We start from the raw sequence: 72,089 nt of genomic DNA on the forward strand, positions 1-72,089 counted from the left end.
CCTTATTAATCTTAATTATGAGAAACTAACTTTTCCTTTATCATGATTTTCTTATTTCCTTCAGGATTCTCCAAGTAATGAGTGGTATGTCAAAATTTCCTATGGACCAAGATGGGCAACATATATTGTTGGCATAGGTATATTTCTGTTTTCTTTCAAAACTTTGAAATGTGGAGATCATATGTTTACTTGCTTTGCTGCCTGTAGCTGTAATGACTGTGCTTATGATGTTGGCATTCAACTTCTTCAACAAGTTCCGATGTATACGTGAAGAAAGAACGGGAGTTCAGTATGGCGAGGTGGAGCCTGCAAGAGCTCCTCTGCTTTCATATAAAGATGATGACCTCTCAAGTTGGGGCTCTTCTTATGATTCTGTCTCAAATGATGACGAGGATCTTGAAGAATTTCTAGCCTCAGGTTCCTTAGAAGGAAAACCATCAAGAGATGGTGAAAATGAAAATAATACCCGGCGTCTTTGTGCAATTTGTTTTGATGCTCCAAGGGACTGCTTCTTCCTCCCATGTGGGCATTGCATTTCCTGTTTTGCATGCGGAACAAGGTAATTACTCATTTACCCTCCTGACCACTTTTTGTTATTTATATATCTGGAAATGGCTCTATTTTTTACTGTTCTACAACTATGGCTTTCAAACTGAGAATAACACTGTATTTGTGCCAATTTTTCCTTGATCTTATGATGACATGCCATAACCTAAACCTAGGATGAGCTTTTGGATGAAGTAATTGACTTGGTAGATACTATAGCATGGTTCTCTGAAGAATGCAAGACTGCATGCATTCAATTATCATGAATGTTTGTAATGAATTGGTTTGTTGTGAGCCCATTTTTTGGTCCTTTTGGTAATGGCATAAAGAAGCTAATTTGTTATGTGTGAAGTAATTATGCAGTACCATTTAAACTTAACTTCAGTTTTAGATAAAATTGAGTAACAATGATTGTACTTTCTTACCTGCTTTAACTATTTTGGAGCTCAATTTGGTTTGGCAAATCTCCATTGGATGTTAATTATAGAACTAAATATCTGTAGAGCAAGTTTATCTTTGTGTGGTGGCAGTGGGGTGTGGACAGACTTGTATACTATCATGACCTCTTAGAATCAATACCTTATCATTCCTAAGGGGACTGGGTGGTGTAATGGGAACTGCAGCTATGGAGAAATTATAAATGACTTCAGATCTTTTAAGATTTTAGGGAGAAATAAAAAAGTTAATTAGCCAATTGTCAGAATGTTATATATCTCACTTTCTATGTATTTGGCCTCAACCCCGGTCATAGTTACTCGTAAGATTTGGGTACAGAAAATTTGGTTGTTTCCATGCTTCTTGTCAAATTGCTATAAACTTCTCATGTGACACTCATCTCGGCCAGCTGGCCTATGGGAAGCCAGTGCAAGTCATGAGTTGTATTTTATCTCTGCAGGATAGTGGAGGCTGCTGGTACTTGCCCTGTATGTCATAGAAACATGAAGAAGGTGAGGAAGATTTTTACGGTTTAAGCCTTTCAGCAGCACGACATTATTTGCAGCACTTGCACAGCCCAGCTGAGTAACTTGAAATATTATTTGATTAGTTATGGTTACTCCATTCCTTTCATGCTAATGGATTTTGATAGAGTTGCATTGGCCAAGTAAATTATAGAATGGAAATCGAACATGTCTTTAATGTGAAATGACCATGCCTTTTTCCCCCCATTCGGCTTACCACCATCATGTAACTTTGTATCTCCGTATAGAATTTCAGAATAGATGTTCTTAAGTTGACATAATTCAAAGATGTATATTTTATTGTAATCCTTTCTTTTTAAATATTGTTCTTTTGAGAGGTAATTTATACAGTGCACGCCTTATTTGTTTATGGTTGCAGTCAATGTTGATATTCCTTCTGTTCTAGTTAATTCTTTAGAGGACAATTCATGAATACTTTCTTTGTTTGGCTTGATTGAACTCATTTGCCTAGATTCTTACTCGTTTAAACCATTGCCCTGCAATCTCCTACAGTCACATTGCCCAATTAATTCGATACACAAAAAAAATTATAAAAATCATACCTTATAAAACTTTAAAATCATAAAAAAAAAATCTTTCATCACTGTACAGATGGTAATTTTGATATCCATTCTAATCCGTTTGATTTGATAATATCTTTGAAAATCTCCGGGTCCTTTCCTGAACTTTGTCCTGTATTCACTTCCATTTTTCTAACATTGATTTGTTACTAAAAAATTTTTGAATTTTAATTTTATTTTCTAAAATTTCCTCTAATACATGATAGATTTTTAGATTAAAAAAAATAATAAAATTATACTTTTATTTCGTTTTCTTTCACATTAAAAAAATTAGCTATTTTTATTATTATTTAGACTTATTATAAAAAAAATATTAATATTATTATAATAATTTACTTTTTAGAAAAGAAGATTTATTCTTTATCAAAAATATTAAAAAGTATTGAAATTACATGTATAAAAATATCATACATTAGTTTAGGTGAATTTTTTAATTCGAAAATTTATAATGACATATTAGAAAAACCTTTTGTAAAATAAAATTAAAATTTAAAAATTTTTTAATAATAAAATAAAGTTAAACAACGTAATTATAAAACTTATCCGAAAATCTCCTGATTGTCGAACAGTTTAATCACGAAGTGCATATAGATGGATAGTCGTCTTCATTTACCAAAAAAAAATATTAGGATTTGAATTGAATGGCAGCCATTCAAAGTGTAAAAGAATATTAAAACAAAAGAGTACGAGGAGAGAGATAGAGAGAAAGCATTAATTTATAATTAATTAAGGTAAAGGAACACAGATTGGCTTAGTGTTTCTTGTTGGACAAGACACAGTAGCAGAAGGACAGTCAACAAATACATAGATTTTGATTCCACTTGGGTTAACAATGAAGAAGACAAGTTGAAGACTGCTTCCCTCCCTCTCTTCTCCTCTCCACTTTCTTTTCGTAGGGACGAGAAATTTTGACAAAGATTGGAAATGAGTTGCGTCATTCTTTTTTCTCTTTTCCTTTTGTTGTTTTCTACCAATTTAATTATGACCTTAATAATCAATATATTTTATTCAACATTAAAAATATTTTTTTATTTAATTAATATTTAAATTTAAAAACTTTATAGTCTCGACCATTATTATTAAATGAAAATTGTCAAACCAATAAATTAAATTTTAAATTAATTTAAATTTATAATATAATTACATAAAAAAATAAAATTATAAGTAAATTAGTATTTAATTTATTTTATAAATTAAAATTTTATTTAAAATAAATGAAAAAATTATATGATTCATTTATTTATTTTAGAATTATATTTTAATTATATAAAAAAATTATATTATTTTAATAACTTTTTAAAACATAAATACTATCGTGGTTCAACAATTATAATATTTAATGATATATCATTTTTATCATTTTAATAAATTAATATTATTTTTAATTATTTTTTAATTAAATATTTAAATTATTTAAATATTAATTTTAAATTATTTTACTCAATAATTATTACTTATTTCTAAATTAACTTATAAATTTGAAAATACACTTTAACTTAAAAATTAAAAATAAGTAATTAAGTTAAATACACTGGCATTATAAAAAAATGATTTATTACAAAATAAATATTAATTTAATAATTTTGAAAATAATAAATAATAAAAGTGTCCGATCTTTGTTTCTGCATTGAATCGTTAAATATAAACAATTGAAATAATTATTTACATTAAAATTGTAATAGGATAACTATAAGAATATAGAGCTTAAGCAACTTCTTGTTATATTTGGATTGAGAGTTTTTACTTATGAATTTGAATTTAAATTAAATATATTATTTGAATATTTTAATTTAAAATAAATTGAAATTTAACCTAAATTCACAATAAATTTAAAAATTAAATATTTAAAATAATTATTTATTATTTCAAATCTATCTCACTACAATACAAATACAAGGTATTAACTCTACACAATATCATAATTTTTAAGTAATTTTACGAAAATTATTTTTATTAGCTAAATTTATTATTTCAAGTTGTAACTCTATCAAAATTAGATTTTAAAAAAAATAAAAAAATATAATGTGACTTAATGCTTTAACATATAAAGAATAATGATTTATTTTTTATTAATTAAATATCATATATTTTTCTATATTAATAAATATAATTTAAATCATTAATTACCATATTGATATGATAATATAGGCGATATATTAATGATAAAATTAAATTACAATTTTTCATTTGTGAAGCATAAAACTGTAAAATAATTTTGTTTTTAAATTTTTTTCTATATTTTTTAAAAAATATTAAATTGAAATGATAAAATTAAGGTTGTTGTATGAGTAGCCTAATAAAGATACATGTAAAATGAAAAGATATTAATTAGTCTTTAATTAATTAACAAATATAACAAAATGTCAATTATTTTAAATGCCAATATCTCTATTGCATCCAACTGTTATTAATAAAATAAAATTTATAAAAAAAATTAATTGTAGAATATATTAGTATTATGAGAACAAATGTGGACCGCTGCACCGAATAATCTCTGGTATCAGTTACAGTTTGTAGCAGGCAGTCGCGGAGCACAAGAATCCAAAAAATGAAGAAAAAAGCGTTGTACCTCTGAGTATCCACGTAGCCCAATTTTGCTCCAACGGAGGCTCCGCATGAGCCAAAATTTATTACCTAGGGATGTTTGTTTATCTATTGAGTGTATTTAATAGCTAGTAGATGTTTAAATAAATAAATTATAATATTTAATAAATTTTAAAAAAATAAAATTAATAATTAATAGATAATTAATATAATATTTATTGATGATTGTAATTTATATTAATTTTATTTTTAAATTTATTTTTTATTAGTTGATAATTGGTTTAATTTTATTTTTTATTATTTTTTATTTATAATTTTAATATTTTAATTAACATATTTTAATTTTATTAAAATATTTTTTATTAATAACATAAAATATAAAATATTTATTTATATTTAAAAATTTAAAATTAATTAGAAAATTCTCTATTAACAATAATAATTATTTTATTATCTTATCTATATTTTTAAAATTATTTAATTATCTTAAGAAATAATTATTTTCTTATTTCAATAATAAAATAAATGATATAATATAATAGATTAATAATTATATATTTATTTAAAAATTAAATAAATTATATGATATATACCATTTTATATATCAACAGCAACAACTAAATATAATTTCATCAAATACTTAACATAAAACAACTATCAGTTAACGGTAACGGTTATCAGTTGTATTCAATAATTAAACCAAACAGTCTCTTAATATGAATTCATAGTCTCTTCCAATAATATAGAGTTTACCTTTTATATTATTTTTTTTATGTAAAAAAAATTATTTTTTTAATATAAAACTATATTTAATTTAAATTAAATTATAAAAATTAAATTAATTAAATTATAATATTTTGAAAATTAAATGAAACCTAAATGAATAAAAAATTAAATCATTTTATTTTAATTTAGTTTAATTTAAAAAATTAAATTTTAATTTTTAATTTTTTTAATTTAATTTTAATTTTTAAATTATTTAATTTAATTGTAATCTTAATTTAAATATAATAGCTATTAATCAATAAAATTAAATAATTTATATATATAATTACATATAATTTATAAATTTTTTATAAAAATAAATTAATTTAAAAATTAATAAAATAATTTAATTCAATTAATTTTTTCTTAAAACTAAATTAAATTAAAATGTCTAAAAGTCTTATAATATAAAATCAAATTAAATAAAATTATTTTAAAAATTAAATTAAATTATTTTAAAAATTAAATTAAATTAAATTATTAAATTATAATAATTTAATTTAATTTATTTAATTCAATATCCACCACCATATCAGTAGCGTATTTAATAATTAGCTCCAATTTAATAGCATAACTATATCTACGCCCAACCATTCTATACCCTCATTTTTAGCCGTCCGATCCAATTACTCCATCTAAATCACGAATCCCCTGCTCAAGTGCCCGTCACATCCACCTCCCTCACTAACCAGTAACCACTCAGAACCATTCAAACCACCGCCCTACTTATATACCGCTCTCTCCTCCTCCCCTCTTCGCCTCCCCCTCCTCTGTATCGCCGCCTCTCTCTCTCTCTCTCTCTCTCTCTCTCTTTCTCTCTCTCTCTCCAAAAACCCATTAATCTCTCCTTCTCTCTCTATATATATCTTCGGTCTGCTCCTTCTCCTTCCATCTTATATAGAAATGGCAGGAACTGGGGTGGTGGCTGTTTACGGTAATGGAGCAATCACCGAAACTAAGAAGTCCCCCTTTTCCGTCAAGGTGGGTCTAGCCCAGATGCTCAGAGGCGGTGTTATTATGGACGTCGTGAATCCTGAGCAGGCCCGCATCGCCGAGGAGGCTGGCGCTTGTGCTGTAATGGCTTTGGAGCGTGTCCCCGCTGATATCCGCGCTCAAGGTGGCGTCGCCCGCATGAGCGACCCTCAGCTTATCAAAGAAATTAAACAGTCCGTTACCATCCCCGTCATGGCCAAGGCCCGCATCGGCCACTTCGTGGAGGCCCAAATTCTTGAAGCCATAGGCATCGATTACGTCGACGAGAGCGAAGTGCTTACCCCTGCCGACGAAGAGAACCACATCAACAAACATAATTTCCGTATCCCCTTCGTTTGCGGTTGTAGGAACTTAGGCGAGGCGCTTCGAAGGATACGCGAAGGAGCCGCCATGATTAGGACCAAAGGTGAAGCAGGAACAGGGAATGTTATCGAAGCAGTTAGGCACGTGAGGTCTGTGATGGGTGATATTAGGCTTTTGAGGAATATGGACGACGATGAGGTGTTCACTTTCGCCAAGAAGATTGCTGCGCCATACGATTTGGTTATGCAGACGAAGCAGCTGGGGAGGCTACCCGTGGTGCAGTTCGCCGCGGGAGGGGTGGCGACGCCGGCGGATGCGGCTTTAATGATGCAGTTGGGTTGCGATGGGGTGTTTGTGGGGTCCGGAGTTTTCAAGAGCGGCGACCCGGCAAGAAGAGCCAGAGCGATTGTGCAGGCTGTGACGCATTATAGCGATCCCGACATGCTTGCGGAGGTGAGTTGCGGACTCGGTGAGGCTATGGTGGGGATCAATTTAAACGACAAGAAGGTGGAAAGGTTCGCAAACAGGTCGGAATAGGTGTTATGTCGTTTTGCCTGGAGGTGAGGTTCAAAGGCCAACTGTTTGTCTATTATGTTACTTTAAGACTCTTAATTTTTAAGGTTCTTAATTATTTTTTACTAGTTTTGGAAACTTTTATTTGATTATGGCTTTGTACTTGAATAATTGTTTAAATAGTGATATATTTTTACTTCTATATATTACCCATATCATGGACGTGATTAGAGGCTGTGGTGGCTTATCATCTGGAAGCTTTTACTGGGCAAATCTACATATATCTGTGTATTTGGTCCTTGTGATTCTGTGGTTATGGCTTTGGCTTGAGTATTAATCAGAGCCTAAAAATAGTCCTGGACTAATCCATCCCAAACTCTTCAACAGTCTTTTCAATTATAATTTCCCTTCTGGGAAATATTAAATATTTTTATTTTTTTTTTTTGATATTGATGCTTACTTAGTGTCTAAGAGAAGAGAGTCGTGTCCAAGAGAGTTGAATGGCGAAAAAGTATTTGTATAATTGCTGACCCCAACTATGGCGAAAAAGTATCTATATAATTTTAGATACTTTGCTTATCTACATAATTGTGTGGAAGATGTGTTAACTGTTTAGAGATTAAAAAAAGAGTAATTTGCATATCTACATAATTGTATGGAAGATCTGTTACTGGCTGTTTGACAAAACCCTGTGTGTGAAGGTAAGTTATGACTTCTGAGGGCCTGCGGGATCCATGAGGTTACTTCATGTAAACTTGGGTTTGAAGACAAATACCAGTCTCTGGTGAATGAGAAGGGTTTATGAGTGCCACTTCCAATGATAAATAACTTTTCACCCTTGTCTTCTTTCGGAGGGGATGGGAAGTGAGAGTTTGTGATTATGTGAGAGGTCTCAAAACTTCACTGTTTTATTGGTGATAAAAGTGATTGCTGAATAAGTTGTACAGCTGAATTTTTCCTAGTTATAGTTCAGTTTGGACTTCTGAAGTTTGGATCATTAGCAACAGTTTTGGATAAATGTTTTGGTAGGTGTCTTCACAATATGGTTTCATCAAAATGCTTGGCATGTCATGCATCTATAATTTAAAGAGATCATTTGTTGCTATTATTATTTAATTTCTTGTATTATGTATTCCCTTCCTTAGCCTTTGAAAGTGTTATTGGAGTTGGCCTGGCCTTTTATTCTTCATGGACATTTAATGCTTTTCCATGTTTTCCAATATGAAAATTTTAAGATGCATTATATTGTGAAAATGAAGAATAATCACCGTTTTGGTAATTAGGTTTTTGTTTGACATGCTTAGTAAAAATTATCTATGTATTATCACAGCACTTGCTCCAGTTTCTGAATTATATAAGTGTAGTCTACATGGAGGAACTACTTTTGTGAATGATAATGGTCGAGTTGGGGATCTTTTTGTCTTTGGTTTTCATGTTATTTGATGATTGAGCTCCATGCAGACAACAGGAGGCTGAAAAATGGTAGTTTTTCTTTGTAGGACTGCATTAATTGAATCGTGATATAAATGTTCATCATTCAGGATCACAGGCACTTGTTTGTTCTGATGTTGACAATATTTTTCCCCCTTTTATAGAGCCGTATGTGTTTTGCTTAATTGGATGGGCAATTATGCTTGTTGAAAGCCATATTCCTTTTGGGCATTGGGCCACAATAGAACAAGCTCATGTTATCATCACATGAACTGATCTAATCAAGGACAGTTAGATCAGTTAACAACACAAAGTGATATCATTAACTATAGTTGCATACTTAAGGAAATAGTAGGACACACCCCCTATAGGCTATGGTTGCATACTGCAATTCTTCTGGTCCTTCAGCATCTGGGAAATCACCACCTGCGGTGCATTGAGCCCTCCAGCCAGCCATCCGAGATTCATGTATTCGTCCTCATATTGCTTTGAAGCTGCCATCATACGGACCTAAATTATTGAATCAAAATAAAGCAAGTTAGTCAAGTCATGTCGTATAGGTTCAGTAAAAATTCTAGCAAGCAAGCCGGCTTTTTGTCAAATCACGGTAAAAAAAAAAAAAATAATAATAATAATAATCCCTTGATCAGGTTGCTTAGAAATTTATTCTCAGATTAGGTTGATTTTGAAAAGGAAGTATAATTTGATAAACAAGCTGACAATATGTAGCGCTATAAATCATATTATTTTAGAAAATTAAATAAAATAAATTAATTTGACTCAAAAGTAGAAATTTGCTAAATTGAATATTTTGAATAAATGGAGTAAATTGAACATAATTCTGAACAAGTAATAAATTTTTATTATTGCATTTTTTTTTGTTAAATTGACATTTTTATTTATTCAGTTTCTTGTATGTGAATCTGTACTACCAAGTCATGAAATTTTATCTTAGCAACCTTTTAGCTGTTTAGATTTTTTTTTTTTATTTTAGCCCCCGCTATTATTCATGCTTGATATAAATATTATTGTGATTATTTTAAAATTCATCTATGATAATAGTAAAAATTAATCAAACAATGGTGGGAAAAATTTTATGTATGCCAACGCTATGAGAGTTGGCTTGCTGCTTGCACAAAATTACGAATTTTTTTTTCTTTTTTAATTTCAATAGTATGATTGTTAGTATTCATTTTTTAACTTTAATTTATTATTAAAAAATTTTTAAATTTTATTTTTATTTTATAAAAAATCTTCTAATTAACAATAACAAATTTTCAAATAAAAAATTTTTCTTAAGTTGTGACATTGATATTTTTGTGATACGTTCAGACAATGGTTGAAATAATTTATATGTTTTTTTAGTGTGAGAGACAATGAAATAAGTTAGAAATTATTATAATAAGTTTAATAGATTTTAAGAAATAAAATTAAAATTTAAAAATTTTTTAATAATGAATTAAAATTAAAAGATAAAATAGAAATATAAGGCATAATTAAAGAGACAAAAATGAGAAAAACATGACTCAAGTCGACAGACAGTCATACTGTACGCGCGTGGATTAAATTATATTGTCTTTTTTAAAGCCACCTTTGTAGTCTCAAATTACGTGTCGAAGAGGGTTTTAACAAAAATTGATTTTTCCTGCTCTTGTTTGAAGCCAAGAGAAAAAATCAATGCTAAACACTTATTTATATATATATATATATATATATATATATATATATATGTGTGTTCAAAGGATACGAGTGAAGCAAAGATGTTTAAGCAAAATTAGCATCAAATATCAAAACTAAACAAGCTAGAGCGTTAGAATATTAAGAGACTAGAAATGAGAAGCAAATAGAAGCATTTACAGAGGTTTAACTTTTCTTAGCTGTGGAGTGTGCGTTTATTTGAATTATATCGAAATGATAAATTTCTTAAAATTATTATAATTTTAAGGTATGATATATTTCTGTAACTTATCCAAGTGAGCGTGTGTTTTTACCTAATGAAAAAAAAAAACTCTTCATAGCCTATATATATATATATATATATAATAATATATTATATATTATATTAAAATAGTAGTGTCAGTTGAGAATAAGTTGAGTGAAGGAAAATTGAGGTAATTTGATCATATGAAACATAGATATATGAATGCTTCAATTAAACAAGTAGAGTATATTAGGTTAGAAGATAGAAATAAAAGAAGGGATAGATCTTAATTTACTTTGAGAAAAGTAGTACAATATGACTTAAAAACATTATATATTTTTGATGATTTAACTCAAAATATTTTAAAATTGAGAAAGATAATTCATATAGTCAATCCCAAATTCCTGAGATAAATGATTAGTTAAGTTGAATTGAGTTGAGTACATTATATTAAAATTATATAATATATCTAAAAATACAAAAAAATATACATGTAAAAACTAATTATAATATGATTTAATATAATTTTCAGTTCTGTTATCGATAAAAAGCTGAAATTATATTAAAATAATACCATTTCTTTATTTTAACTTTTCTTTTTTGGGTTATATATATGCGTTGCTGGCTTACTATTATGACTCTTCTCAACTTGAACGAATAAGTTTTTCATTTTTCTTTTCTATTTTACAAATCAAAAAATTGAGAATGTAATTGAATATGAAATTTAATACCTAACTAAATTTGATAAAAAATTTAAATTTATTAAAAGAATATTTATATATAATAATAAATATAAAAATTAATATTTTATGTTATTTCCATTTCATTTTATTAATAACATTTTTTTTTTTATAAATTTTCAATGTCTGTGGGATGTTCAATTTTGATTGAATTTTATTTTTGGTGTTGCATTGTAGTGGATTTGTTTTTTGTCAAAAGGATCCTCATCTTAATTTGGTAAGCTTACATTGAAAATTAAATTAGAAGTGTTGATTAATATGATTTAGTCATGTTAGACATAAATAATCAAATACTCCTATATAAAAATATAATAAATTAAGTAGAAGAATTTAGAGGTCTAAAACGATAAAATAGTCTCAACTCTCAAATAGAGTTAACTAAAAAAAAATATATATATATATATATATAATTAGCTTAATTAATGAAAATTAAATTTAATTATTATTAAATATCTTATTATTATTATTATTTCAAAATCGTTTAAGTGAAAAAGGAGAATATATAGTCGATCTTAAATTTTTAGGATAAAAATTTAATTGAGTTAAGTTAAATTGAGTATTATTATTATTATTTTTTATAATTAGACCCTTAAGTGAGGTTTTTTTATTATTAATTATTAAAATAATATAATTTAAAAATTATTTATCATATTAATGTGAAAATCAAAACTATTTATCAAATTAATATTGTGTTTAAGAAACTGCCAATTAGACGAGCATTTTCATGTTTGAAAAGTTAAACAGTACGTTGGTTGATAAATGAATTTCTTGTTAGTGTGACAGGCGATAGGCAGACCAAATTTGCTCAAGAAAACTTCTGTCAAATTGGCGTAATTTTTTACATTAAAAACGTAACTGTATTGATAATCTCGAGCACAAAAAGTGGCCTAAAAATTATTAAATGAATTTTCGTGCTGGCTTAGAAACAGAGAGGATAGTAACGAGCAGAGTATTTGTAAAAATTATTATATTTAAATTAAATTTAATTAATATTATTAAAATTTATATTTATTTTAAATTTAATTAAAATTTATTTTTAATTATTTAAACTTATCTCAAATTCGATTATTATTATTTAAAAAATTTTGAAATCATTTAATTTTATATGTTTTAAGTAATATTTTGTATTAAAAATTATTTTGATTAATAATTTATATTTTAAAAATATAATAATTTTATAAAATATTTAAATTTTATTTTATGTAAAATAAAATATATAAAATTTATAAATATTTTTATAAAAAATGTATATTTTATATTTAATTAAGCATTTATATAAACAGATTCGGATAACCAATACTCAACATGTAAAATCTAAATCCAACTTAAATTCATTACAGATATTATTTTTCAAGTCCAAACTCATTCCAGACCCAATTATATAATATCCAAACTCGTCTTACTAGAGTTTGACCGGATCAGGTATCAGCAAACATATGACCTATTGCCATTCCTATTTGAAACTATTATTTCTCTTCCATTCAACTTACAAGTTTTCATTTCAAAGAAACTCATGTTATCTCCTTACTCTTGTCAATTTCCTTTTTTTTTTTATGTAATTTGTATCAAATATGGTAATTTTTTTATATGCATAGTTATAAAAGTAAGTTGACTAACTATTTGAACTTTCATATAAAAAAGAGAAAAATACTGTAATTAAGGTAAAGTTCAAAACTTTTAAATTTAATTTTAATCCCTAATGTAAATAAAAAACCCTAATGCAAATTGTTATTAATCATTTTGATATACTAGTTTAATATTTGTTTTGATAATTTTATTAACATATTGTGATAATTTTAGTATTATGCATTTAAGTTATGATAATTAATTAAAAATAAAATTAGTATGTTGATATTTTGTGTTAATTGTAGTAATATGCTGATATACCATTTTATTTATTTTTATTAATATGCATTTTAATTTTTGTGTTAGTTGTAGTCTATATTTTTTGAAAAATTTTGAGAAAATAAAATAAAAAAAAATTAGAGTAATTTGAAAGAATAAATTTTTTATATTTTATGCGTTTCAATAATCAGACATATGCTAAATAAAACGTTATTTTAATTATTTTTTAAAATAATTTGATAAATATTAACAATGTCATTTTGAGATTTTATTAGCACTGTCACTTTAAAATATTAAAATTATTATTAAAAATACTTATTCAATTAATAATTTTATGAGAATATTCAATTAATGATTTTGTGTTTATTTTTTAAACTTTGGAAATACTCTTTTAATTAACGTTTTTTCAAGTAAATGCTATTTCATATTGGAAAAAGTTTTCAAAATATATTATTTAAATAATTAATCCATTTTCCCTCTAATTATTTGGCAGCTTTAAACGAGCGTACGGAGATACCCCGCACAGAACCACAGCCAATGCCCTCCTGCTGTTTATTACAGCTTTTATTTTTTTGGCCTTCAGAGGACCAAAGGTCCAAACTGAACCGTCTCTACCAAAGTTGATGAACTGAACCCTAGTGGCTATTCCCTTTCTCTGGTTTTGATCTCATCCAATCCTTTTATTTTGTGGATATCAGCATTCAAATTTTTCTTTGCCCTCTGTCAGAACTAATAATTAATATGCTTCTCTAAGCATCTCACCTCGACCTGCCAAAATTAGGGTTTTCAGATTCTGCAATGGTGGGGATGACGAATTCCACTTCGAGAGATAGGCTCGCCACCCTCGTCAGGTCGTCCATAGACATACCTTCAAAGCTTGAAAATTTGCGTCAATTAAACCAAAATTTGCTCCAAGAAGATGACACTGGTTCGCTTTCTGAGTTCCTCCCTCGCCTCTTCGAGTTGCAGTCTGATCAGCATTCTCCGGTTCGCAAACGTGTTGCCCAGTATGATCTCCTTTGCCCAAATTCAATATCAAATAATATCGAGTGGAGGATATTATTTTGTGGAATTGAATTTGCGTTCTTCCGGCTTTGTAATTCTTTGAATGTTGGCTTTGTGCCTGGTTTTTAATTAATTAGCTATTTTGCAATGTTGGATTTTACCGGCATTTTTATGGCATTTGATTTTTGTGTAGGATAATTGGAGAAATTGGACTCAACCACTTGGAATTTGTGCCTGAAATCGTTCCTGTTTTAATGAGTGTTTTGGAAGATAGTGCACCAGCCGTTGCTAGACAAGCCATCACTTGTGGGATTAATTTGTTTCGGTCTACCCTTCAAAAACTTGCGATTCAGGTGGTTCTTTTCCTCCCCAGTTATGACTATGACCTGAGACCTCTGGATATGATTAATGACATGAGGCCTTCTAATTTCATTATTTATTAGTTTCATATTTACCAATCGTCACCTCGACATCTTATAATCTTTGTCCCGAGACATTTTACATTGTGGTATAATGTCCTGAGCACATGTCTTCTTTTCAGTGGCTCCCTGTTAAATTATATAAATTAATTTTTGTGCATCTTCCTTTTCTTCTTCTCCTGCGATGTTTCAGGGACTTTACGCCAGTGATTTGGATGATTTGCTCAAGTCATCGTGGTCTTCAATGTTAGAATTCAAGGAAAAAATGTACTCTATAGCTTTTCAGGTAAACCTTGATTCTTAGGAAGACACACTGCTAGATTTTTGTGCATCTTCTGTGTTCTCATCGTGATGACATGCTTTCTAGCCTGGAAGTGGCGGGGTAAGGTTGCTAGCCTTGAAGTTTGTGGAAGCAGTCATTCTTCTTTACACACCTGATCCAAATGGCTCCCCAGAACCCCCTCGTCATGAAGGTAATTCATTTATATTTGGGCCAAGAAAGCATTAAAGACAATATTTTGCCCATTAATACTCAATTGCAATAGCATTTAGATTGCTTGTATGTGGTTATGTGACATCCTCATCATTCTTGTAGGAGAACTTGTGGAGTTTAATATATCATGGCTTCGTGGGGGCCACCCAATACTAAATATAGGAGATTTGTCAATTGAGGCCAGCAAAAGATTGGGTTTATTGCTTGATCAGCTTAGGTTCCCAACAGTGAAATCTCTCAATAACTTGGTGATTGTGGTGCTCATTAATGGGTAGGTGGTCAAGTCTAGTTATATGCATTTGCCATTTCTCTTATAGTGGTTCTTTTTTTTTGGGTTGGGGGGGGGGGGGGGGGTGTGGTGGTGGGGACACAATATGCCTTTTGAGCATTCTTCTCTTTGAACAATAGACACATTCCTGAAGTTGTTATCATTGTTATTTAATTTTACAATTTGATTTTTCTTACCAGTCTTGCTACAATTGCAAAGAAAAGGCCCCCATATTATGGACGCATCCTGCCAGTTTTACTTGGTTTGGGTCCATCAGGCTCTGGTATTGAAGTTATGCATGCATCTGGAGCAAATCATGCTTTGAAAAGTGCTTTCCTCACCTGCTTGAAATGTACGCACCCTGGTGCTGCACCGGTATGTTGCTAGTTATAAGTGTATTTGTGTAAATAGATAGCTGGATATTCTTTTTCTTTAATAGCCCTTGTCCTTTCATCTGATCTTACCGCTGATTTATTGTTGGCTTGTGTTAATATCAATTTGAATTTCTTGTTGATGATAATAGGTTCATATAGCTGGCAATGGCATAAAGGACATGGTTGCCAAGAATGGAGTTTTATGTTAACATGCAATCATTAGATTAGATTATGTTTATTATTGGTTCTAAAATTTTTTCTGCTCTATCTTATATGTGCTGTGTTGTAAATGTGCTCTTTCCATCACTAAATTTGTATAAGTTAATGCTTTACATTAAGGACCTTCATAATTGAAGCTTTGTTTTTGTTAGGGAGATTTGTGAAGGTAAAGTTGAACTTGTTTCAAATTTTATATTGTAAATATCATTGAATGGGAAGAAGTTTCATGGGTTTATCATTAATTTAAATTCTATGTTTGCTGTTAGTGTTAATTAAAATGGTATATAATTTATTTCTCACTTGCATACTTGGCTTTTTCTATATCTCCTTTAAGAATTGTTGTGTCAATGTGATCTACTGAACTCTTATTTGGTAAACTCTTCACGTGTAAGCTTTTGTCTAGCATTTTGTTGTACAACTGATAATGGGCTTTTTATTTCTGCAGTGGCGGGATCGTTTAGTTGGTGCCCTAAGAGAGCTGAAAGCTGGAGGGGTCGCTGAGGAAGCCCTACATCAAGTTTTCAAGATTAAGAGGGGTACTGAGGAGGGAGAGGAAGTTTCGACAGCTGTTATGGTACTACTTTTGTACATTCCTCAGTCATAAGCATGATGCATGTATTTTTCATTTTTACATGTAGAAACGCACATGTGTTTGGTGCTTCTTTTTAATGCTTAGACATTTACAGGATGAGGTTGAAACATTTGATGGCATACAAGGTATATTGGGAAGGAAAAGATCTGGAGCAGAGGATAGTAGTGAGTTGGCAGAAGACAATGATGTGTCTGGAAAACGTGCCAGACCGATGCCAAGTGTTTCAGAGGAATCAACTAAAGAGTTGAATAGGAATATTTCAGCGTCTCAAGATGATGGTCCTGCAGATGGACCTACAGTTAATGGAGGAGAAGATGATACTGGACCTGTACAGCAACTTGTTGCAATGTTCGGAGCCTTGGTTGCTCAAGGTGAAAAAGCTGTTGGTTCCTTGGAGATTCTTATTTCGAGTATCTCTGCTGACTTGTTAGCTGAAGTAGTGATGGCTAACATGCGCTACCTTCCTACTAGTCATCCTCAAGCTGAAGGAGACGATGAATCGCTAGTGAATATGACTATAATTGGTAGTAACACTCAAGCCAAGTATCCATATTCATTTTTGACTAATGTTCTTTCACTTTCTACTTCTTTCCCGCCGATAGCATTACGGCTAAATGCTCACCAGTCAGCTTCCAATGACATAGAGGTATGTGTTTTGTCTTCTTTCCTTTCCTTTTTATTTTTGACGGCCAATTATGATGAATTGCAATGATCTATTTAGCCTGCTTTTCATTCATTTTTTTTTTTAGAAAAAAAATTTAATTTTTTTTGCTATACTAAGGTCTTTATTTTTACTAAAGCAGAGGACGGCACAAGTGCAGCCTGTGGCTGATAGTAATGTTGTATATTCTGGAATAAGTCATGGAGCTGAAAATGAAATCTTACCTGCTAGTTTACCGGCACCTTCAAATGTGATCTTATCTGGAATGGAGATGGATATTCCATCTGATAGCCTGAGTCTTGGGAATCTGGAGAGTGAGATACCTGGCCTAGATTCTTCTGCTCATGATGATGGATGTTCTGAAACTGTGGCCGCTTTGTCATTAGTCTCTACCGATCTGGAAGATGCCAGTCAAGAGCAAGTTACAAGTTTGGATGGAAGTTCAACCCTGGATTTGCATCCAGCGGCATCAACAGATAGGTCAGAGGAGCTTAGTCCAAAAGCAGCTGTGGCAGATTCTAACTGTCTAATCTCTTCTACAACAGCTACTGTGAGTTTACCTAGCACTTTTGTCCTCCCAAAAATGTCAGCACCTGTTGTTGATCTTGCAGAAGAACAGAAGGATCAACTGCAAAATTTGGCCTTTACGCACATTGTTGAGGCCTATAAGCAAATAGCAGTTGCGGGAGGTTCACAAATCCGCTTTTCCTTGCTTGCTTATTTAGGAGTTGAGGTATTAATTCTACCATTTTAAGGATGCTTGTTACCTTTGCAATGCTATCTGCAATGTATGTTATACTGCCAATACTTGTTAATTTGATTGCTTGGCAATTGTTTGTCAATGCTAATTGCTTATATTGTTTTTTAATAAGTCTATCTGCATTTTCTTTTTCTTTTCTTTTTTTTTTTCTTGGAAGTAATCCCTTTGATCTTCACTTTGTTTCAAGCATTCATGAAAGTTGTAGTGATCTATAATCTAGTTGAAGTATGTATGCTTTAGCAAGAGCAATATACTTAATAGCCCCGCTTACGCCCATTTTTTTTTTGACAAACCCACTTATGCATATTTGATTATGTTACTTTGCAAGTTGAAATGTTTTGTTAGTGTATTATTTCAGAAAATTCTTTTCTATTCATAAATGCTTATCTTTTCAAGTTGTCAAAGCAGGAGTTTGATATCCTTTGGTTCTGGCATGTTATTCTTTTATGGGCTAAGCAGATACTGATAATTGTGTTCTTTTCACAATAAAATTTTCCCTGACCCACCAATTCTTAGTTTCAATCATATGGCAATTAGGAAGCATGAAACTTACTTCGATCCTCATTTTTAATTTTATGCAAATTACTCTATTTTCTTGTATTAAAATCATGCAAAAATAATTCTGGTTTTTCCTCTTCAATTTATCTTACCTAGATGTGGTAAACTTAATCCAGTTTGGCTGTGCACAGGATTTTAACCACATGAAAATTTTCTATAGATATTAGGAATAACTTATACAAAAGCCCCTGAACTTCAAAGAAAAAGCCTATTAAGTTCTTCAACATATATTTTGACTAATTCAGCCCTTGACTCGTTTTTTTGCTATCAGGTGAATATAATTTGTTCATGCATAGTTGCATAGGCATAAAAAGATTAACATGGTAGTTCATGCTATCATGTCTCATTAGCATACTAGAATACTCAACTCAACTCAACTAAGCCTTTATCCCAAAAATTTGGGTTCGGCTATATGGATTCGCTTTTTCCACTCTGAACGATTTTGGGTTAAATCCTCAGAAATGTGTAATGCTTCTAAGTCATGTTGTACTACTCTCCTCCAAGTCAATTTAGGTCTACCCCTTTTTTTCTTTCTATCCTCTAACCTAATGTGCTCTACTTGTCTAACTGGAGCCTCCGTATATCTACGCTTCACATGACCAAACCACCTCAATCTCCCTTCTCTCAACTTATCTTCAATTGGCACCACTCTTACCTTTTCTCTAATACTTTCATTACGGACTTTATCTAGTCTAGTATGGCCACTCATCCACCTTAACATTCTCATCTCTGCAATTCTTATCTTAGATGCATACGACTCTTTCAGTGCCCAACACTCACTACCATATAACATAGCCGGTCGTATGGCTGTACGGTAAAATTTTCCTTTTAATTTATTGGGAATCTTACGATCACATAAAACTCCCGTGGCACGTCTCCACTTCAACCATCTGGCTTTAATCCTATGACTAACATCCTCTTCACATCCCCCATCTACTTGAAGGACTGAGCCTAGATATTTAAAGTGATTACTTTGGGACAGTACCACTCCATTCAAACTAACTCCTTCCCTATCACCAGTTTGGCCTTCACTGAACTTGTAATGCATGTATTCTGTCTTCGTTCTACTTAACTTAAAACCCTTTGACTCTAGAGTACTTCTCCAAAGTTCTAGCTTCCTATTGACTCATTCTTGTGTCTCATCTATCAGAACAATAGCATCCGCAAACATCATGCACCAAGGAATACTCTCTTGTATATGTTTCGTCAATTCATCTAAAACTAATGTGAAAAGGTAAGGGCTTATGGCTGATCCTTGGTGTAATCCAATTGAGATCGGAAAATCTCTTGTGTCCCCTCCCACTGTGCGCACAATAGTAGTTGCTCTTTCATACATATCTTTCAATACTTGTATGTACCTAATAGATACCCTCTTTTGTTTTAACACATTCCATAAGACCTCTCTTGGAACACTATCATAAGTCTTCTCCAAATCAATAAAAATCATGTGTAGATCTTTCTTCCCATCTCTATATTTCTCCATCAAGCTTCTAATGAGAAAGATCGCTTCCATAGTTGAACGACCGGGCTGAAACCAAATTGATTGAGAGAGATAGAAGTATCATGACGTAGTCGATGCTCCACAACTCTCTCCCACAACTTCATAGTATGACTCATGAGTTTAATTCCCCTATAGTTTGAGCAGCTCTGTATGTCTCCCTTATTTTTAAAAATAGGTACTAAAATACTCTTCCTCCATTCATCGGGCATTTTCTTTGACATTAGCGTACTAGAATGCAAAATTAAAATCTTCAAAATAATTGACAAATAAAATAATTATCTATTGATATACATATCTCTAATTGAGGCTTTAGACTAGTGGCAAAGCTAAGGCCCTAAGAACTTTGAGGCCCCGAGTTATACTCCTGTTGATGTTTGGTTTGTTGTATTGCTTGTTTATTACTGCTTGCTTGTTTTGTTTGTGTTTTGGTTTAGTCTAGTTACCATTATCTCCTTTCAGATGGCATAGTCCTCTAAATATATATACTTATACTACTATCTTCAGGAAAAAAAATACACATCTTCAATCCATTTTTATCACCCTTTTTTCTTCATATGTAATCCAGTTCTCCTTTTTTCTCATTTTTGTCATTTTTGGTTTAGTTATAATAAAATTTTTAACACCCAATAGCCAATTTTGGACAAATTAAACTGAATATATTCAAAAATAAAAGGCCTAAGAATTAATAAGGCAAAATAAGATTTATATATATGTGTGTGTGTGTGTGTGTGTGTAAAGTTCAAGAGTTTCTGTAGGGATTATTCATAGATATTATTCAGAGAGTTACGTAATGTAACATTGACCATGGCCTCATCTTATTTACTTGGCATTATTCATCTTGTCTGAGTGAAGATTCATACTGCATATGGAAATATATAACTTTTAGAATTTGATCCATTTTATACTTATTGTAGTTTCCATCAGAGTTAGACCCGTGGAAACTCCTTCAGAAGCACATATTGTCAGATTACGTGAATCATGAGGTAAATGTATATTTTCTTTTATTGCTTCGATATTTCTTTCTTGTTGAATGGATGCTAATTTCTGTAATCATGAGTTTCGAGCTGGATACATGAAACCTGCTTGCCTGAATGATGGTTGTTGTATTCCCCTCTCTGTGTCCATCTGTCTACATATTGATGTGTTCTCACACGCATGTGAGAACATTGGTGCTGATGTTTCCACTCTCTTGAGGTGGCTTAGGTGATTAGATTTGACCATTGACTTTAAAAGGCATCTTGTAATTCTTTGGAATGTGTTGGTGCTCAAATGTTTTGAGAAGGAGCAACCTAAGTGGCTGCAGTTGTTGTACAGAATTCTCTGTCTTGTAGCGATAGGTAGGCATTTATAATTTCGTTCCTGGCTTCTATGATGATCACTACAACTTAGAAAGTGCCCGGTAATACAATCAGCAACTGTCGGCATTAGAATGTTTTAAGATCGAAGATATTTACTTGTAACATTATTATAACAGAAACACTTGTCAAACTCTGGTGTCCTTGTTCTTTCGAAATCCCTCTATGTTATGTCCAATGTACTTATAGTGGTCTTGCTATCTATTGATGGCTTTTAATTAGAACTTTTTTGTTGCTTCTATTTTCATTATATCCTTTTCAAATCTATAGTCACACTAAATATTGGATTTCTTCAGGGACACGAGTTGACTTTGCGTGTCCTCTACAGATTATTTGGTGAGGTAGAAGAGGAACGCGATTTCTTTTCTTCTACAACTGCTGCTTCTGTTTATGAAATGTTCCTCCTAACTGTGGTTCGTACTCATTTTTCTGGATAATTTCTCGTGTTCTTTTGCGAGGTATATAATTTAATTATTATAAAATTAACTACCTTAAATGCAGGCTGAAACACTTAGAGACTCTTTTCCTCCATCAGACAAATCATTAAGTAGATTGCTTGGTGAAGCTCCTTCTCTTCCAAAGTCAGTTCTGAATTTGTTGGAGTCCTTGTGTTGTCCTGGAAATGATAAAGCTGAGAAGGAGTTCCCAAGTGGGGATCGAGTTACTCAAGGTCTCAGCACTGTGTGGAGCTTGATTTTGCAGAGGCCTCCTATGCGAGAAGTCTGCTTGAAAATTGCTTTGCAGGTTTCTTTTCTGTCTCTCTCTCTCTCTCTCTCTCTCTCTCTCTCTCTGGTTTCATTATACTAAAAAATGATATCTCTTTGCAAATTTCATTTGTGCATCTATTGTAATAGTCATGTAATTATTAAATGTATGTACATCTATTCCTGAGTGTTGGTCTGATTGGCAAGTGGGTGCGTATGCCATGTTGTTGATCATAGTTCAATTAAGCGACTCAAGTCACGTGGATGTTGTTCCTTGCAAATCACTTAGTCTTATTGTGGATGCCTGGATTGCTTTATTTATTTATTTTTAATTTGTTTCTAGTTTAATTGATTATTAATTAATACTGCTGTTTGGTAAATTTAGAAAGATGGAATGATTTGTACAAAATGAAAGCTAGATGATTTATTGCCACATATAGCACCACGCCGCAACCATTGGATTATTGATGCATTAGAATAATGAAAGGTTATTTATGTCCAATGTGAATGACAAATTGAACGCAAACATGGTTGAGTTAACTGGATTATATTTGTGAACAGACTAATTTGCAGTTTGTTTACAGCTTGTTTATAATTGTTTAATTAATTAATTATTTGACTGTCTAAAATTTGATAGCAGTTGATCTGTGAGCAACTTTATGTTGCTAAAATCCATCCCTTTAGTATTGGGTTCCGTCAAAAATTGGTTTTTAAGTCATACATTATAGGGAGGTCTTCACAGTGGTGGATCATATTCTTAAACTGGATTAATGGAGATATTAACTTAAAAAGGCATACGCGCGCGCGCGTGTGCGTGTGTGTGCGTGTGTGTGTGTGTGAGAAGTAGTGGGACTTGAGTTGCACATTGACCTAGATTATTTGAAGTAGGTGCTGCATTCTCTATGTGAAAGGGCTGTCCTTTTCATCTCTTGAGAAATTGTTTGTTCGGCCTTAATGTGTGGTCCCATCCTACAGGTGTACACCTGCTGAAAATTGGTTGTTCTGATATTTTATCCTATAAAATTTGAATTAAAATAAACTAACTATTTTAAGAGTTCAAAATTTTGGAGGTCTTGTATTTAGTTGCAAACTGAGCTTGAGCTTTAATGATTGTTTAAGCTGGACATTTTTCACTTCTTTGTTTTTTAATTTTTAATTTTTTTTAACTTCCATTTTCTTTACTTCTAAAAGAGTGCAGTTCATCACTTGGAGGAAGTGCGCATGAAAGCAATTCGCCTGGTACCTACACTCAACTTGGTGTTGGAAGGAAAAAGGCAGTGTTATGCAACTCATTTTACCATTTTGGATGTTTTCCTGTTACAGGTGGCAAACAAGCTTTATCCTATCTCATCCATTGCTCAACAAATAGAAGATTTTGCTAAGGAAAAATTGCTCTGTATCATAAGTAGAGATACCACAGAAGGTACAGATGCTGAAGGATTGAGCAGTGAACCACAGGAGGTATAATTTATTCATCATAGAAATGGAATTTCACTTGTGGTCTAACCTATTATGTGTTTTTCTGATACCGAAATTCCTGCTTCTGTGAACTGGAAATGAGCATGTGTGGGTTTTGCATCTTTATTTGTTGCTACAAATTTTGAACAAGCTACTGTGTATATTTCTGTTACCTCTGCGACACAGGCAATATTTTTGAGATCGTTTTTTTTTTAAGAACTTTTGCATATTGGACTGAACTAACTTGGTACATATCGATTGCCAGTCCTCTGATGTTCTACTCCCCTATGGTCTTTTGTAATTTGTCTATATTGAACTGGCTACCTTGCTTTCATTTCTATATTTTGAATTCATCATTCAGATTTGAATACAACCTCGATTGTTTTATATTCGTCATGACGTAAATATTGCCTCTGTATTTTTCTTCTTATTCTTTTTCAAGAGCAGATTATTCCCAATTCTGTCATTTTACTCCCTCCATCATTGAAGTGTTAGTTTCAGTTATTGTTTTCCAGAAGGGCTTGCAGCATGCCCTCTTATAAAAGTCAATGCAGACACTTGGTTCTTTTTCTTCACTAGTTCATTAATCACAACCAGTTGTTGTACCTGTGGGTCACCACCGTTGTTAGTGAAATCAATTCAACCTTCTTCTTCTTTCTTTTTATCCCCCACTCCTGTGCAGTTAAAACTGGACAAATATGAAGTCTTTGTAAGTCCAAACATTATCATGGTCTTCTCTTATTGAAATAACATTATAGTTTTCAATATGCTCTTCTTCTTTTTCCCCCACTCCTGTGCAATTAAAACTGGACAAATATGAAGTCTTTGTAAGTCTAAACATTATCATGGTCTTTTCTTACTTAAATAACATCATAGTTTTCAATATGCTTCAATTGTGGAAAATAATTTCTATTTGATTTTTGGTGTTTCTACTAATCAGTATAAAATAATTTATTTTCTCCACAAATTTTTCAAGAGACAACATACAAGTTATTTTCCTTGAGCAAATGGAGCCTTTGTTACCACATTTGGTTTGCTATGCACATGGATTTAGGCTCGAACCAATTCAAAGTTAGTATTTATAAGGGAATGTTGGAAGCTCAATTGCAATATTGGGGGGGGGGGGGGGGAGAGGGAGGGGTGATTCATTGAAAAAGAAACTGTTTTATTCTCTATTTGGATAGATGTGAATTTGAAATGAATGAGGATTTGGATTTGTGTTTCAAGTCAAAATTTATGAAATTTGAACATAATGCCAAATTCAAATACGTCATCATTTGAAATTCACATCTATCCAAATGGAGCCTTATTGTATTTGTTCCCCCTGTTGGAGGGGCCTTTTTTTCCCTGTTTCTTTCCTCTAAGACTGTATATTGCTCAGTTCAGTTAAATTTGACTTTAACAGGATTCCAATTTTGAAAAAACATCAAATGACCATCAGTCAGTGAGTGCTGCCAGCAAAGATATTTCTTCAGACGCTCATCAATCATTCACATCAGAAAGTGCATCATCTCTCTCAATCCCTGAGGCCCAGCGGTGCATGTCACTGTACTTTGCTCTTTGCACAAAGGTGTTATTTATTTATTTTTATCTGGTTCCTTCTTATCTCTAGTGATTAGAAGTTGGAAGTGTTCTTAGTCAACATTTGTTTGTGTAATCTGATCATCTCCAATGTTTCTTTAGTGTGTTAATATTTTATTTGTATGATCTGATTGACAGAAACACTCCCTATTTCGCCAAATTTTTCTCATTTATAAAAGCACTTCAAAGGCAGTGAAGCAGGTTAGGTTGATTTATGTTTGGCTTAACAAGAGAGTTATAGTCCTTACCAGTCTGCTGTGAGCTTCATCTTCTTATGAGTTGTGTGGTGCAGGCAGTTCATCGCCATATTCCGATACTAGTCCGCACTATGGGATCATCATCTGAACTTCTTGAAATACTTTCTGATCCTCCAATTGGAAGTGAAAATCTTCTGATGCAGGTATTGTAATTGGTTATTATGTACATTGTACTCAACTGCATCAAAGCAATAAGATTAACTCTTATTTATTTATTTATTTATTTATTTTTTATTTTTTTTTAAATATCAGGTTTTACAAACATTGACAGAGGGGACAGTTCCTTCTCCTGAATTATTGTTCACCATTAGGAAGTTATATGATTCAAAGCTAAAGGTATTAAAAATTTGGTTTTCTAAGGTAAAGTGGTAGTAGTATCAGTTAATGTGTTTGCTTTTGATTTGTTCCAGGATATAGAGATTCTGATTCCAGTACTGCCATTCCTACCAAGAGATGAGGTTTTCTCCCATTCATAGCTTTGGATATAAATGCATCTTCTCTATCTTCTGCATATTATGTCAGTATATGTCTTTCTATCTGTAATGTGAATGTTCATTGTATGCATTATTTGCTTCTATGCATGACATTACAATTCTGTCTGCTGGTATCTCTCTCTGGCTTATTCTTTCTTCCTCATATTCATGCAAACTATTGCATTATAAATTTAGTTCCTCATTGAAACTTGGAGATTTTTGCTATTGAATCTTACGTGTTGATATGATCGCCTAATTACATTTTAGTTCAGGATTCCTTCTCTCTCTTATTTATTTATTTATTTTTATTCTTTTCAAACTTTCATATCTGTCCTATTGGGTGGATAGGACTTTATTTGTCAAAAGATAGATAAAACCTTCTCATTGAACTTTCCCATCTTAGCTGTGATTCATTTAGGACTTGTTAAGTTCAATTCTATGATAAAATTCATTTCATTTCCAAATGAATTCTATGATAGAATTCATTTATAAATGAACATCTTTGTTTGGTATATTATATATTTAAAATGGAATTCATTTCAAATGAAATGAATTTTGTATTTGGTATGAATGAAGGATTCAATTCGAAATGCTATTTTCCAAAAATATCATTCTATATCTATTATTGCATACATCTATTTCTTTCATTTTTTTAATTAAATAGTTATAATTTTGTCTATTTGTGTTTGTATCTGTCTATGTTTGTGTCTATATGTATTCGTATTTATGTCTGTACTTATATCAATTTGTGTCTGTTTGTCTTTGTTTATGTCTATGCTTTTGTTTGCTTCTGTCTGTGTAATTCTGTCAACGTCTATATATGTCTGTCTTTCTATGTTTATGTCTATTTGTATTTGTGTCTATGTCTGTATTTATGTCTATTTATGTCAGATTGTTTATGTTTATGTCTATGTTTGTGTTGTGTCCATCTATCTCATTTGTATGTGTTTGTGTTTATGTTTGTTTCATTCTGTTTATGTTTATTTCTTTCTATTTACGTTCGTGTTTATGTCTGTGACGATCATTATGTCTGTCCATCTATTTTTGTGTTTGTGTTTGACTGCATCTTTCTCTGTGTTTGTTTTTGTTCATCTTTGTTCGTGTTTGTGTCTATATTTGTTTGTGTTTCTGTTTGTGCATGTATGTCTATGTTTGTATGTATATCTATTTCTGTCTGTATGTGTCGGTGCATGTGTCTGTGTTTGTGTCAGTGTGTGTTTGTACTTCTACTTATGTTTGTCCGTATGCATGTTTGTGTCTGTATCTATGTCTGTCACATAAACAAAAAAGAGAGAATGTGAATGGTAAGAAAAAATAAAATAGAATAATATATAATAAGAGATGGTAGTTTTGTCATTTAAAATATATATGATTTTAAGTTTGGAATTTATTTGTAAATTCTATCAATTTTGATGGAATTTAGTTTAGTTATAACAAATTCCATAGAATTGATTTTTAAGAATTTTTAATGAATTTTCATTTAAAACAAACATCCAAAATTTAGAATTACAAATGAATTCATTATACCAAACAAGTTCTTAATAAATTTGACTGTTTAACATTAGTTGATCCTTATTCTCTGGCAATATGCAGATAACAAATTTAGATGACAAAGAATGTTTTGCTGCTACGTCAAAATGATAAAGGTTAAAGACTAGTACTAGATCACAGATATGACAAAGAATGCTTGAAAACCACAATATTGTCAAATATGATAACCAGTGAATTGTATTGATCCTAATTACTTGCTTAGAGATAAGCAAAATTAATTATGGAATTTTTGCACGAGTCAATACTGTGAAAAGATGTTTTTGCTTGCTAGTGGTATTGCGAAAGGCAATGTGGAGGAATCCATTTACAGAGTAGATGGATTGCAGCTAATGAAAATTTGTGACCATTAAAGTTAGAAGGATGACAAAGATCCTTGTAAGAATATACAACACCAAGGCCAATGCACAGTATGGATCAATTTCAAGCCCTTTACCAAATTGATGTGGCACTTAGTAACAACCTCTCTGATGTATGCTCAACAAGAATGGATGGGTTGGGGTAAATATCACACTTGGTCATTCAACTTTATGAGTGTTTTCATAAAAATCACTGAACTTTAATTTATGACAAGAAATTAAAAGTTTTCAGGTTAACTTGTTGATCTGTTAACTATTTTATAAATAAAATTACCTTATTTTATTAGTTTTTTTTTTAAAATAAGATGCATAAAATGCATCCAGCTCCATCCCTTGCTGTCAAATCCCTCCTATTTCTCCATTTTTTCTCTGCCAACAATCACTAATTAAGTAATTTTATTTGTAAAATAGTTGACAGGTCAACAGGTTAATCTGAAAGCATTTAATTTTCAGTTACATTGACTTTTATGAATTCAAATTAAAGTTCAATAAGTTTTATGAAAAAAATTAAAATTCAGTGACTTTTATGAAAATACTTGTAAAAGTTGAGTGATCGCGTATGATAATTACCCGGATAGGTTGTAAACCAGCAACCAAGTATATATTTGGAGCTCTCACAAACCAATTCAGGCTTATGATACTACAATAGAGAATTTAACCAAAGGTTTAATTTGTAGGCAAAGAGGTCCATGCCTAATAGAAACCCTTAACAGTACCTTTACAGACTAATGTGAGACAACCAACTTTGACATTCTCTGAAGTTTTGTTTTAACAAGATGACAGATAAAGACAAAATGCCTATTTGAAAATGGCCAGTTCCACTGAAGGGGGCACCCATTTGATGTATTAGTTTCAACTCTCGGAAACATCAGACTTGTGATTTTGATGCAGTGGGTTGATTTTATTTAGGGTCAACAGTTTTGGATAAGCTAATTTGTTAAGTGGCTCAATTTTTCTTCTTCCACTCCATAAATTCTGCCAAGTCTTTCTGCCACTTGCAAATAATATATTCTTTAGTTATAGTCTTGCAATTCTCTTTTCCTTGATTGTAATTGAAATTAACGCCATATTTTTGTTTCAAGTTGCTCCATGGCATGATTTTTTTTGGAACTTGCCATGAATTATTTTAGTTGCTAATTTTTCAGGTTTTGCTGACCTTTCCCCATCTTGTGAATCTTCCTCCTGATAAGTTCCAAGCTGCACTTGCACGTGTACTACAGGTATCTCATTTTTCTTTGGCAACATCTTTATTCTGTAGGTCTCAAGTGTTCTATTGTAAAAATCTATCAGGCTTAATTTTCAAGTACCAATGGTGCACCCTTGGATTTGGCACTTTAAAATTATTATTACCTTTCAAAACAGCTAGTTTTTGAAGCACATGCAAGATGCAACATAAACATTAAATAATATTTTGTAATATACATTGTCCGTATTGAGGTTTAAATCAAAACACTTGTTTTCATCGCCTTTTTCTTAAATAATAATAATAATAATAATAATAATAATAATAATAATAATATTGTCTTTGATTTTCAGCCAGTTTTTTACCTTTTTTTGAAAGAAACTTTTTTTTTAATTTATAATAATTATATATGTATCAAATATTAGATAATTTGTTATTAATATAGGAGACAATATATACTATATTATAGTTGTTGACTTAATTATCATAGTATAATAGAACTTAGGATAGAAAGGCCTTTAATTAAGGCATAGAGAGTGATTTGGCATGTTTCTTCATTATTATTTCTTTTTCATATCAATCGACATATTAATTTTAGGAAAAAAGAAATAACTAAATTATAAATTTTATAGGATTGGAATTAAATATTTATAGTTATGCTAAAATTATAAATTATATTATATTAAATATTTTTTTTCTTTCATCATTAATGACTATTGATTTCCTTTTTTTATCATTATCATTGGTGTGATGTTCTATGCATCTTTTTCGAAGTATCGTAACTTTAACATTCCATTCGTTTTGATCTTCTTGAAATGAATCTATTGGATTAATATGACATGTTTATTAATTATTATTTTCTTCCATAGTAGTTGACATTTTAACTCAACAAATTAAAAAAAAAAGAATTATAAATATATTGGACAAACACACACAAAGAAGAGAAGATCCAATATTTTTATTATTATAGAAAAATAAACAAAAAAATTATGAAAATAAAAAGTTTTTTATTTGTCAGCCTTGAAATAGATCTGCACCATTCCTTCTCTCTTTCTTAACAAACAACAAAATATAATCTGTATGTCTATTTTCCTTTTTTATTTTTTATTTTGGCTCGTTTATAGCATCCATAGGAATTTTTAAACAGCATTCTGGCAAGCATTATTATAAATTATGACAATTTCATCCAAAATATTGATTATATGTCTAATTGTATTATAAGTGTATTCCTACACTTTATTATATATTTTTATTCTTTATTTCTTTGATTCATTATTTATAAATATTTAAGTAAAAAAGAAAAAAATTTAATCAATTCAATAATTATATTTCAGTGAAAAATAGGACTCCAAGATATAGTAACCAAAGTTGGGATTTTATTTTATGAATCAAAAGTTGAATATTAGTAATTATTCAATAATATATAGGTTACATTAAAAAAAATCATAATAATAAAACAAAATCATAGAATAATGAAAGTACAAACAAAACAAAAGTTATAAGCAAAAACCCTGAATTGTATGACTGCTTGCTCATCAAGTTCACAAGTCCCTGCACTGCTTGGCTTTGTGTTGAATTAATAGACTTTTGGCTTAGTGAATTTAGTGAACTTTTTGTAGCTACGGTGAGGGTTAGTTTTAGGTTCAGATACATAAATAGGATCACAATAACTCATCAAACAAACTCAAATATTGAAAGCAACCATAAAAAAAATTGAGAATGCAAATTAAATGACAAAAATAGTTTTTTTGAATTAATGAAAGAAAAAAAGTTAGAACACAAGATAAGCATAGAGAACAATAAAAGATATCATAGAAGGAGATCAATTAGAAAGGAACAGGATAGGAGGAAAATCAGGGTCGGTACTTGGAATGTTAGATCACTTATAGAAAAATTAATGGAGCTTGTGAATACCTTGGAAAGGAGAAGGGTGAATATTGCTTGCATTCAGGAGACTAAATGGTTAGGAGAGAAAAGCAAGGAAGTGGGTAATTCAGGGTACAAACTGTGGTTTACCGGAAAGGAGAGGAACAGGGACGGAGTGGGCATAATCATAGACAATACATTGAAAGATGCTGTAATAGCTATGAAAAGAGTAGGAGATAGAATTATACTAGTAAAGCTAGTACTAGAAGGAGAAACAATAAATGTAGTTGGTGCTTATGCCCCACAAGTAGGATTAGATAGTGAGAGTAAACAAAAGTTTTGGGAAAATTTGGATGATCTAATGCAAAGCATACCAAATGAAGAGAATGTTTTCATCGGTGGAGATTTGAATGGACATGTAGGAAGTGATAGGCAAGGCTATGAGAATGTTCATGGAGGTTTTGGTTTTGGCAACTGAAATGAGGAGGGAAAAAGCATCCTGGATCTTGCTATGGCATACGATCTAATACTAGCAAATACCTACTTTATAAAAAGAGTCACATTTAGTGACTTTCAAAAGTGGACAACATAGAAGCTAAATTGACTTCCTCTTAACCAGGAAGACAAATATAGCTCTATGCAAAGATTGTAAGGTCATTCCGGGAGAGGCTTTAACAAGCCAACATCGGTTAGTGGTCTTGGATGTCAAGTTTAAGAACAATTCAAGCAAGGTTAAAAGAAATAGTGTAACTAGAACAAAGTGGTGGGAGTTGAAAGGAGTAAAGCAAGTGAAGTTAAAAAATGAGCTTCTCGAGTCCGAAGCATGGAAGTTGAATGTGGAGGCCAATGGTATGTGGATACAGATGGCATCAAATATTAGAGAAGTAGCTAGAAAAGTACTTGGAGAGTCTAGAGGACATGGAATACCTCAAAAGAGAGATGGTGGTGGAATGAGGAAGTACAAAAGGCAGTGAAGAGAAAGAGGGAATGGTATAAGAAATTACCTAGGTGTGATACTAATGAGGTATATGAACAATACAAGATAGCAAAGAAAGAGGCAAAAAAGGCAGTTAGTCAAGCAAGAGCGTAGGCCTTTGAAAAGTTGTATGAGAAACTTGGAACTAAAGAAGGGGAGAAAGATATTTATAGATTAGCAAGGAGGAGAGAAAAGAAATGTCAAGATCTCAATCAAGTTAGGTGCATTAAGGATAAAAAAGGAAAAGTATTGGTGAAAGATGATGACATTAAAGAAAGATGGAGAAATTATTTTGATGATCTTTTTAATAATTGTCAAAATGGTAATAGCGTGAATATAAGCTGCAAAGCAATAGAAAAAAATGTGAATTATACTATTTTTAGAAGTAAAGGAAGCACTTAAGAGAATAAAAGTAGGTAAAGCCTGTGGACCCAATGGAATACCAATTGAAGTGTGGAAGTGTTTGGGAGATATGGGAGTGGCATGGTTAACTAAATTGTTTAATAAGATTCTAAACTCAAAGAAAATGCCTGATGAATGGAGGAGTATTTTAGTACCCATTTTTAAAAATAAGGGAGACATACAGAGTTGTTCAAACTATAGGGGAATTAAACTCATGAGCCATGCTATGAAGCTATGGGAGAGAGTTGTGGAACATCGACTATGTCATGACACTTCTATGTCTCCCAATCAATTTGGCTTCATGCTCGGTCGTTCAACTATGGAAGCGATCTTTCTCATAAGAAGTTTGATGGAGAAATATAGAGATGTGAAGAAAGATCTACGCATGGTTTTTATTGATTTGAAGAAGGTTTATGATAGTGTTCTAAGAGATGTCTTATGGAGAGTGTTAGAACAAAAGAGGGTATCTATTAGGTACATACAATTATTGATTTGAAGAAGGCTCATGATAGTGTTCCAAGAGATGTCTTACGGAGAGTGTTAGAACAAAAGAGCGTATCTATTAGGTACATACAAGTGTTGAAAGATATGTATGAAGGAGCAACTACTATTGTGCGTACAGTGGGAGGGGACACTAGATTTTCCTATCTCAATTGGATTACACCAAAGTTCAGCTGTAAGCCCTTACCTTTTTATATTAGTTTTAGATGAATTGACGAAACATATACAAGAGAGTATCCCTTGGTGCATGATGTTTGCGAATGATATAGTTCTGATAGATGAGACGCGAGAAGAAGTCAATAGAAAGCTAGAGCTTTGGAGAAGTACTCTAGAGTCAAAGGGCTTTAAGTTAAGTAAAACGAAGACAGAATACATGCATTGCAAGTTCAGTGAAGGCCGAACTGGTAATAAGGAAGGAGTTAGTTTGGATGGAGTGGTACTGTCTCAAAGTAATGATTTTAAATATCTCGGCTCAGTCCTTCAAATGGATAGGAGATGTGAGGAGGATGTTAGTCATAGGATTAAAGCCGGATGGTTGAAGTGGAGACGTGCCACAGGAGTTTTATGTGATCGCAAGATTCTCAATAAGTTGAAAGGAAAATTTTACCGTATAGCTATACGATCGGCCATGTTATATGGTAGTGAGTTTTGGGTATTGAAGGAGTCTTATGTGTCTAAGATAAGAGTTGTGAAGATGAGAATGTTAAGGTGGATAAGTGGCCATATTAGACGAGATAAAGAACGTAACGAGAGCATTAGAGAAAATGTAGGAGTTGTGCCAATTGAGGATAAGTTGAGAGAAGAGAGATTGAGATGGTTTGGTAATGTGAAGCGTAGACATACAGAGGTTTTAGTTAGACAAGTAGAGCACATTAGGTTAGATGATAGAAAGAAAAGAAGGGGTAGACCTAAACTGACCTGGAGGAGAGTAGTACAACATGACCTAGAAGCATTACACATTTCAGAGGATTTAACACATAATCATTTAGAGTGGAGAAAGAATCCATATGGCTGACCTCAAATTTTTGGGATTATCATGGAAAGTCAATCACTATATTATTTCTCTGTATATTCTGTATTTTGTATTCCTATTTAGAATTTCTTATTTAGGATTTCTTTCTAATTAGTGGAACACAATTATAGGAATCAATTGTATATATATACCCATGTACAGATTAATTGAAATTAAGGAGAATCATCTTTTTCTACATGGTATCAGAGTAGGTCATCTATATGGGGTGACTATTTGTTCTCACCACCCAGCTCAGGAGAGACCTTGGCCTCCGACCTGCCGTCCCCTCTGATCCGGTAGCCGGAATCCAAGCGTGTGAGGCTCACACGCCTAACTCAGGTTCTCCTTGTTTTTTCACTCGCTGGCGTGTGGAGGCGTGTCCGCCGGCCGTTTCGACTCCGATCAGCATTGCCAGTGTTGCCTCAACCCTCTCATTCCACCACTGTGTGCTGTTGCCTGATCCAGTACACTATTAAAGGACTTCTGAGGTTTAGTTCTCAAATCCTATTTCGGTATTTGCTTGATTTGTGATTTTGGGTTATTTTGCGGCTATAAGTACTTTGGATTAGCGTTTCGGTTAGTTTTCTTTGTCTCAACAAATAGCAGACAATAAGAATGTTATTTCTGATGTGATTCCGATGATGACTAAGATCACGAAACATAAACTTAATGGTTCGAATTACCTGGAGTGGAGTAAGACTGTTAGGGTCTATTTGCGTAGCATTGATAAGGATGATTACCTTACTAAAGACCCACCCACTGATGATACACGGCAAACTTGGCTATGGGAGGATGCTCGTTTGTTTTTGCAGCTTCAGAACTCGATTCACAGGGAGGTAATTAGTTTAATTAATCACTGTGAATTTGTTAAGGAATTGATGGATTACTTAGATTTTCTGCATTCTGGTAAAGGGAATATCTCCCGTATTTATGATATTTGTAAGGCATTTTACTATGCTGAGAAAGAGGATAAGTTTCTCATGGCTTATTTTATGAATTTTAAATGGGTATATGAGGAACTTAATGTATTGTTGCCTTGTAGTTCTGATGTGAAAGTTTAGCAAGCCCAACAGGAGCAACTGGCTGTTATGAGTTTTCTTGCAGGCCTTCCTTCAGAGTACGAGACTGCTAAATCTCAGATTCTCTCCAGTTCTGAGATTTCCTCTTTGTATGAAACATTCACACGGGTCCTTCGTACAGAGAGTACTCAATCTTCACAGCTTGCCAGTAGTGCTCTTATTAGCCGTAATCCAAATGAACAACAGGGTAATAGAAGAGGAAGTAGATGAGGAATTACAGGCAACAGAGGTAATCAGCGTAATGGGGAGGCTAGTTCTAATCAGGACTCAAGAAGAGTCATTTGTTATTATTGCCATGAGTCTGACCATACAAAATATAATTGTTCGCAACTTCAGAGAAAAAATCAGCGATCACAGATGGCAAATATGGCAACAGAGGATTCTACAGTATCTTCCTCTGAGAACTGTTTTGGTGTCTGCAAAGGATTTTGCACAGTTTTCCCAGTACCAGGCATCTCTAAAGCCTACTAGTTCCCCTGTCACTGCGATCGCTGAGTCAGCTAAATCCACTACATGTCTTGTGTCTTCCTCATCCAAATGGGTTATTGATTCTGGTGCGACAGATCACATGACAGGTAATTCTAGTCTTCTATCTGCTTTTCAGTTTAATCTCACTTCTTCTACTGTTACTTTAGCTGATGGTTCTACTTCTTGTGTCATGGTTCTAGAACTGCGAATCCGACTTCGTTAATTTCTTTGTCATCTGTTTTGTGTCTATCAAAATTCTCTTTTAATCTACTTTCTGTTAGTAAACTTACTTGTACCTTAAATTGTTCTGTTTCCTTTGTTCCTGATCAGTGTTTGTTTCAGAATCTTACGACGAAGCAGATTATTGGTAGAGGACGTGAGTCTGGTGGTCTCTACATTCTGAAAAATCATATATCGCGGTCACTTGTTTGTTCCAGTACCTTAACACTTCTTGAAGCTCATTGTACATTGGGCCATCCTTCTTTGTTTATCATTTGTTTATCATGAAGAAGTTTTGTTCTCAGTTTCAGTTTTTATCATTACTAGAATATGAGTCGTGTCAGTTTGCAAAACATCATCATTTGCCTTCTATGTCTAGAATCAATAAACGGGCTTCATCCCCTTTTGAGTTAGTTCATTCTGATGTTTGGGGTCCTTGTTCTATTACTTCTAAAACTGGATTTTGCTATTTTGTTACTTTTGTTGATGATTACTCTCGTGTTGCTTGGTTATATTTAATGAAGAATTGTTCTGAGTTATTTTCTATCTTTTGTGTCTTTTGTAATGAAATCAAAACTCAATTTAATATTTCTGTGCGCATATTAAGAAGTGATAATGCCAAAGAATATTTTTTAGCACAATTTCAGTCTTATATGACACAAAATGGCATTATTCATCAGTCTTCCTGTGTTGATACCCCATTCCTGAATGGCGTGGCCGAAAGAAAAAATCAGCATCTTCTTGAGGTAACTCGTGCTCTTCTTTTTTATATGAAAGTTCCTAAACACTTTTAGGCGGATGCAGTTTCTACGGCATATTTTTTGATCAATTGTATGCTATCTTCTGTCCTTAATGGGGATATTCCTTATACTGCTTTATTTCCTACAAAATCTTTGTTCCCTGTTGAACCCTGTATTTTTTTTTGTACCTGTTTTGTGCGTGATGTTCGTGCCCAGGTTACTAAATTGGATCCGAAGTCTCTCAAATGTGTCTTTCTTGGGTACTCTCGGCTCCAAAAAGGGTACCGCTGTTTCTCTCATACTCTTAATCGTTATCTTGTTTCTGCAGATGTCACATTTTTTTAGTCCACTCCATTTTTTTCTCAATCATTTGTGTATGAGAGTCAGGGGGAGGAGGATGATCTCTTAATATATACTGTCCAACCAATGTCTAGTCCTCTTCCACAGCTTGTTCCTTCTGTCTCTAGACCTAATCGACCTACTGTTATTCATGTTTATTCTAGGAGAGTGGAGATTCCTGACTCAGATCCTCCACCAGCTACTTCGTTGGGAGATCCTGTACCTCATACTGATTATGATTCTGACTTAGACTTACCCATTGCTCTTCGTAAAGGTAAGCGTTCATGCACTTACTGTATCTATTCTTTTGTTTCTTATAATCAATTGTCTTCTTGTTCTCGGTGTTTTGTTACTTCTTTAGACTCTGTTCCTATCCCTAATACTGTTGGTGAGGCACTGTCTCATCCATGCTGATGTGTTGCTATGAAAGAGGAAATGGAGGTTTTAGATGCTAGTGGTATATGGGAACTATTGCCTTTGCCCACTGGTAAGAAAGTTATTGGTTGCAAATGGGTATTTACAGTAAAGGTAAATCCTGATGGTTCTATGGCTAGGTTAAAAGCACGCCTTGTGGCAAAAGGATATGCGTAGACATATGGGGTTGATTACTCTGATACTTTTTCTCCTGTAGCTAAATTTACTTCTATTCGCTTGTTCATCTCTTTAGCAGCTACATATGATTGGCCCCTGTACCAATTGGATATCAAGAATGCTTTCTTTCATGGTGATCTTCAGGAGGAGGTGTATATGGAGCAACCACCTGGGTTTGTTGCTTAGGGGGAGTTGGGTAAAGTTTGTAGGCTTCGGAAGTCTTTTTATGGCTTGAAACAAAGTCCTAGGTCCTAGTTTAGGGGATTCAGTGAAGCAGTACAGGAATTTGGTATGCAAAAGAGTAAGTGTGATCAATCAGTATTTTATAGGCAATCTGAGGCTTGTTTAATTCTCCTGGTAGTCTATGTGGATGACATTGTCATCACTAGGAGTGACTCTGCAGGTATTCATCTCTTAAAACCTTTCTCCAAGCCCAGTTTCAGGCCAAAGACTTGGGATTGTTAAAGTATTTATTGGGTATTAAAGTTATGAGAAGTAAGAAGGGTATTTTCTTGTCTCAAAGAAAATATGTCCTCGATCTATTGAAAGAGACAGGAAAATTAGGTGCTAAGCCTTGCAGTGCACCAATGATTCCAAATTTACAACTGTTAGCAGGGGATAGTGAATTGTTTGAAGATACAGGAAATTGGTAGGAAAATTGAACTACCTTATAGTCACTCGTCCTGACATTGCTTATGCTGTTAGTGTGGTAAGTTAGTTTGTCTTCCCCAACTGTTGCTCATTGGGAAGCCTTGGGACAAATTTTGTGTTATCTGAGGGGCGTTCCAGAAAGAGGTTTGTTATATGGTAATCATGGGCATTTGAATGTTGAATGTTTTTCAGATGCTGACTGGGCTGGATCTAAGGTTGACAGGAGGTTAACTACTGGATATTGAATGTTTGTTGGAGGAAATTTGTTGTCTTGGAAAAGCAAGAAGCAGAGTGTAGTTTCTCGATATAGTGTTGAATCGGAATACAAATCCATGGCACAATCAGTATGTGAGGTAATGTGGATACTTCAATTACTAGATGAGACAGGTTTTAAGACCTCCCTGCCTGCGAAATTATGGTGTGATAATCAAGCTGCTCTCCATATTGCTTCTAATCCGGTGTTTCATGAGCGGACCAAATATATTGAGATTGATTGTCACTTTGTTCGTGAAAAGATTCAACAACAGATCATCTCAATAGGACACATCAAAACTGGAGAGCAGTTTGGAGATATTTTCATAAAAGCTCTGAATGAAGCTGGGATTGACTACATTTGTAACTAGTTGGGCATGATTAACATCTATGCTCAACTTGAGAGGGAGTGTTATGGAAAGTCAATCACTATATTATTTCTCTATATATTCTGTATTCTGTATTTCTGTTTAGGATTTCTTATTTAGGATTCTTCCTAATTAGTAGAACACAATTATAGGAATCAATTATATATATATACCCATGTACAGATTAATTGAAATTAAGGAGAATCATCTCTTTCTATAGGGATAAAGGCTTAGTTGAGTTGAGTTTAATGAAAGAAGAAAAGTTAAAGTTATATCTTGTACAATTGCGCAATGATTTAATGAATCCTGATATTTTATGCTATATCGCTTAAAGACAATGATGAAAAGCAATGGGGAAAAAATTACTCAAAATGCTGTTTGTATAGGATATTGCAGGGCATTGGTTGAGTCCATTTCCAAATCAATATTGAGTTTAATATAGGGCATTACTTGAATCAAAATCAAAGAAGGATTTTTTGAATACTTGTTAAATAAGTTAGTGATTATTATATTTATCTTTTTAAAGAATTGCTCAGTCAATTAATACATTTAAAAAAAAAACACTCTAATAAAAAGATAAGATGTTTAATTTACGATATTTAGTCTACTTGTAATATCTGTTGGTTTAATTGAGTGCTTTTTCTTACTATCAATTGAAGTTGGTGTAACTTAACTTGATGCAGGGATCACCTCACTCTGGTCCAGTGCTCTCTCCAGCAGAAGTGTTAATAGCCATTCATGGAATTGATCCCGACAAAGATGGAATTCCCTTGAAGAAGGCATGTCCTAAACCCCCTTTTTTTTTTCCCCTTTGTCAAACCATATGAACTTGAGGAAGTGAAAAATGATATGTGCTTCTATGTTTAGGTCACAGATGCATGTAATGCTTGTTTCGAGCAACGGCAGATATTTACTCAACAAGTTATTGCGAAAGTTTTGAATCAGTTGGTATGTACACCTTGAACTTCTAATATTACAACGCAAATTTCAATTGCCTATGGCTGATCTTATTGATGAAAACAAGGTTTTATACTGTAGGTTGAGCAGATTCCTCTTCCTTTGTTATTCATGCGTACGGTGTTACAAGCTATAGGTGCTTTTCCAGCACTGGTAAGAAATTCTCTAGAAATTTTAAATTAAAAAGCAAGTTTTCTTTTAAATTTTTGGAAACATCAATGGATGTAATCTGACTGATTGATTGTTAAGTAAAAAGCATTTGAATTAAATCAGGGTACATGTTTTTACATGCAAATGCATATGAGGATGTTATCATTTCATTTAATAGGCACTGAAACAAATGTGTGTGTATGTTGGTATATGCCTGCTTAAGTGACTCATTACTCTTTAGAATGCTCTAAGCAGTTGAGAAGATTACTCTTTAGTCGGGAAATGAGAAACGAAGTTGTACTGTTTGTTTACTGTGATTGCTCTAGTTAGTTCAATTGAATATCTTCCCTTTGAAGAGGCAAAATTACCTGGCTCTTTTAAATTTAATAATTTTGCATAAGATACTTGGGACTTTCTATTTACCTAGCAGTTTAATTGTTGTAGGTGGAATTTATAATGGAGATCCTTTCTCGTCTTGTTAACAAGCAGGTGAATACTTTATAATGAATTACTGGCATTTTATGGTTCATAGATTTTTTTTTTTATTGATCTGATTGGTTGTTGCAGATATGGAAATACCCGAAGTTGTGGGTTGGATTCTTGAAGTGTGCCCTCTTGACAAAGCCTCAGTCATTCAGTGTGTTGCTTCAGGTGTGTTCTCTTATGTTTGCTCCTTTTTATTATATCCATTTTAAACTATATTTCATTGTCAACCAGAGGCGTGCTATAGACTATCTTTGATTCTTGACATGTGTAGCTCTCAACTCGTCAATACCTTGGCTTGAAAATGATGATGTGTGATCTTTTTAAAAGATTTTATATGGGTGAAACCTTTTAAACAATAGTTGCAATGCGATTCTATGAAGGAAATCGTGGTTGGAATAACCAACTTCTTGATTTATGAAATGAGAATGAGAGAGAAATATGGTGCTAATTTGTGCTGTGTCCTCATGAAACTTCAATTCTTAGAACTTTATCCTTCAATTTATAAATTCTAGAGAGTGGGTTGAGAAAATCAATTTGAAATTGGATAGTCTATCCTAAGAAAGGTTAATTGAATTGATTCAGTTTTGTTTGGGATTATTCAGATCATTCTGTTTTTCTATTTGGTTTCGTTTTTATTTTTCTAGAAAAGCCTGTTGGTTAACAACCAAATTTAAGATCCTTTTTTTTTATGATTTATTAAATATTGGCATTTGTAATTTGTGATTTATTAAATATAATTTAGTGCGCTTAAAATTTTTAACCTTAAAATGCCTACTTTTGTTGTTGTCACACTTTGTGATGGTTATCTTGTTGAATTTGTAATTTATTTTTGGTATGCTGCATAATTAGCCTAGAGATAATAATGTTGTGGTGGCTGGCAGTGAAATATGAATGTATAAATTTTATGGTTAAAAATGAATTTGTGCTAAAATAAGTTCCATCATTAAGGGTCTAATTTTAACTTTACAAATTGAATTTATTCAACCAACCAAGAAACTGTTGAGCAAATTATTTGAACAAAAATATATCTGGTTAGCCAATTTTGCACTTAACTGTTTTTTCCAGTTCAATTGTGTCTCCAGAAAATCTCGAACTTACAGTTTGAGTTTGATTCAGAATGGTCTTACAATTCAGCTTACCAAACTGTGCGGACCTCACAAGGGGATGCAGAGAATCACCAAAAAAAAGAGAGAGAGTGGATGGGGAGAGTTTGGGTTTAATTCTGTTGACCAAACCAAGCTGATCCTGGAAAAGGAGAGAAAAAGGAAAAAATGGATTGGGGGGGCGGGGGTGGTGAGGAGAGTGTGTTTGTTGAGGTTGAGATGTGTGCTGAGAGAAGATAAGGAAGAATATTGACTTTCCTCACATATTTTTGTTTAGTTTTGGTAGCTGATTTAGTAGTGCAATGGTTTACCTGAGAATGTGGATCGTGTTATTGTAGCAGTTTTTATTCTTTGCCTGTTTGATTAACTGGGGGTTTTTGTTTTCAGCTACCTCCTCCGCAGCTGGAAAATGCACTGAATAGAACTGCAGCATTGAAAGCCCCTTTGGTTGCTCATGCTAGCCAACCAAACATCAAATCTTCACTACCAAGGTTCAAGCTTTGGCTTTTATTTCTCTTCTTTTCCTTTGATTTTGTGAAAATTCCCTTGTTCACTTCTAGGAGAAGCTTACTTCTAGTTCCTGACCCTAGAAGTTTTTCATTTTCAGGTCTATTCTGGTGGTTCTGGGAATAGCTCCAGATCCACAGACTTCAAGTCAGTTGCAAACAAGTCACAATCTAACTGGTGATGCTAGCAATAACTCAGATAAGGAGGTGCTGGCAGAGAAATCTAAAGAATCTTCTACTGCTAGTTGACATGCTTGAAAATCAGATTTACTGGATCAGAAGATTTTGCCTCAATGGAGTTGCCAAGCTAGGCCAAGGTTAGTGGCATTTGGATCCCTTCCAATTTTCCAGTTCTGATTCCCATGCCATAATCTTCGCATTGTACATCAGTAGGATTTTAAAGAATCAAAGGTAGCCCCATGTTGTATCATACCTAACAGCTTATAATTCAGAATACCAATTAATGGAATTGCTGCCTTGGCTGAAGAAATTGACAATCAGGAAAAGATGTTAGGAAAGCTTTCTAGATGAAGTTAAAGCATGTAATTATTGAAATTTTGTTAGTTGAATGAACAATGATTTTTTTTAGTTGTGTATTTTCTTAAATATAATTTCTTCTGTAATTTATAACGACGTTTGTTACTACAATAGATGTATATTAATTTAACCAAGAATTTCCTGTTTGGTTGATACCCATCATTATTATCAAGAACATTCATTTTTAAGTTTGGTTATTCTCAAGAACATTCATTTTTAAGTTTGGTTATTCTCCCCTTGTTAGATTGATATGAATGGTGAATGTGTTCTACTAACGATATTGAAGACAATTAATTGTAGTCATCTAGTTGTGTTGTTTAATCGCTCCTTTCTGCCTTGCAATTTTGATAAACAGGATCAAGAGAGAGGTAGATGCTAGCCATTAATCATCTCTTAAAGCTATTGTCTGCTTAATCAAATGCAAGGCTGGTGAATTTACGAAGTAAAGCAATGAAACCTTGCGGTTACATTGCTCTGAACAGTCGAGTTCAAAGAGGGACCATGGCATAAAAGCCATTTATTCCACAATTGATAACTATGTTAGCTAATCAGATTGCTAATGCAATAAATGGCAATACTTGCTACTGAAACTAGTCACTCCTCTCCTAGTGTCAACACTTTTACCGGGACAAGGCCTTCTGATGTAAAAAAAAAAAAAAATCCAGAACCTTCAAATTCATCAGCACTGGTGATGGTGCACCTATTTTCAGTCTACTCAAATGATTGTAAATCTTCTTAGCAATTATATCAATGAAAGATGCAACTATCTGGTAGGTGTACCAAGCAAATATGCCCGATTTACTGCACCTGTTCATAACAGTGAGATTATATAAGAAATGGCAGTATTTGATGGCAAAATATCACCATGGAAACATGCATATTCTTGGTTCCAGCAAAACTTGGTTTTTCTTACACTGACAACAAGAAGCAGGAATTTCATGTATCTGAAATCATTCAGGCATAAAATAAAAGTACAGGCCTAATATCCTTTTGAAGGGACATGTGCTTGAGAAGTGGAAGCAGGACATCCAAATGGCAAAAGCTACACAAGCCAGTTCACAGAAACAAACAGCAACGAGGTAGAACAAAAATATTTGCAATTAATTATTTAAAGATATGTTTACTAGTGAAAAATAGTTTTTTTATTTTTTATTTTTTTAAAAAAAATATTTTTTTTAAATTGAGAAAATATAGAAAATATATTCAATTATCAATAATCAAAAAAATATATTTTAATTTTAAAATAAAAGAATTACATATCTTTCATAATTAAAAAAATTATTATAAAATCAAATTAAATTGATTCTAATTAATAGATTTAATTTTAATTAGTATGGTTAAAATTTCGGATTATTTAATTCAATTTAATTTATTAAATATTTTAATTTTTAAAATTTTTAAATTAAATTAAATCAAACCAATCCAATGATGCTCATCTCCACACGTGTATATGTGTGTCATCAGTTTTATCTTCACCTCTTATATGTTTTTTTGAATGCTTTAATTTTGATAGTCAGTTGATATATTTTAAAAATTTGATAAAACTATTTTAACTGTTGTTATATGTAAAATGATTAATAATATATTTATTAGATTATTTATTTTATTTTTAAAATAAATATATAATTATTTATTTATCGTACAACATATATAAAAATTAAAAATATAATTATTTTTTTATGTACTATAACTAGTTTACTTGTTTTTTAAGGAAATTAGTTTACTTTACTATTTAAAAAACAGTTTAATTATTATTATAATATTTTATATTTATTTATTATTTTTATAAATTTAAATAATATATTAATGTAAAAATTTAATTTAAAGACATAACAATTTTATAATTAATTAATTTTAAAGGATATTATAATCTAAATTAAAAAGAAAATTAAATAGTTGATAAAATAAGCTCCTAAAATATAGCTTGCGGTTTTGATAAATTTATCAAATAAATTAATTTAGTTATTTAAATTTCTATCAATCACATTTAATAACAGAATAAAAATTTTCATAATTTAATTTAAAAAAAAAATTCAAATAAACCCCTCAACTTTCCATTAAAATTTAAATAAACTCAATTTAAGTTTTAGGTCTAAATAAATCTAAAACTTTACATTTAAAGTCACTTAAGCCTTACCTTTGATGAAACTAAAAAAATTATGATAATTAGAACTTGAACCCTAATTAAAATTTCATATGACTCTCTCAATTTAGGATGTTTCCTTGTGATCATCATCAGTTTAAATTTTAGTTAGTATTTAAACTTTAAAATAATATCACAAAAAAATAATTTCTGTCTGCTTTAATCATGAAAAAATTGTAAAGAATTATAGGATCCTAATATTTATTGTCTAATATTTGACTCTTTCTCCTCTCTTCCCCTGTATAAGAAAGGGTTTGTAATATTATAAGGGTCAGAACATGAATAAAAATTAATATATATATATATATATATATATATATAATATTTAAAATAAAAGACAAAAATTATTATTATAATTATCCCTAACATCTGAGCCCATTAAGAGAACGGATCCAACCCACTCAAAGCGTAAAAGCAAACCAGTTATAAAGGAACAGTGAGCTTACAGCCGGACCCAACTTCAACGGTGGAAGGAGAGGAAGAAGAAGAGAGGCATGGGCGTCGACTACTATAAAATTTTACAGGTAGACCGGAATGCAAAAGACGATGATTTGAAGAAAGCTTACCGTAAACTTGCTATGAAATGGCATCCCGATAAGAACCCTAAGAACAAGAAGGAAGCTGAGGCCAAGTTCAAGCAAATCTCCGAAGCCTATGATGTAAATTATCTCCCTCTTCACCTACTTTTATCTGTAACTCTTTGTTTAATTGCCAAAAAACCCTGAAATAATTGGAAAGAAAATCCAATTTTTGCTTTTTCATGATTTACATTTTTTCACTTGTTTATCAATTGCAGGTCTTGAGCGATCCGCAAAAGCGGGCTGTTTATGATCAGTATGGAGAGGAGGGTTTGAAGGGGCAGGTGCCGCCTCCTCCGGGTGCAGCGGGTTTTGGAGCCGAAGGGGGCTCCACGACGTTCAGGTTCAATCCTCGGAGTGCGGACGATATATTCTCTGAGATTTTTGGGTTTTCGAGTCCGTTTGGAGGGATGGGTGATATGGGTGGCGGCTCACGCGCCAGCACGTCAGGATTTCCGAGAGGTATGTTTGGGGAAGATATCTTCTCCTCATTTAGGAGCGCAGCCGGAGAGAGCTCTAATATTCCCCGTAAAGGGGCTGCCATAGAACGGACATTGCCGTGTAGTTTGGAAGATCTGTATAAGGGAACTACTAAGAAGATGAAGATTTCGAGGGATGTTACTGATCCTACTGGGTAAGCTTGTTAGTTGTTTCTCAACCAAGCTTTTTATAGTTTGGGGGAGGTTAAATGCATTTTGGGTTTGAGAATTTCATGACTTTGTTGAAAATACCTTGGCTTTAAATTCTAAATGTAAGAAGTTATCTTATCCCACATTAACCATACCTTCTTGACGTGAATTTTCACGACTAAGCTTAGGGATTAACTCATTCATTACTTTTATCCAGACGGCATTGTGTGACTAGGCTGAACACAAGGGTCTAAGGTGCTGAATCCATGGGCCTAGTCATGTGTTCAGTACATGGAAGGTGAATGCATACAATCAATGTGGCTTGTAGCCTTAAGATTTTGCTGAGTCGCATGATTGCTCCTGCACCTGCACTCTTACATCTGTACAACATGGGATATGAACTTAGTGAAATTCCTAGTTAAAACTATTGTTGTACTGTCTGGACCATTGCCCACAAAGATGCCTTAATATGAGACTTTGTGAGACTGGGATCTTAGTAGATAATAATTGCAATCTCGCTTTGTAAAATTTAGTTCCTTTTGTGGTTTATCTCATCAATTTTAATTATTTAATTTATAGTTGCTGTGCATGTAAGAATTTCAATTGAAATCAGGTAGATATGGTATTATATGTTGTGATGTTTTTGAGTCCGGTTACCAGGTCTTATCTTACAAATGCCATAGAAGATGTATTGAACTTTGGATGGTTGATGATTGATGATTGACATTTGACATAATAGCAATACTTGAAAATCCTTGAGCAGAATATGGGAGCTACAAATCTTTCCTTTTCAATATCCATCCATGTGTAACTAATGGTTTGGAGTACCATGGGATGTAGGGATAAATGTTTTTAGTTTTAACTTTCTGATGCAGGAGCAAAAATTTAGAATTATTTCTATTCACTTTACTTTCTTGTTTTTTCTCCTTCGTGCATCACTTTCCTTTTTGCTTGTTGTATAGGGATCCTATCTTTACAAGTATTTGTAATGGTTGTTATTCCATTGAGCAATGCTGGCAGCTACATATATAATTGTTTTTAAAATTCTAGATCGATTTTCTTCTCTGTTTACCAGCCCAAATCAGCTGAAATATGTTCCAACTTGTTTTATTCTAAGGGATGATGGATGCCTCTTATTTCTGGAAAGAAAGTGACCTTTATTCACTTAGAAGCGTACTTTATTTATTTATATTGAGTAGCTTATGTGAATATTATTAGGATTAACTTACATTAATCCTTAATATTTTGGTTATAGTTTGGCATGCCTGAAGAGTCGATGGTGCTAGTAATGATAGCCATCATTTGTTTCTTTGAATGTATCATGCTAGTCATGGTTTGCAATTCAACTATTTGGAAAACTTGCAGAATTGCTGGATATTTTTTTTTCTATGGGAGAAGGGTCTTGGTTTGGATCAAGACCCTCACCTACAGTTACCATTTTTGTTGGTGTACAAATTTAACTAATCTTAATGGATGAATTGTAGGATGTATGGATCATGGTCTAGTTCATCTTTGTATGAGAGATTTTGAATTGGGATGAAATTATCTGCTGATAGTATGAAATATTTTGTGGCATGGTAGTGCCTTGTGTTAATTCACAGTGAGGTTGAGTTAGTTTTCCTACCTTTTGGGCCTTCAGATATCTTTTCTTTGAATCTGTATTGTAGTTGAATCATTATTTTCCTTAGGTTTGTTGGGTTATTATAGTAGTCAATGGAAGGACCATTGAGGTCGGTTAGGGAACGCTAACATGAAATCTTCTCTTGGTCCTGGTTGGCACTACACTACAATTGAAAGCATATTACTTTTCATGCTTTTGTTTGTAATTCACAAGAATATTTGTGTTTGTTGGATGGAAGTTGGAGAAAGATTAGTTCCTAATAGTCAATGGAATGACGATTGAGGTCTTTTAGGTGAATATCTAACATGAAATCTTATCTTGCTCCTAGATGATACTGCACAACAATGTGAAGCATATTTTCTTTTTCAAGCTGTTAGTTATATGTAAGGATATTTGTATGCAAAACACATTGCTTTATTTAACCTTTCATTTGTAAATCCTAATACACGAGGATAGTTTTCTTAAAAGATTATACATTCTTTTGTAGTTTCAAGACTTGCATGTAAGAAAAGAGAAAGGACAATTCTTAAGGGGTTTAGATTTTCTTGGTGAATTGGGTACTTGGAGGTGTAAGTAATATTAGGATGCCTTTCTTGAATTCAAATTTCAATGTTTGACATTGGTTCTAATTTCATCTTTTATGCCAAATTCCCAACTATACATTTCCTTTTAGATGTTTATAACTGTCAAAATCACATCTGCCAAGATATCATTACCTTTCTATCTACGTATACATTTTTCCTTTGGTTCCTTGTACTGTCATTAAATGCTAGGCATAGGTGGAACACAACTGTGACCAAACAGGTTCTATGCGTTGAGTGAACCCTGTTATAGTTCTTGTGGTTGTATTGTTGGCTTTACCATCTCTCTGATGAAGATTTGGATTCATCCAGCTTGTGGTAATCATAGTCACAGGCATTCATGGAGTTTCTTTGTTGTGGAGCATGATATCCTGCTTTTTTATTGCAGTAACTCACTTGAATGCACATAATGCCTTTTTTTTTCCTTGTTTGCTGGTAATTCAACAGCTAAATGGAATAATTTTCCTCTTATTGAGTGATAAGATACTGGAGCTACTACATTAAGATATGTTGAGGAGCTATGATCGTCAATTGGTTCAATCAAGTTGGATGCCTAATTAATCAAAAGTTTAATATTTAATACTTCTATTGATATTTTGGTTTTTTGTGAATCCACAACTGTTTGAACCGCTGTCCCTACTAGGTATAAGAATGATGTGTGCATGGATTTTTTTGTTTAACTTATTTTTTGTTTCAGTTTTTTACTTTTCGGCAATTAATTCTGCATCTTTCTTTTGCTCATATTGCCAGTAGGAAATTACATCTTACATGATAGCATAATAGAATAGCAAGGTATTAGAATAGAAAAACAAGTGGATTATTGGTCCCAATAGCAAGACTCAGGCTGGTTGGATGCATACTGAAAGTCTTATTTGTTCAACTGTGAGATTTAATCTTTTCCCCCTTTTTTATTCACATAGGAGACCAACCACTGGGGAAGAAATTCTTACAATTGAGATCAAGCCTGGTTGGAAGAAAGGGACAAAAATAACTTTTCCGGAGAAGGGAAATGAGCAACGAGGTGTTATACCTTCTGACCTTGTCTTCATCATTGATGAGAAGCCTCACAGTGTCTTCAAGAGGGATGGGAATGATCTTATAATTACCCAGAAGGTATCTCTTGTAGAAGCTCTAACTGGTTACACAGCGCAGGTAACGACCCTCGATGGACGGAATTTGACAATCTCCATTAACTCTATTATTAGTCCAACCTATGAAGAAGTTGTTAAAGGGGAAGGGATGCCAATTCCCAAGGAGCCTAACAAAAAAGGGAACTTGAGGATTAAGTTTCACATAAAGTTCCCTAGCAAGCTCACTGCCGAGCAGAAAACAGGGATCAAGCGGTTATTATCATAAAACAGTGACAGTGGCTCTCCCAACTACTACCATCTCCCAAATCTGTGTAAGCTTGCATTTATGTTCTTTGCTAGTCTAATCCAGGAAGAAAATTTGCGTTGCTGAATTGGGGTTTTCACTATAACAGTTATTTAGGAGTTGAATATTGTTTTCCTATGTTTCATTTTTCTCATTCTTTACCAGTCTAGTGCGAGTGTTAATTTTTGCCAAAACTCCCATGATGCAGTATGCTCATACTGCTGCTGGAATCACCAAATTTATTTTACCCTTCTGCTTTGAGGTCCCCTTTCCCCGTTGGCAACCAGCCAGCCACTAAACTGCTTGCCAATTGATGGCTGAATTTATGAACGTATCTGCCATGAAGGACCCATTCTTATTTGTGTTCTTACTTGTGATGGTTTTGATAATACAATTTAGGCTTTTCTTTATTTGGGACAATAATTTATTTATGAAAGTTATTTTTTAAGGAAGTCATTTTTTCTAAAAAAGGAAGAGGAAGTGGTGTTTTGTTGTTTAGTTGTAATATTTTTTATTTATACGTCAGAAAAAAAAAAAAAAAAAAAACCCATAACTAAAGCCTTAACAAAAGAAACACCAGCCGGAGCATACGCACAAAAACTAGATTGAGTGCTTTTCCATGGTATTTGGTTTACCGGTCATTGATAGATATTCAAATAATGTTTGGTAAATTAGATATCCATTGTTTCTCATCAATTGATAATTAATTTTGATTTTATTTTTTATTTGAATCATATTAATTTAAAAATTAATATTATTATTGCTTTTATCTTTCATTTATCATCTTAACACTTTAATTAATACATTATAATTTATAAAAATATTTTATATTAATAATATAAAATATAAAATACTTATTTATTATAAAAAAATACTTTTTTAATTTAAAAATGCAAAATTAATTTTAAGTTTTTTCCTTTATTAATAATATAACTCAAATAAACTAAGTTTTTATTCAAAAAATTTGGAGTCGGCTATATGGATTTACTTTCTTCACTCTAAACGATTTTGAGTTAAATCCTCAGAAATATGTAATGCTTCTAAGTTATGTTGTACTACTCTCACCCAAGTCAATTTAGGTCTATCTATTTTTTTCTTTCTATCCTCTAACCTAATGTGCTTTACTTATCTAACTAGAGCCTCCATATGTCTACGCTTCACATGACCAAACAACCTCAATTTCCTTTCTCTCAACTTATTATCAAGCGACATCACTTTTACCTTTTTTCTAATATTCTCATTACGGACTTTATCTAGTATAGTATGGCCACTCATCCACCTTAACATTCATATTTCCGCAACTCTTATAGAAGCATATGACTCCTTCAGTGCCCAACACTCACTGCCATATAACATAGTCGGTCGTATGGCTGTACGGTAAAATTTTCCTTTCAACTCATTGAGAATTTTGCGATCACATAAAACTCCCGTGACACGTCTCCACTTCAACTATCCGGCTTTAATCCTATGTCTTACATCCCTTATTTACTTGAAGGACTGAGCCGTGATATTTAAAATAATTACTTTAGGACAGTACCACTCCATCCAAACTAACTCCCTCTTTATCACCGGTTTGGCCTTCACTGAACTTGTAATGCATGTATTCTGTCTTCGTTCTACTTAACTTAAAGTCCTTTGACTTTAGAGTACTTCTCCAAAACTCTAACTTTCTATTGACTCCTTCTCCTGTCTCATCTATCAGAACAATATCATCCGCAAATATCATACACCAAGGAATACTTTCTTGTATATGTTTCGTCAGTTCATCTAAAACTAATGTAAAAAGGTAAGGGCTTATAGCTGATCCTTGGTGTAATCCAATTGAGATCGGAAAATCTCTTGTGTCCCCTCCTACTGTATGCACAATAGTACTTGCTCTTTCATATATATCTTTCAACACTTGAATGTACCTAATATATGCCCTCTTTTGTTCTAACACACTTCATAAGACATCTTTTTGAACACTATCATAAGCCTTCTTCAAATCAATGAAAATCATGTGTAAATCTTTCTTTACATCTCTATATTTCTCCATCAAGCTTCTAATGAGAAAGATCGCTTCCATAGTTGAACAACCGAGCATGAAGCCAAATTGATTGAGAGAAATAGAAGTATCATGACGTAGTCGATGCTCTACAACTCTCTCCCACAACTTCATAGTATAGCTCATGAGTTTAATTCCCCTATAGTTTGAGCAACTCTGTATGTCTCCCTTATTTTTAAAAATAAGTACTAAAATACTCCTCCTCCATTCATCAGGTATTTTCTTTGAGTTTAAAATCTTATTAAATAATTTAGTTAACCATGCCACTCCCATATCTTCCAAACACTTCCACACTTCAATTGGTATTTCATCGGGTCCACAGGCTTTACCCACTTTCATTTTCTTAAGTGCTTCCTTTACTTCTAAAGATCTAATCCTTCTAGTATAATTCACATTCTTTTCTATTATTCTATAGTCTATATTCACGCTATTACCATTTTGATTATTATTAAAGAGATCATTAAAATAATTTCTCCATCTTTCTTTAATGTCCTCATCTTTCACCAACATTTTTCCTTCTTTATCCTTAATGCACCTAACTTGATTGAGATCTTGATATTTCCTTTCTCTCCTCCTTGCTAATCTGTAAATATCTTTATCCCCTTCTTTAGTTTCAAATTTCTCATATAACTTTTCAAAGGCCTGTGCTCTTGCTTAACTAACTGCCTTTTTTGCCTCTTTCTTTGCTATCTTGTACTATCCATATGCCTCATTATTATCACATTTAGGTAATTTCTTATACCATTCTCTTTTTCTCTTCATTGTTTTTTGTACTTCCTCATTTCACCACCATCTCTCTTTTGAGGGTGGTCCATGTTATTTAGACTCTTCAAGTACTTTTCTAGCTACTTCTCTAATCTTTAATGCCATCTGTATCCATATATCATTGGCCTCCATAGCCAGCTTCCATGCTTCGGACTCAAGAAGCTCATTTTTGAACTTCACTTGCTTTACTCCTTTTAACTCCCACCACTTTGTTCGAGCTACACTATTTCTTCTGACCTTACTTGAATTGTTTCTAAACTTAACATCCAAGATCACTAACCGATGTTGACTTATTAAAGCCTCTCCTGGAATGATCTTGCAATCCTTGCATAGAGCTCTATTTGTCTTCCTAGTTAAGAGGAAGTCAATTTGACTTCTATGTTGTCCACTTTTGAAAGTCACTAAATGTGACTCTCTTTTTATAAAGTAGGTATTTGCTAGTATTAGGTCGTATACCATAGTAAAATTTAGGATGTTTTTTTTCCCCTCATTTCGACTGCCAAAACCAAAACCTCCATGAATATTTTCATAACCTTGCCTATAACTTTCTACATATCCATTCAAATCTCCACCAATGAAAATATTCTCTTCATTCGGTATGCTTTGCATTTAATCATTCATATCTTCCTAAAACTTTTGTTTACTCTTACTAACTAGTCCTATTTGTAGGGCATAAGCACTAATTACATTTATTATTTCTCTTTCTAGTACTAGCTTTATTAGTATAATTCTATCTCCTACTCTTTTCATAGCTATTACAGCATCTTTCAATGTCCTGTCTATGATTATGCTCACTCCGTTTTTGTTTCTCTTCTTTTCAGTAAATTACAGTTTGTACCCTAAATTACCCACTTCCTTGCTTTTCTCTTTTACCCATTTAGTCTCCTGAATACAAGCAATACTCACCCTTCTCCTTTCCAAGGTATCCACAAGCTCCATTAATTTTCCTGTAAGTGATCCAACATTCCAAGTGCCAACCTTGATTTTCCTCCTATCCCGTTCTTTCCTAATTAGTCTCCTTCTATGATATCTTCTATTGTTTTTCTATATTTATCTTGTATTCTGTACCACTATCTATTCTACTATCTGTCCTATGGACTAACTTTTTTACCCACACTCGTCTATGATGTGGGAACCCTTGCTCACTTGACACCACACCTGGGCGCAGGCATGGCATGGCGCGTCGCTTTCAGTGAACGCCCTACACCTTTGCATATTTCTCACTACACTCGGGCTCTGATGTAGCGTGTTGTAAGTAGAGGACGCCCCAACGTTTATATCATTTGAATTCATATCATAAGGTGTAACGAAATTGTTACTTTGGTTATCATCTACCGCAACTCTCCTCCTTTATCCGAGCTTGGAACCGGCTAAGCACAAACTACTTAGGCGGAGTTCCTTTATTAATAATAATGATAACTTTATTATTTTATAATTATATTTTTGAAGTTGTTTTTAAAGAATTTAATTATTTTTTATTTTAATAATAAAATAAATAATATAATATAATAAATTTATATTTTTAAGTGTTTAATAAAACTATATTTAATTGTTATTGTCTTTATTAGATATTTTATATATTAACAATAATAATTAAATATAATTTTACTAAATACTTAATATAAATAAACTATTATCAGCTATTAATAATTATTGGCTAATAGTTATTAGTTATATCCATTAGTTGAATTAAACAAACCCTAAATGATTAATGAAATCCAAAGCTTCGTTGTATATAAAAAATATTTCATCAACTTATCAACTTATTTTTTGTTGTTTGATTATGATGATAAATTAATGGTATATAAATTATCAAACTATGAAAAAATAAAAATAATTTTTTTAAAAAGAAAAAATTATTTTTTAAAAAATAATTTAATTTTTTTAATTAAGAAAATATTTTTCATTAATTTATTTTTTTAAATATTTGAATTGTTAAAAAATATAAAAAAAACATTTTAAAAAATTAAAGGAAACTTAAAAATTAATTAATTTGATTATTAAATAAAAATTAATGCAATTATTAAACAAGGAGCCGCTGTAATAGTATTAAATTAAAAATGAAAATTAAATAATTTGATCTGGAAATTTTATTTTAATTTAATAAATTAGTGTCAAATTGAAATGTGTATTTAAAGTTTCATGTTGCTTTTGTTGGAACTTGAACTAAAAAAAAGAAAAAAAAAAAGCAAGAAAGGTGGATTAAAGTGAAAAAAAAAAAAAAAAAAAAAAAAACCGAAAATAAGGAGGCGAAAAGCAGAAATTGTACAATGTTTTTTGCCATGTACACTCCACAGATTATTAAATGAAAATTTGTAACGCCCACAAAAGGGACGCTAACAGTAAAACTGTGCGCGCCATTAGCAATTACCCCAAATAGCGTCGATATTAGTACAACACTTCGCTCTGCTCCCTTTTCCTCTGTTTCGCTTCTCAGGTTTACATGTGTACCTCTGTCTCTCTTCGATCCATCCCTTCTCTGCAATTCAAAAATGTCCGTTTAATACAATTTCACCTCTCCAATTGAACCCCAATTTTCGATCTCTATAACTGCCAATGGAAATGGCCTCCAGTCCACGAACCGTAGAGGAGATCTTCGACGATTACAGTGCTAGAAGAGCTGGTGTTGTTCGTGCTTTAACTAACGGTAAGATTCTCCTCTCTCTCTCTCTCTCTCTCTCTCTCTCTCTCTGAATTTCTTTTTCTTTATTTAACAATGTTTGACCATGGGTTTTTTTTTTTCCTCAGATGTGGATGAATTCTATGCACTCTGTGATCCAGGTAATGTTCAGTGGTGTACCTTTAGATCGGAATTCTTCTTTATTTAATTTTTTGCTAGGCTTCGTTAACTTATTCTTTGGAGTGAATTTGAGAATCTATTTGGTTCCTGGGAAACTGTGAGGAAAAGGGTAAGAAAATAATTTGAACTTCGAGGTGGACTCCTTGCTGTTGTTTTGTATTTAGGTTAAATTAGATGTGTTACTAAAATTGTTTTGGGTTGGATATAATTGGATCAGTAGGATAGGATTTGAAGACCCAAATTAAAATTCCAATGTTTTTGTTGATTGATATACAATTTGACTTGGGATTGAATTTTAATTTTAAAGTATTTTAACCTCCACATAACAGGAACTTTCTACTGTAAAAACTAAGTAATTAGAATATGTGGAAAATGTAATTTTATTTTGGTATCTTGTGAGCTAAAAATTTTGATCTTTCTAGTTTCTCTGGTTTTCCTCTGGTTTTTGAGAGACAGAAAGGGGAAACCTGTTTCATATTTTAGCTTCTTTGTATATTTTTGTATTAAGTTTATTGATTTTTATGCTGGATTAGAAAAGGAGAATTTATGTCTATATGGGCATCCAAATGAAACATGGGAAGTAAACCTGCCAGCTGAGGAAGTTCCACCAGAGCTTCCTGAGCCTGCCCTTGGAATCAATTTTGCAAGAGATGGCATGGACCGGAAAGACTGGCTTTCACTGGTTGCTGTGCACAGTGATTCATGGTTGATTTCTGTGGCTTTCTATTTTGGAGCTCGTCTTAATCGCAATGAAAGGTATATTACTGCACATTTTGAGCGACAATGAAAACTTTTGCCATTTATTTATTTATTTATTTTGCCTTCACAACTCTATTGCCAAACCGTCATGCTTGTTCAGTGGTACTTTATATTCTTCTATGTAATTTCAATTTCATGTATAAGCAAATTCAACTTGTTGTATGGATGGTAAATATGGAGGGCTATTTATCATATAGCATGGGTTAATGTGATGGTAGAAAATTGATAAAGTATTCTGTTTTTTAGACAACATAAAATACTTTCTTGTGGATTTGCTGCACATTCAACTTGTTATATGGATAGTTAATATGGAGGATTATTTATCATATAGCTTGGGGTATCACAGGAGAAAATTGATGAAGTATGCAACACTTATTTTCTTTTTCTTGGAATACTTTCTTTTGGTTTTTTCAAACAGTAATAGGATAAATCAACCTCCAATTGTTATGATTTGATTTAATCAATACAAAATGGAAAGGAAGACAAAAATTTGGCCTACAGGTCATGTGTGACTGTCCATATTAGGAGAAATTTTTGGTCCTTTTACTGTAAAATTTCTTCAAGGACTAATGCTAGTTGCCATTATGGCTGTTATTCTTCTCATACAATATTCTTAACCATCTTCTTTTGGTAGTTATTTCTCCTACTTAGATACAAGTCTTAGTGTGATAGTAAGAATACTCTATAGTGAATTGGAGGTCACTGGTTTAAAGTTTAAACCATGGAAACAACTTCCTTGCAATGTAAGGGAAGATAGCACGCATCTGACCCTCTGTAGGGCTTGTAATGCTGTAAGTAGAAAGGGACACTCTTTCTGTGGTTAATCCTCCGATTTGTTGGCAAATAAAATGTTAATGAAACTACACAAAATTAACCTTAATAAAAAGTGGGATAATTGAACTTGTAAAAGCATTATGCTAGCTTGAGCCACTTAGTGGGAGGTCAGAATTGCAATATTTTGCAAAAGATATGGAGAAATTGTGTTGTTGCCTATCCATTTTTGCATCAAATATTATTTGATGGACCAAAATTTATTTGCCTATTGCAATATTTTTCTGATTGACTTTTTATACTATTGGTAAATATGATTTTATTTTAACTATGGCATTTCTTCACAAAAATTGGAGTAAATTTTGATCAACAGAAAACGGCTATTTAGCTTGATCAATGATGTGCCCACTGTCTTTGAAGTTGTAACCGAAAGAAAGCCTATAAAAGAAAAGCCCAGTGTAGATAGTGGAAGCAAATCGCGAGGCAGTGTAAAGGTTTGATTAATTTAAACTTAATTCAGAATTACTTGTTTGTGAATCATCCTTGTTCAAGAGCCTTTTATTCTTTACTTTCCTGTAAGGTCCTGCTTGTTATGACTGACTTGAAAATTAGAAGAATATTAATGCCATTTATTAAAAATGTGCACCCAACAATATCAAAATAAGCACAACATTTGTTGATCAAGCTGCAGTTAGCAAGCCTAATTTCGTAAGATTGAAGGATTTTTTTTTCCCCTTCAATCATTCATGGATATCTACGTTGTTTTACCATACGGATACTTAATTACCTGTTTATTTGCCACTGACTGGATCCCTTCTCGTTCTAGAGATCAGGCGATGGTCAAGTAGTTAAGAGCAATCCTAAGCTGACAGAAGATGCATACGAGGATGATGAAGATGAACATAATGAAACCCTATGTGGGAGTTGTGGTGGAAGTTATAGCGCAGATGAATTCTGGATTGGCTGTGATGTCTGTGAGAGGTGGTTCCATGGAAAGTGCGTGAAGATAACACCTGCTAAGGCTGAGAGTATCAAGCAATACAAGTGCCCATCTTGCAGCCTTAAAAGGAACAGACAGTAATGTTGTTCCAGCAGCAAACAAAGTAGTTTTAGCAATATTTACCTTTCATGTGATGTATGTGTTAGAATGCTTTGTTCATAACAAATGCCTCCAAAGGTTTAAAGCTGCCTTCTTCCCCACTAATCCTGTGCTTAACTGGCAGGTTATGTAATCTAATCTTTAAATTTATGATAAATGATTTGATACTATTAGCCTTTTTTCAGTTTTTAATGATCATTAACTAGAAAATTGCATGCTTAGCATGAGCCTATTTCCTGGGCTGCTTGGAGTTCTGATCTCAACTAAATGTGGAATGAGTGGGTGTCAATAATTCATGTTTCCGCTATTAATTAGTTATCCTAAGTATCAGAAAATTGTTTATAATGACAGAGTGAACATGGCACAGAGGTAACTAGCCATTAATGAGTAAAAACTTTGACGGGCCGCTGATATTTTGTTGTGAAATAAAGCTCAATTTACACTTTTAACCTTTGCCTTTTGGATTGAGAAAGAAAAAAATCTTTAATTTCTCTTATTCAGACATTCTTCGGTTCATTTTACAATCGGTATATATAGGCTAATTCTGTTTTTTTTTTTTTTTTTTTTCAATTTCTCGTGAGTCAAATTTTCATTAATACAAGTCAAAAGAATAACACTAGCTTTTGATTTCTTTTTTATGTTGAGCATAAATACCATTTTTAACTTCTATCCTAATAAATTGAATATCTTTTATGATTTTTTCAAAGGCACTAAAAGTATTATGAGGTAGACAAAAATAATTGTAGTTGAATAGGAGAATCACTATGACTGTAGCTCTTGATAAATTTATCAAAGAGAAAATTAAACTAATTATAGAGGGACCGTCTCATTTTTGTAAGTTGGTTCGGTCTATTACTCTTTCTATATGTCTATTTTATCACAAGGGGTTGCTTCATAGGTAGAAATGGCAACAGGTATAGTATTCGTAAAAATTATCCTGATTGAATTGAATCTGATTAATATTTATATTATTTAAATTTGTACCAAATTCAATTAAAATTTATTTTTAACTATTTGTCCAAAACCTGATTATTATTATTATTATTATTCAAATAATACTCAAACCCATTTAATTTTATGTATTTTAATTAACAATATACATAAAAAAAATTTTAATTAATAATTTATATTTTAAAATTTTAATAATTCCATAAAATATTTAAATTCTATTTACATAAAATATAATATATTTAAAAATATATAAATATTATTATAAAAACATCTATTTTATATTTAATTAATTATTTATAAAACAGTTTTAGGTGCTGGGTCCCCGGCACACAAAATCTAGTGATATTATCCTCTCTGGGCCGAAGCCCTCACGATTTTAAAACGCGTCACTATGGATTACGAACCATCAACTTATAAACCCAGCATCTCTCCCGTGTTTTGTCGATGTGGGATTTGCTTAGGGTGTTATAATCCAATGGGACTATACCTCAAATGTAATGGCCCGACCACTAGAGATATTGTACCATCAACTTATAAACCCTCTCTCCCGTGTTTTATCGATGTGGGATTTACCTAGGTGTTACAATCCACTCCTTATGAGACTAAATGTAATGGAGTGATATTGTCATCAACTTATAAACTCAGCATCTCTCCCGTGTTTTGTCGATGTGGGATGTGCCTAGGGTGTTACAAAGCCATCATGAATATTATTCCTTAAACATTAACTCATCTTAAATGTAACACCCTGAATTTTTAAATAATTATTTTATGTGTAAAATTATAAGATTTTAATGTATTAAAAATCATGGTACTCCACAAATTTTTTTTAATTTTTTGTAATTTTTTTCAGAATTTTCGGGCTTCGTTTTGGGTCCTAGGGTAGAGTAAAAATCAAATTTCAAGTATCTTGAATTTGACCAGTAGAATCAAACCGAACTAAGTTGGATTGGTTAAATCGAACCTATCCCTTTCCTTTTTCCTTCCCTCCCTTGCACGATCTGCGACCCCCCCCCCCCTCTTCTTTTTCCTTGCCTTTTTCTCTCTTTCCTCCCTTCCCCACTGCCAGCCGGCCTTCCCCTGCCCTTTCCCACACTCCGGCGCACCTCCAGCAGGCCACCCTCGCCAGCACCGCCCCTCAATTGACATAAAAATTCACCAAAACCTCCCTCCTTCTCCACGCGTTATGCCTCAGCTTCCTGGCCCAAATCCTGTCGATCTAGCTACCAATCAGATCATGTCCAGTTTCCTTTGTGTCCTACTCTTCAAGAGTTTTCTATAGATACCTATTTCATCAATTTTCATCGAGTGGTTTATGCGAATCAAGCCCAAAAAGATTTTTCCTATTTCAATTTTTTGGTTAGATTTCTCTCAAATAGTAAACCCCACGGAGATTTTGAGATCACCAGCACGCTCTACTCGGCGAGAGCTTCGCAACTACACCAATTTTGAATTTTTCCAACATCGAAATTTCGGTTGGTCCCACAGATTTTGTCGTATTTTTTTGGGCCTTTAATGGTCTGTTTAATTAAATAAAAATTATATTTTAACTCCTGAAGTTGTGGACTTCGCGTAGGTATTATCGTTTTGCTGAAATTCCACCAGTGATAGATACTATATTTTTGGGCTGGACAGGTAGGCTGCCAGACGCACTTCTAAAGTGAGTCAATATTATAGTGCTTTCCATCATTTTTAGACGCTCCGGACGCATTCTAGGTGTCAAAATTGGTATAGATAAACAAGAACTCCAAATTGTCATTTTTACCTAATGCCGAATTTAGAATAGAAATTCATAAAATATTCGTGGGTAGTCAGAAAATTGTAATTTATTTTGCAATAGTATAATAGCTGAAGGAGCGGAAGCATGAAAAACATAAGTTTAGATCATTGAAATTCAAAAATTTTTCATCTAGGGTCACATGCATCATGCAAGATTTATTTTTATCTATTTGATTTCAATGATAAACAGCATATTAAAACTCTTTTAATATATTTTTGGATCTACATTTGCCAATTAAGATTTTAGAATTAACAGATTAATTCATTAGAACCCTAGATTAGATTAAGAACAAGTGTACTAATCTTTTGATGCACTGCAGTGTGTTTGGCACCTTTAGGATGCGTCTTAGGACACCAGATGTTGTCCTTATAGCTTGTCCACACCAAGATCACCTATGGCAGCCCTTAAACAGCTTCTAAAGCTTTTTCTATGAATTAGAAAATCAAGTTTTGCCTTTTGAGAGATTACAGATGTAAACAGGACCCTAGAAATAATTTCTAGTATTTCTAATTCAAGAGATTGTTTGCTAATCTCTTTGAAATGATGAGAGATGAAGAAGAAGAGAAGGGAGATGTTCTTTGGGTGGCGGCCCCAAAGAAGAACAGGTGCCCACACGTTTTACTCTTTCATAACAACACTTATATAGCTAGGTCATCACTTAAAACCTTTGCCACATGTCACCTTCTGATTGGGTCAAATTGGCTCTAGGTTTAATTGACCCAATCACATTATGCCAAGTGTAAAACTTATATTTAATCTTAACTTTAATCATCTTATATGATTAAAAAACATATGGCAAGCTTATATGTACTGCCATGTGTCACCATCTCATGGTGCCACTTGTCACCCTGTGAAATAACCAAAATACCTCTGTGTCTTAATTTTGAGTTTTCAACCCAAAATAATTATTTCTCTTCCTCTAATCAATTTATGTCAAATATAAATTAATTAATTAATCTCTATTAATTAAATTTTCATTAATTAAATTCATATTTAAACACTTTAAATATAAATTTAACTTATACTATACATCCAATAACCTAGATTTGGTTTCAAGCCATGCTAGGATCTTCGCAATCTAATTGTAAATCAAACCTATTTAATTAATCAATTAAACTTTTTAATTAATTAATTAAATCATATTTAATTTGGTGATTACTTGTGTATGTGTCTGACTTACTAGGCTCATCACTAATTAGCAATGAGACATGATATCAACTCTTGATATCATCAGAACTCTTTCTTACCATAAATGATTTCTCTAAATTATTTTATGTACCTCATAGACCATGGTTAACACCTAGCATAGCATGCCATGGCCACCCAATTAGTTATAAGGTTTACCTTAAATGAACTTATAATAATATGTTACCATGAACTAGAATCTCTCTGTTACAAAATCTCAACTCAAGCTGGAGTCATGGTTTATGTCAAACCCCATTTGCCATGAATATTATGTTCTCTTTTAATTCCAGTTGTTGATTAAAAAGATTTTCTTATCAGAAACTCTTTTCTGATTAAATCTATCTATCCTAGCCAGGAACTTGAAACATCAAGAATAATTAAATGAACATAGGATTTTATCCCTATTTACTTAGAGGAACAGATTCCATCTTGATCAACACCTACCTCCATATTTAACTAGTAGGAGCCAACACATGCCTATATAGCCATGCACAGTATAAGTATAAAAGCAGTATCAAACTCAAACCATCTATATACAAGATAACTGTGCTATCTCAAGTCTAAAGATTATATGCATTGATATGATTTATGACAATGCATTGACAAGAGTAAACTCCATGTGCTTATCATAAATGTCACTGGTTCGGCCTACTTATCATGTATAAGTGCCTATCATGTTTCTTATATGGCATGAGACTCACCATTCCATCTTATTTATATCTCATATAAATAACTTGGGAACAAACATGAATACAATCTTACTGGATAAGTCATATCCTTATTGTGAAGTATCCTCGATTGTGAACCTATTTATGATACTTTGTGCTAGAAATACTGTCACTCATATTCTTAACAACTTAAGAATAGAACTTCTAACAAAATATCAATGGACCTTTTCTATTATACATAAATATATTATGTAAATGGAAAAGTAAAAATGCCTTTTATTAATAAAAAATGTACAAGATGCATACTAAATGATATGCTCTAGGGCATACTACTAACAATCTCCCACTAGCACTAGAGCCATTCATTACAATATCTTAGACTCATCTTTTTAAGATGTCGGTCTAGCTGAGTCTGTGACATAGGCTTAGTAAATGGATCAGTTGGATTTTCAGCTGATGCTATTTTCTACATGTCTATATCACATCGTCCAACTATTTCTCTGATAATGTAGTAGCGTCTTTCTATGTGTTTAGATTTCTAGTGAGACCGGGGTTCCTTAGCCTGTATGACTGCTCCATTGTTGTCACAATGAAGTGCAACTACTGACTTAATAGAAGGAACTACTGCAAGTTCTGTCACGAGCTTCTTTATCCAAACAGCTTTCTTTGCAGCATCTGATGCAGAAATATACTTAACCTCGGTAGTGGAATCTGCAGTCGTACTCTGTTTGGAATTCTTCCAACTAACTGCACCTCAATTACAAATGAACACATATCCAGAGGTAGACTTTCTTTCATCGATATCTACTGAAAATCAGAATCAGTATAATCATCCAATTGCAAGTCTCCACTTCCATATATCAAGAATAAATCCTTAGTTATTCTCAAGTACTTAAGGATATTCTTGACAGCTATCCAGTGTTCCAAACCTGGATTGGATTGATACTTGCCAGTCAAACTAAAAACATATGCGATATCCAGCCTAGTATACAACATTGCATACATCAAACTTCCAATAGCTGAAGCATATGGAATCCTAGCCATTTTATCTCTTTCTTCAAGTGTCTTTGGAGACATCTCTTTAGAAAGGTGGATACCGTGTCTCAATGGCAACAATCCTCTCTTGGAATCAAGTATGTTAAACTTCTTTAACACCTTTTCCAAGTATAGACTTTGGAAAAAACTAATTTTTTTTTTGCTCTATCTCTATAGATGCGAATCCCAAGAAAATAGGTTGTCTCCCCTAAGTCTTTCATGGAGAATGTATTTGACAACCATATCTTTACAGTTGTCAATATAACTGTGTCATTACCCATCAATAAAATGTCATCCACATATAAGACAAGGAAAGTGACCGCACTATCACTAACCTTCTTATATACACATGGCTCATCCTCATTTTTGATAAAACCAAATGACTTAATGGCTTTATCAAAGCGGATGTTCTAACTCCTCGAAGCTTGTTTCAACCCATAAATGGATCGCTTTAGCTTGCATACCTTGGAACCATCTTGGGATTCAAAACCCCTAGGTTGTTCTATGAAAATGTTTTCTTCAATGTATCCATTGAGAAAAGCTGTTTTGACATCCATCTGTCAAATCTCATAATCATAGTATGCAGCTATTTCTAATAGAATCCTAATTGATTTGAGCATGGCAACAGGCGAGAAAGTCTCCTCATAGTTGATTCCTTGCCTTTAGTGAAACCCTTTCGCTACTAGCCTTGCTTTATAGGTCTCTACCTTTCCATCAGAACCAATTTTCTTCTTGAAAACCTATTTTTTCCCTATAGGTACAATACCTTCAGGTGGGTCAATAAGATCCCAAACTTGATTCTTATAAATGGAATCAATTTCGGATTTTATAGCATCAATCCATTTTGAAGAGTCTATATCTGATATAGCTTCTTCATAGGTAAGTGGATCATCTCCATGATCTACTTCGTCATGAGTAGACAACTCTTGTTCTTCTTCATGAAGGAAACCATATCTCACTAATGGGTGAGACACCCTGGTTGTTCTACGAGGAAAAATCGTAGATGTTTCATCAATAGGCGTAGGTTGACTAGATAGATCTATATCCATCTGATCTGTTGGTTGGTCAGAATTCTCCAATTCTAGCTCTATTTGCCTTCCTTTGCCTCCTTCTTGAACAAATTGTTTGTTCAAGAAATGTGGCATCTCTACTTACCACAACCTTTTTGTGATGTAGGCAAATAAAATTAATATCAAATCTTTTTTTTTTTTTGGATATCCAACAAATCGACCCTTTTCTGATCCAGTTTCCAATTTATTAGTGTTCAGCTTTTGACATAAGCTGGACAACCCCAAATTTTAACATGCTTAAGACTTGGTTTTTCTTACATGCTATATCTCATAAGGTGTGGAAGATACTAATTTTGATGGAATCCTATTCAGAATATGCAAAGCTGATTCTAATGCAAATCCCCAAAAGGAGATTGGCAAATCAGTATAGCTCATCATACTACGTACCATATCAAAAAGGGTACGATTTCTCCTTTTAGATATACCATTCAGCTATGGTGTTCCTGGAGGAGTCAGCTGGGACATAATGCCATGCTCTCTCAAGTATTCATTAAATTCAGTACTCAAGTATTCACCTCCACGATCTGATCGAAGAGCTTTAATACTTTTTCATGTTTGATTTTCTACTTCATATTTAAATTCTTTGAACTTTTCAAAGGATTCATGTTTGTATTTCATCAAATACAAATGCCCAAACCTTGATTTATCATCAGTAAAGGTAATAAAGTAATGAAAACCGCCTCTAGCCATTTCTCTAAATGGGCTACATACATCACTATGTATTAGTTCCTAATATTTTCAGCTCTTAGTCCTTGTCTAACAAAGGGTAATCTAGTCATTTTGCCCTGAAGGAAGGATTCACAAGTTGGAGTAGGCTCAAAGCCCAATGAGGATAAAATCCCCATTTTCTCCAATTTTGCAATCCTATCTTCTGCAACATGACCTAATCTTAAGTGCCAAATATATTTTGAACTTGAGTTGATTTTCATCATGGCATTGCATTGTTTTAGATTGCTATACTCTGGACAGTTCCCTTTCCTGTGCCACCCTGCTGGCAGTGGAAACACTTTCCTTTGCCTCCATCAGCTTTAGTCTTCCCTTTCTGTTTAGCTATTTTCTTGGAAGGACCAGGAATCTGAGGTTTCTTTTTCTTATTTCCCTTGTTCTTATTGGACTTTCTAGCAGAAGAAGATGCAATCAAAGCTACCTCTTTTCCTTTATTGCCCGGCATATTCTTTTGGTCAATAACCAACATGTTGAGTAAACTAGCCAAGGTGCATTCTTGCTTAGTCATATGGAAATTTGTCACAAAATTCTCAAATGACTCAGCTAGGGACTGAAGGATCAAATCCGTCTGTAGTTAGAAATCCATGTTAAAGTCAAGGTGTTCCAGCTGCTCAATCAGCCGAATCATCTTGTGGACATGATCCCTAACATTCTGTCCCTCAGACATCCTCATGCGGAATAACTGTCTAGATATCTCATATCTAACATTTCTGCTGTGCTCACCATACAACTCTTGTAGGTGAAGGAGGATCTTACTTGCACTCTGCATGTTTTCATGCTGCTTCTGTAACTCATTACTCATAGAAGCAAGCATGTAATACTTAGCTCTCATATCATGCTCCTCCCACTTGTCCAAAATTTCATGTTCCTCTGGAGTGGCCTCTGGAGGTAAGGGACCGGGAACATTTGAATCTAGAACATATCCTATATGTTCAAGGTTCAGGACACGTTTCAAATTTTTTAGCCAATCAGATAGATTAGGCCCTGTCAACCTATTTCGATCAAGTATGCTTGCAAGGATATTGGATGGTGGTGGTTGTTCTGTGCTCATTGTTATTAGAAAATTAACTACAGAAAATAACTAGATTAATTAGTAAATGTATCATGTAATTAACTAAAATGACTATGGTCTTTTAATCAAATTGGTCCTCCCACTAACTTAGAGAATCCTACACTTCTAAAGTAGAAAATGGAAATCCTAGTTGGATAGATTTCTAGTAGGTGATTGAATTCTTATAATTTTATTGATCATCCTCAGGTACATCCATTATTGGAATTACAATAAACTATAAGTGAGCAACTCCTTGCCCATCACATCTCATGTGAGGTTCAATCCTTTACCTAACCCCTAATGCTCAAAATCTCAGATACATCCATTATTGACTTATCTTGAATTAGTTAAGTTGATCCCATTGAGCTAGTAATTATGCAAATAATTTTAATGCCCTCAGGTACATTCAATATTGGCTACCAATCCATTTACATATTTACAACATCTCATGCTTAACAATTATTCTTAAGAAAATCTCTTAAATTAATTGCATCTTATGCAAGTATTTAAAATTTCTTAAACTAATTGCCGCAATGAAGGGCCCATGTTATAATTGCTTTAATTATACCATTTCCAACTTAATCATTTGTTTGGAAGATTTTGTGGTCATCCTAATTACTATTAAGGTCTCACTGTGCACATTATCCATTTAGCATGCATATATCATATACTTGCATACATTCCCATACATCTCATGCATTCATGGATAAACAAAAAATATGGTATGATCATGGACTTTCTAAGGGATTAAATTCTGAGCCACCAAGAATTCAATCAGGGTATTCCTAAGTGCATTTCATTCATTCATTTTACAAGAGTTGGTGAAGGAGTACATAATCAATACTTGATCTTGAATTACTCCCACTGGTCCCACCAATGCTCTTGACCTCCTTGATCTTCTTGTAATCCAATTACATAGTAATCCTTGGCATACCAAGGCAAATTTACAAGAACTAAATGAATGAAATTACAACCCAAAAATTATTACAACCTTAATAATACATACCCAAAATAAATTAAAATAAATTAATTAATTTACAACCCAAAGAAACATAAAAGAAATAAATTCAATCACATTGGTCTTTTATAGTCCATGATCATCCATCATGCAGATCACTGTATAACAATTAAATAAAATATATATACTTAAATTAAATTGAATATCTCATATTCAACTTAAAAATCCAGATTTGAATATGATTCAAACAAATTTAAAAATTCAGATTTGAATCACATTCAAACAAATTCAAAAATTCAAATTTGAATCACATTCAAACAACTTTAAAAATTCAGATTTGAATCACATTCAAACAACTTTTAAAATTCAGATTTGAATCATATTCAAACAACTTTTAAAATTTAGATTTGAATCACATTTAAATAACTTTTAAAATTCAGATTTGAATCACATTCAAACAATTTTTAAAATTCAGATTTGAATCAAAATTTAATTATGTGAATAAAACTCTAATTAAATAATTTAATTAGACATAAAATGGACATAATTATGAGCATTAGATCATACAACAATTGCACAAATATTGCCCAAAACCATGCGCACCATAAGGGATAAACAAACCTTGTGCACACATGGTGTCCCATCCAAGCCGCCACCTTTTCATTGCAATCAGCAATGGATCTTTCATCTCATGATTATACCACACAATTAAATCATATAATAAATAATCTAAATGGCATATATAGTGGCTCTGATACCAATTGAAGGAGCAGAAGCATGAAAATTTAAGTTTAGATCATTGAAATTTAAAAATTTTTCATCTAGAGTCACATGCATCATGCAAGATTTATTTTTATCTATTTGATTTCAAAGATAAATAACATATTAAAAATCTTTTAATATATTTTTGGATCTACATTTGCCATTTAAGATTTTAGAATTAACAGATTAATTCATTAGAACCCTAGATTAGATCAAGAACAAGTGCACTAATCTTTTGATGCACTGCAGTGTGTTTGGCACCTTTGGGATGCTTCTTAGGACACCAGATATTGTCCCTCTAGCTTGTCCACACCAAGATCACCTATGGCGGCCCTTGAACAACTTCTAAAGCTTTTTCTATGAATTAGAAAATTAAATTTTGCCTTTTAAGAGATTACAGATATAAACAGGACACTAGAAACAATTTCTAGTATTTTTAATTCAAGAGATTGTTTACTAATCTCTTTGAAATGATGAGAGATGAAGAAGAAGAGAAGGGAGATGTTCTTTGGTTGGCGGCACCAAAGAAGAACAGTAGCCCACACGTTTTACTCTTTCATAATAATACTTATATAGCTAGGTTATCACTTAAAACCCTTGCCACATGTCACCTTCTGATTGGGTCAAATTGGGTCTAGATTTAATTGACCCAATCACATTGTGCCAAGTGTCAAACCTATATTTAATCTTGACTTTAATCATCTTACATGATTAAAAGACATATGGCAAGCTTATATGTACTGCCATGTGTCACCATCTCATGGTGTCACATGTCACTCTGTGAAATGACCAAAATACCCCTGTGTCTTAATTTTGAATTCTCAATCCAAAATAATTATTTCTCTTCTTCTAATTAATTTATATCAAATATAAATAAATTAATTAATTCTATTAATTAATTTTTCATTAACTAAATTCATATTTAAACACTTTAAATATAAATTTAACTTATACTATACATCTAATAACCTAGATTTAGTTTCAAGCCATGCTAGGGACTTTGCAATCTAATTACAAATAAAACTTATTTAATTAATCAATTAAACTCTTTAATTAATCAATTAAATATTTAATTTGGTGATTACTTGTGTATGTGTCTGACTTACTAGGCTCATCACTAATTGGCAATGAGACATGATATCAACTCTTGATATCATCAGAACTCTTTCTTACCAGAAATTATTTCTCTAAATCATTTTATGCACCTCATAGACCATGGTTAACACCTAGCATAGCATGCCATGGCCACTCAATTAGTAATAAGGTTTACCTTAAATGAACCTATAATCATATGTTACCATGCACTAGAATCTCTCTGTTACAAAATCCCAACTCAAGCTGGAGTCATGGTTTATGTCAACCCCATTTTCTATGAATATTATGTTCTCTTTTAATTTCAGTTCTTGATTAAAAAGATTTTCTCATCAGAAACTTTTTTCTGATTAAATCTATCTGTCCTGGCCAGGAACTTGAAACATCAAGAACAATTAAATGAACATAGGATTTTCTCCCTATTTACTTAGAGGAACATATTCCATCTTGATCAATGCCTACCTCCATATATAACTAGTAGGAGCTAATACGTGCCCATATACCCATACACAGTACAAGTATGAAAGCAGTATCAAACTCAAACCATCTATATACAAGATAACTGTGCTATCTCAAGTCTAAAGATTATATGCACTGATATGATTTATGACAATGCATTGACAAGAGTAAACTCCATGTGCTTGTCATAAATGTCACTGGTTCGGCCTACTTATCATGTATAAGTGCCTATCATGTTTGTTATATGGTATGAGACTCACTATTCCATCTTATTTATATCTCATATAAATAACTTGGGAACAAACACGAATACAATCTTACTGGATAAGTCATGTCCTTATTGTGAAGTATCCTCGATTGTGAACCTATTTATGATACTTTGTGCTAGAAATACTGTCACTCATATTCTTAATAACTTAAGAATAGAATTTCTAACAAAATATCAATGGACCTTTTCTATTACACATAAATATATTATGTAAACGGAAAAGTGAAAATGCCCTTTATTAATAAAAGATGTACAAGATACATACTAAATGATATGCTCTATGGCATATTACTAACAATAGCAACATTAAGGACTGCGAGGGCATGTTTATAGAATTTTTGAGGTTGGTTTGGATGGTTTTTGCAAAATGTAAGTTTTAAGCCTTATATTAAATTTTGTAGTTATTTGAAAATTACCTAGTTTGGTGGGGCCCAGGAGGGGCCATATGATGTTGTTGTAAGGCCTTTGAGTTTAGAAGTATTGTTTGAATTGCCTTGCAGGTTGGGTAGGTCCTAGGTATAGGGAAAACTCTGCCAAATTTTCAGCATAAATTAGGATGTCTTTGACTTTTTAAATTCTTGTTTTGTGTTAGTACTAATAAATTCATAATATAATTGTTTAGATGATCAGGATCAGCCTTCTTCTTTCGCCCAGTCATCGTAGTAATATATGGTGGATTAGTGAGTAGATATTGATTTTATTTATAATTTCAATATTATTATATATTAAAGCCATACTCATATGTTCACTTATGAATATATGTATGTAGTTAAATACTAGATATGCCTTGTATTACATTTTTATTTAATGAAATTATTGTGGATATCGCCTTAAGGTGATTTGGAGCTGTGTGCGTGTGTCGGTGTGCATGTGGATATGGGTAGGACAGGTAGTCACGGCTGAAACTTGACTCGCTAGGACCCGATCCTTATATGTGGATAAGTTAGGGTGAGTACAGCTTTGAGTTGATCTCACTGACCCCCGCATTTAGAATATTAAGAGAAAGTCCAGCTCGAGTTGATCTCGCTGGCATGTATTAAAACTAAAAGAGCTGTATAAGGAATCAACTCCCATATATATATACATGGATGTAACACACAGGTGTGTGAGTGCTCCAAATTATCTTTTGTGTGAATATTATTTAAATTGTTTGAAAATATGTGTGTATGTCGCATTTCATACTTAGGAATGTTTTAGGCTTAGATAGTTATAGAAATTGTATTTAAAATCAATATCTTACTCTAAAGTCGAACGCTCACTCTTATTCAATTATTTTTCCTCAGGTGATTGGAGGGTTCTTTGAGAATAATCTGCTTTCTTTCTCGCAGTTTTACTAGAAGAAGTATAATTGTGCTTTTATTTTCTTGTTTTATATTCTAGAACTTCGCATGTACCAATAGTATACTAATCTTTTCTAGGATTGTAATAACTCATTCATTTGGGTGTTGTAAACCTTTTATGTAATTATGCTTGGATGAGGAAGCTGAACTCCCATTGGATTATTTATCTGTATGAGGATTGTGAGGTTGAGCTGAGCTTTCCAAATTGAGTTATTTTGTGTTTATAAGTCGGGTGAGCTAAAACTCCCCGTTGGATAGTTCAATTTATGGCCGGACTCTGCTTATTTGTTTTTTTGAAATTGAACTATAGTTATGGGCCTTATGGTTGAGCTAGGAATAGTTAGGCTTACTACGGGTTTTGAGGGCCTTATGCTAACCCAAGTCCTAATGATGGTCCGGCTCAGAATTTGAATCGTGACACTAAACCTGATTATATACAACTCATATCTATCCTATTAGAGTTCGATCGAGTCAGGTATCCTTAAATACCCAACTTGCTGCTTTCCCTATTCATAGGTGCCGCCAATTCCTATTTAGAAGACTGGAACTTGTTAACCTCTCTCATGTTTTAATAACTTATTCAAATAACATAAAAATAAAATCTTTTTTTTTAATTCAATTTCACTATTTTTCCTTGTACAATTAGAGCTCCGAACAAAAAATTAAGGAATGTCTAATTAAGCCTAAAATAAATTTTTTAAACATAATAAATCTACAACTTTTAATTTAAGCTCAACTAGACTTTCTTTTTTTTTCCTTAAATTTTAGATTTCTTAAATTTGTTGCCATACAGCTAGGGCCTTCCTTGTGAATGGATGTGCAAAACGGTCAAAAACATTACCAATCGCTTGATTTTGGCAAGCAGCCCATGCTTTGGCAAATAGACCTCTTCATAGCTCATCTTTCATTTGTAATCCTATTGAGCAGATGCCCTTTGTCTCGGCTTCCATATCGATATAGATTTGCTCTTTTTTTAAAAATAATATAAAAAAATTAATAAATTGGGATGATTTAAAAATTTTCATTCTATTTTATTCTTACATAATTTATAAAATTTTAATTATATCTTATTCCTTTACGAGGCTTATTTGATGATTAGTTAAAAAAATAAAATGTCTTTAATTATTATCATGATATTATTATTTATAAATTAATTTTTATTTAAATAAATATTTTGTTTAAATAAATATTTTTAAATTATTCATACATTAAAAATAATAAAAAATATTTTAATAATTTTTATATTTATTTTATTATATTATATTATCTATTAAATAAGATCATACCCTCTTTTTAAACATATTAATAATAAAAATCACCTCTTACAATATAATACTAGACGATGCTATACAATATAATAATAAATCATATTGTATTCAATTTAAACGTAATATGAAAATTTACTGAGTAAATAAATTGAACTTTATTCTATTTTTTTGGGTTGTTTGGACAAACTGAAAAAGGCATTTGA

General features: G+C 32.5%; 5 protein-coding genes across 12 annotated transcripts in view; all 5 read left to right on the top strand.

The window, feature by feature from the left end:
• Nucleotides 1-1,875, top strand: part of LOC110634820 (E3 ubiquitin-protein ligase APD2) — a 6,183-nt gene extending 4,308 nt beyond the window's left edge. The window contains exons 9-11 of the mRNA XM_058144153.1: nucleotides 65-137; nucleotides 208-559; nucleotides 1,442-1,875. Of these exons, the coding sequence (XP_058000136.1) occupies nucleotides 65-137; nucleotides 208-559; nucleotides 1,442-1,517 (501 nt within the window). The 3' untranslated portion in view covers nucleotides 1,518-1,875. The remainder of the gene's footprint in view (nucleotides 1-64; nucleotides 138-207; nucleotides 560-1,441) is intronic.
• Nucleotides 1,876-6,030: 4,155 nt separating this feature from the next.
• Nucleotides 6,031-7,408, top strand: LOC110634814 (probable pyridoxal 5'-phosphate synthase subunit PDX1). Its single transcript, XM_021783953.2, has one exon. It carries the CDS (start codon nucleotides 6,299-6,301, stop codon nucleotides 7,226-7,228), a length of 930 nt encoding a protein of 309 aa, XP_021639645.1. The 5' UTR covers nucleotides 6,031-6,298; the 3' UTR covers nucleotides 7,229-7,408.
• A 6,283-nt stretch (nucleotides 7,409-13,691) lies between these two features.
• LOC110634810 (uncharacterized) lies at nucleotides 13,692-42,885 on the top strand. Of its 7 annotated transcripts, none has more exons than XR_002491051.2 (28): nucleotides 13,702-14,148; nucleotides 14,340-14,499; nucleotides 14,759-14,851; nucleotides 14,933-15,038; nucleotides 15,161-15,329; nucleotides 15,527-15,701; nucleotides 16,365-16,493; nucleotides 16,606-17,157; nucleotides 17,315-17,905; nucleotides 20,906-20,974; nucleotides 21,643-21,759; nucleotides 21,848-22,090; nucleotides 23,242-23,289; nucleotides 23,374-23,511; nucleotides 24,914-25,078; nucleotides 25,228-25,290; nucleotides 25,382-25,489; nucleotides 25,599-25,682; nucleotides 25,757-25,804; nucleotides 28,872-28,946; nucleotides 39,057-39,152; nucleotides 39,241-39,321; nucleotides 39,412-39,483; nucleotides 39,925-39,969; nucleotides 40,048-40,131; nucleotides 41,457-41,560; nucleotides 41,677-41,892; nucleotides 42,468-42,885. XR_002491051.2 is itself a non-coding variant. In XM_021783947.2 (27 exons), the coding sequence occupies exons 1-27, from the start codon at nucleotides 13,940-13,942 to the stop codon at nucleotides 41,822-41,824; spliced, it is 3,972 nt and encodes a 1,323-aa protein (XP_021639639.2). In that variant the 5' UTR covers nucleotides 13,692-13,939; the 3' UTR covers nucleotides 41,825-42,300. The 7 variants fall into 7 exon arrangements, 1 of the variants encoding a protein (XP_021639639.2); XR_002491052.2 differs by lacking the exon at nucleotides 42,468-42,885 and adding an exon at nucleotides 42,028-42,300; XM_021783947.2 differs by lacking the exon at nucleotides 42,468-42,885 and having other exon boundaries at nucleotides 13,692-14,148; nucleotides 41,677-42,300.
• Nucleotides 42,886-44,639: 1,754 nt separating this feature from the next.
• Nucleotides 44,640-49,192, top strand: LOC110634812 (uncharacterized). 2 transcript variants are annotated; one of them, XM_058144154.1, is made up of 3 exons: nucleotides 44,640-44,914; nucleotides 45,052-45,467; nucleotides 45,680-46,227. In XM_058144154.1, exons 1-3 carry the CDS (start codon nucleotides 44,750-44,752, stop codon nucleotides 45,714-45,716), a joined length of 618 nt encoding a protein of 205 aa, XP_058000137.1. In that variant the 5' UTR covers nucleotides 44,640-44,749; the 3' UTR covers nucleotides 45,717-46,227. The 2 variants fall into 2 exon arrangements, with proteins under 2 accessions (XP_058000137.1, XP_021639642.2); XM_021783950.2 differs by lacking the exon at nucleotides 45,680-46,227 and adding an exon at nucleotides 48,585-49,192 and having other exon boundaries at nucleotides 44,648-44,914.
• A 4,977-nt stretch (nucleotides 49,193-54,169) lies between these two features.
• LOC110634819 (PHD finger protein ALFIN-LIKE 1) lies at nucleotides 54,170-57,446 on the top strand. The gene is made up of 5 exons (XM_021783964.2): nucleotides 54,170-54,494; nucleotides 54,596-54,628; nucleotides 55,181-55,403; nucleotides 56,551-56,671; nucleotides 57,004-57,446. Exons 1-5 carry the CDS (start codon nucleotides 54,404-54,406, stop codon nucleotides 57,256-57,258), a joined length of 723 nt encoding a protein of 240 aa, XP_021639656.1. The 5' UTR covers nucleotides 54,170-54,403; the 3' UTR covers nucleotides 57,259-57,446.
• Nucleotides 57,447-72,089: the final 14,643 nt, after the last annotated feature.

This window comes from Hevea brasiliensis, chromosome 3, assembly GCF_030052815.1.
Source record: "Hevea brasiliensis isolate MT/VB/25A 57/8 chromosome 3, ASM3005281v1, whole genome shotgun sequence".
Taxonomy (NCBI): Eukaryota; Viridiplantae; Streptophyta; class Magnoliopsida; order Malpighiales; family Euphorbiaceae; genus Hevea; species Hevea brasiliensis.

Excerpts from the sequence above, each read along its gene's own strand:
- LOC110634814 (XM_021783953.2), top strand. The coding sequence starts at position 6,299 with ATGGCAGGAACTGGGGTGGTGGCTGTTTACGGTAATGGAGCAATCACC.
- LOC110634810 (XM_021783947.2), top strand. The coding sequence starts at position 13,940 with ATGGTGGGGATGACGAATTCCACTTCGAGAGATAGGCTCGCCACCCTC. Across the intron at positions 17,158-17,314 it reads CAGCTTCCAATGACATAGAG|AGGACGGCACAAGTGCAGCC; the intron begins GTATGTGTTTTG and ends TTACTAAAGCAG. Across the intron at positions 25,291-25,381 it reads CTTCAAAGGCAGTGAAGCAG|GCAGTTCATCGCCATATTCC; the intron begins GTTAGGTTGATT and ends TGTGTGGTGCAG.
- LOC110634812 (XM_021783950.2), top strand. The coding sequence starts at position 44,750 with ATGGGCGTCGACTACTATAAAATTTTACAGGTAGACCGGAATGCAAAA. Across the intron at positions 44,915-45,051 it reads AAATCTCCGAAGCCTATGAT|GTCTTGAGCGATCCGCAAAA; the intron begins GTAAATTATCTC and ends TATCAATTGCAG. Across the intron at positions 45,468-48,584 it reads GATGTTACTGATCCTACTGG|GAGACCAACCACTGGGGAAG; the intron begins GTAAGCTTGTTA and ends TTATTCACATAG.
- LOC110634819 (XM_021783964.2), top strand. The coding sequence starts at position 54,404 with ATGGAAATGGCCTCCAGTCCACGAACCGTAGAGGAGATCTTCGACGAT. Across the intron at positions 54,629-55,180 it reads CTATGCACTCTGTGATCCAG|AAAAGGAGAATTTATGTCTA; the intron begins GTAATGTTCAGT and ends ATGCTGGATTAG. Across the intron at positions 55,404-56,550 it reads CGTCTTAATCGCAATGAAAG|AAAACGGCTATTTAGCTTGA; the intron begins GTATATTACTGC and ends TTTGATCAACAG.